The sequence below is a fragment of the Eleutherodactylus coqui genome, chromosome 5 (genome assembly GCF_035609145.1).
Source record: "Eleutherodactylus coqui strain aEleCoq1 chromosome 5, aEleCoq1.hap1, whole genome shotgun sequence".
Lineage (NCBI taxonomy): Eukaryota > Metazoa > Chordata > Amphibia > Anura > Eleutherodactylidae > Eleutherodactylus > Eleutherodactylus coqui.
Window position 1 is genome coordinate 260,818,880 of NC_089841.1, and position 72,089 is coordinate 260,890,968.

At 44.6% G+C, this 72,089-nt stretch overlaps 1 long non-coding RNA gene across 1 annotated transcript; it reads left to right on the top strand.

Moving 5' to 3' along the window:
- The first annotated feature begins 11,736 nt into the window (after nt 1–11,736).
- On the top strand, nt 11,737–19,541 carry LOC136627111 (uncharacterized). The gene is made up of 3 exons (XR_010792757.1): nt 11,737–11,808; nt 12,547–12,654; nt 19,518–19,541. It is a non-coding gene; the product is annotated as an uncharacterized lncRNA (long non-coding RNA).
- Nucleotides 19,542–72,089: the final 52,548 nt, after the last annotated feature.

Sequence of the window (72,089 nt, forward strand, 5' to 3'; positions counted from 1 at the left end):
AGCGCTTGTGTGAATGAGCCCTAAGTCAAACAAGCGATTTTCTAACACATGAATAGCTAAAAAATAAAAAATAAATAAATAAAAATCGCACATCGCGGGTAGAAAAATTGCATGAATGGGTGAATTTGCACTCGCATGACCTATCTTTTGCAGGTGTGATTATTTAGCGATTATTTATTATGTGACCGCTTTCATTGGAGCGTTGGTTCCAATTCAGCCGCTTGTGTAGTATATAGTATATTATAATATGCAGTATATACACTAGTATGTAATTTGCAGTATATAGTATGTGCAGTGTATTGTATAATGTAATATTTAGTACATAATATATGCAGTATATAGTATAATGTAATATATAGTACATAATATATGCAGTATATAGTATAATGTAATATATAGTATATAATATGTGCAGTATATAGTATAATGTAATATATAGTATATAATAGAATGTGCAGTGTGTGCTTTAACAGAATATTCAGTATGAAGTATAATGTGCAGTATTTAGCATAATGTAATATACTCTATATAACATAATGTTCAGTAGGTTTTATAATGTATAATATACATTATGTATAATCGAATATTCAGTATATAGTATAATGTGCAGTATATAGCATAATGTGATATGCAGTATATATCATAGTGTGCAGTATATTGTATAATGTAATATACAGTATAAAGTATACTATAATGTGTAGAATATCATGTAATATGCAGTCTATAAAATAATATAATATGCAGTCTATAGTATAATGTGCAGTATATAATATAATATGCAGTTTATGGTATAATGTGCAGTATATAATATAATGTAATATACAGTATATAGTATAACGTAAAATGCAGTATATAGTAAAATGTAATATGAAGTATATAATATGGTAGTATATAGGATAATGTAATATATAGTATATAATATAATGTGCAGTATATAGAATGTGATAGGCAGTATATAGTATAATGTAATATGAAATATATAGAATAATGTAATATGCAGTATATGGTATAATGTGCAGTATATAGTATAATGTAATATGCAGTTGTGAGGGTTATGAACATGAAAACTTATATATGTATACATTTCATCCATCTGTGATATACGGTTCCGGAGGCTTTAGGCCTGAATTGTATACATTAAATGCTTGTACATTTAGGTTAGTACTTAATTACATTAAGTAGAGGTGTAATCTTAAATGTCCATCATGTCTCCAAGATCTTGTTTATCTCGTTACACTGATCAAAAGGTTGTGTGGAATGCTTTGTTCTTGACTGCTGTCTAGGTAGGGCATGTGATTAAAAGGTAGATTGTAAGGATACCAGACAGGGAGTCTACATTCAAATAAATAAAGCATTGTTTATAGAGAAGACACAATTATTTATCAGTAAAGCAGTTCAACCTCTGTAACACTAGCCTACTGATACGCCTACTGATACGCCTACTATTTTTTGTATAAAGAATGACAATGTACAGAATAAAGATGGATTGCTCTAAGACACGACCGTGATGCCTGTGTCTATTGCTTTCTCACGGTGGCCGCCATAACCACCTCTGATTTGGAGCCCCACAGCATATTAACGTAACATGGATTTATCCTTAACATTAATTGGTGCCCAGAACGTGGGGCTTGATGGAACAAGAGGACCACCTACACCTCGAACCCCCCTGGACCCAGATGGGATAAGGAGCCACTCGGAACCACGGATTGACAAAAACTGCGCAGTAAGGTAAGGCTTTCTCTTGCCACAATCTATCCGTGCTTCCTGGCTGCTCCTTTCCTGTCCGAGGGGGTAAGAAGTGCATGCCTCTTATAAATCTTCAAGCTTTTAAGAATCCATATGGTGGGCTGAATATGCTGTGCGGGTGTTTAACTGTTATTGTCTTTATTTGTTACTTTGCATGGTCAGTGTACAGAATATGAAACCCTCTTGCCGATCTCTGGAAGGCATGGTATAAATTGTACCAGGGAAGCCTAAAATTTTCAGGGGATAAAATCCCTGATGGGAGCCTCTTATAGGTATAAGAGAAGAAGTTGAGACGGGGGGAAATAAGCAGGGTTGGAAAGTACCAACACTTTTAGACAAGTGAGGAAGTACTGACACTTAAAAAGTAGTAACTGACATGCAAATGTTTTTGTCTTTATGTGTGTGTATAAATGGAAGGACCTGTATGAGAGTTAGACTGTGTTATATGGTGTATACTGTCCGGTAACCAGAAATGAAATGAAGCAAAAATGACCAAATGCTGAGCCAGACCACAGGGGGTGGAGCTAGGTGATGTAAGGAGATGGGAGGGAAGAACAATAGGAACAGGTCTTGCTCCACCCTCCACACAGTCCAGCCTAGGTGAGAAGTGTGCCTCCATTTTAAGTGGATGTTGGTGTATATATATGTATATTGTGGTAATGTATAGAGTGAAGGTCACTCTTAGACTCCATGTTAAGTCTCTCACTTGAACAAATGGAGTGACCAAAGGAGGGGCATCTAATTTTATTCCTGAGACTAGTTGTGTGAGATAATAGCCCAGGATTACCACAGTGTATATATGTATATACAGATTCGTGGAATATGTGGAATTCAAAAATATTGAGTTGTGTTAATTTGAATATTATTGAATTAAGATATTAATATGAGATAATTGTGTACTTGAAACACCTGATAAGTACTTTAGTCAAATTAATAACAAAAGTTCTATTTAAAGTGTAATTCATTTTCAATTAACAACAGTATTTTATTTGAAGAGTGTACAAAGAAAATAATAATAAAAATAATAAGCCTCTTGGTATACATAAGCCGCCAGCCATTGGCCATACTGCTGGTAAAGAGGATAAGGTGTAAAAGACTGCACAGAAAATAGTGAAACAAACAATTGTTTTATGTGTGTGAAAGAATAAAAACAATAAGCCTCTTGGTGTACATAAGCCGCCAGCCATTGTCCATACTGCTGGTAAAGAGGATAAGGTGTGAAAGATAGCTAAAGAAATTGGCAAATGAATATTGGTCCCCATCCCACTTATTAGGGTCCCAATCAACTACAGTATGAACCTTTTATAGTGTCTAACTCTCTTTAAAGCGTAATTTGAACTAAGTCTTGCTCCTTGCAGCAATACATTAATAGCGCTGTGAACAGGATTACGCAGAGAGTAATACACTAGTTTGTTTTAAAGGAAAATTTTGATAAACTGATAGTTGAAGAATTTCTTGTGATAATCTGGCATAGTGTGAAAATGTCGCCTTTTAAGAAAATCCGCAATAGTACGAAAATGTCGGTAGCTAAGAACAAAGAAGTGTCCAATGAATTGTTAATTATGCCAGGGTGGAATAAAGCCCCCTATAATATATTGGCCGCTGAGTGGTCGCAGTGTGGTGAATATCAGTATGTGGGTAGAAATGGGCATAAGTTGTATTGTGTTTGTCATTGGGTAGCCTATTCTGAGCGAATTGTGTAAAAACCGCGGTACTAAGAGTTTTTCTTATCTATACATAATTCGCTCATTATTGGAAGTCTGGTGTACAGTAAATACAATCCCAATTTCTACTTCACATATTATCAGTCCGTATAGGAATGAATAAAACCCCCCTTAGTGAGTGTGAATTTGCAGTTTTTGTAAGGTGGGGCAGGTATATTACACTCTAAGTTCATTTTGAATAGTCAGCCCAGGTTATTTGCACAATAGAAGATGCTTACAGGCAGTGGAACCTGTTATACAACTCTGCTATTTGTCTGGAGAAGTTTCTGTGTTCTATAGGCAAAGGGTGGAGTACTGGGCTTTAGACTAGAGGGCCTACTTGTCTTTGCAAAGAAATGTGAATTGAGAATTGCTTATATTTGGCTGCACAGGAAAAAAGCCCCTATGTTGTATTATATTAAATATATATATACTGTTCAATAGCTAAAAATGAAATGAGAAAAGAATTCAAAGCACAGGTATATAATGTTCTCTCATTGTGGGGTCAGTTCCCTCTTCCACCTTCACCCCCTCCTTCATCTCAATTCCAACCGTCTCGTCCCCCACCCTATGCCAAGTCATCCACTCCAAGGTCAAACATTGGACTGGAGGGATGGACCTGCTGGCATTGTGGACAACAGAACCCGGATTGGAGAGAGAGCTGCCCTGCTTGCGGAGCTCCTCGCTGCAAACCGGTTATGCCTATGCTCACTAGATCCTAGGCTAGTGAGTGGAAGCATGAGAAGAAGGACAAGGAGGAGATGCAGGAGTATATGTAAAACAGGGAAGGCAGCGGGAACTATAATCTAAAATTATGTGAAAGACTATTGTGGCACAGATTGGGATAAAATTAAACATAGAGAATTGAGAAGTGGTAAAATATTTTTAATTTGTCTGAAACATTGGGGAAAAAGGAAAAAAAAATTGAGAGAATCCTCCTTGTCTCTTTCTAATATCACACAAAGAGAAGGAAGAAAGTGTAAAACAATTCTATGCCCCCCTTCAACAACGTTTGTCAGATCTGGGATATAGGGGCATAGAAGAGATGGGTAAACATGTACTTAGTATGGCCTTTGTAGAAGGTCTATTGAAATCCCTAAGGTCATAGATAATAAGCCAGAGTGGAGACAGTCTGAATCTCCGGCCCTTTTTCAGACAAAAGGGCATTTATGTAAAGCTAAAAAAAAAAAAAAGAAAAAAAAAAAATGCTTGGACAAGTTCTGGCACCAAGGGTGCGCAGAATTCTCCAAACATGTACAACCAGGCATTCCAGTCTGTCCTGCAGGCTTGGACTCCGCCTGAGGGGACTGTGCTGTTGCAGTATGTTAATGACCTTCCGCTTTGTGCTGAGGATCTGAAACATGTCAATCTGCATCCATTTCTCTTCCATTAAAAATTTTTTTAGCAGAAAATGGCTGCAAGGCTTAAAAAGGAAAAATTACAGCTTTGTAAACAAAAGGTTGTTGTCTAGCTCAAGAAGGCAGACATCTCACAGAACGACGCAGGGCTGCAGTTCAAGCCATTTCTGTATCTTCTTCTGCTGCCAAAGCTTCGCACCTTTTTGGGACTTGTCTCATACTGCCGTCCCTGGCCTTTCATGCGACAGCAGTATTGACGCAAAAACATGGAGGACGTCCACGGTCACTTGGGTATTACTCCATGAGATTGGATCCGGTAGCCCGAGGAGCCCCCTCCTGTGTCTGTGCGGTGGCAGCAGTACAAGTAATGGTTGACAAGTCTTCTGAGTTGGTCCTGAACTACCCCCCCCTAGTGGTTCTCACCCTTCATGACATCCAGAGTATACTCACTCAAGTACAACCTAAACATCTGTCTCTAGCTCATCAGATAAGGTTGCAATGTGCTTTGCTCATGCCCCCCCTTAATATTTCTTTTCAATGGTGAACCCGGCTACTCTTCTTCCAATCGAGTATCCTTGTTCAAATGGGGGAGGGGGAGGCATAGGTGATCTAGGTATTACAGATCAGCTATTTTTAAAAATTTTTTGCAAATAAGAACGTGATCTATTTGGAATAGAATATCAGCATGATTGTCTAGCATTGATGCAACAAGAAAGTTTAAGTTTTAAAGAGTTACTGAAACCCCTTGTTAATACATATTTTGAGTTGTTTTTTATAGATGGTACCAGGGGTGATTGACAACTCCACACCAGATATGCAGTGTTCACACAACAAGATCTCTAAAAGCAGAATGCCTCCGCATGTCTCAGCACAAGAAGCGGAACTGAAGGCCCTCACTGAGGCGTGTAGAGTGACAGAAGGTAACCATTTACACTGACTCCTGGTATGTATTCGGCATAGATCATGGTTAAGGCCCAATATGGAAGGCCAGACATTTTTAAACTTCTGTAGGACAACCCATTGAGAATGGTGTAGCAGTGCAGAACCTTATGAAAGCCCTACTCCTACCAGACAAAGTAGCAATCCTAAAGGTGAAAGCTCATACTAAAGCCAACACTGCAGAAGCAAAAGGCAACGCCCTCACAGACTTCACAGCAAAAGCAGTGGTCCTTAAGCCGTGGAAGAAAGAAGAAAAGAAGATACTGACCGCATAAGTCAGAGACTATGATTTGGACTTTGATAAAAATTTGAACATTGACAGTCACAAGCCAGCAAAGAAGAAAAAGATAAATGGACTAATATGGGAGCAGTAGAACAGGGTGGCGTATGGCAAACAGTCAGTAACTTGCCTACCACGATCCCTGTACCCCATGATGGCCCAGCTGATCCATAGAAAGACTCACCTATCGAAGGCAGCTATGCTACTGACGCTTGAGAGAGAAAGGGTGGCCCCTGGGTTCTCTATAGCTGCTACATCATTTGTCCAATTTTGCATGAGCTATGCCGTAAGCAACAGGGTAGAAGTAAATTGACCACAAAGGCACTTGCCAGGACCACTCTACCCATTTCAGGGATTGCAAATTGACGACATTCAGCTCCCACGTGTTGGGAAGTATGAATATGTGCTTGTTGTTGTTGATGTTTTTCAGGTTGGAGGCGTACCCTGTTACAAAAGTAAATGAGCAGGTAACCGAAAAGAAGCTCATGAATAAGGTAATCTGCAGATACGGGGTACCAGAGGTAATCGAGTCAGATAGAGGTACACATTTCACAGGTGAAATAATGCAACACTTCATGTCTGCCCTGGGTAACTCCCAGGCATTTGACACCCCTTATCATCCACAAAGAGCCAGAAAACCATTGTGCATTATAATATTTCTCTTCAGCAATGAAACCCTGCACCAGAGGAAAACTAAAATGGTATGATACCCTATTAGGGGGAATTGGTACAGGTGTAGGGGTTCTGAACTCTATAGATTTAGAGGTGATGAAGAATAAAATGGCTGGGGTAGGACAGGATGTTTCTAGATTGATAAATGTTCAGGCACAATGCATGCCTTCCTTGTTCCTCCCCCGATGTCTTGCATTAGGATATGATAAGGATGTATTAACGCTTTTTAATCTGGTTTTGCAGTTTAAAAGGATTTGTTTGTAAATATGAGTAAATTCATGAACTATACACAATGTAGCCTGCAATATGTATATATGATTCACGAGAGGGACAAAGCAGTCAGATGTGATGACAAATAATGAAAAATTGTGGAGAAATATTCTCAATAATGTAATTCCAGTAGCATCTTGGATACGGCCCGGGGCTGATGGTGTAGAATACTCTGATGAGTATAGCACTGGGGAAATGATTTTATGATGTAAAAGACACAAGCCTGATGTGTAAGTCTGTAGTACTACCTGTGGTGTTCGGACCGCCTCTATATGCTTTACAATATTGGTTGCCCAAGTTCACAGGTATGATGATTTATAGTGAAAATAAAACCCATGGTATAGAGAACTGTGAAGAAACACTGGATGGCCTAGCATGCGGACGGAGTACAGCCGCATATGAGCCATGTTTCCAGCAGCCTTCAGTCAGCATATGTGATTGGACGGTGTTACCTGCTTCATCTATATGCTGATAGAAGTTGGCCCCCAATATATATGCTTTGTTACCAACCAAACTAAAACCACCAGTATGTATAATCTCACCACTCCATTGTCTGGATGTATACAGAACATGTCGGTGATACATTGATTTACAGAAACTTACACCTTTTTGCCAGATGCTGAAGCAACATTAAGGTACTACTGGCACCCAGATGCTATCCCTATGACAACTCTGACTGTATCCTTGGGTAGAATTGTAAGACTAATGAAAGACACTGAACACCTTCAAAAGAATTTGGATGTTACTAACCTCTCCCTTATGGAATTAGAAAAACATGTATGGGTAGGAGATAAGTTGGTCAGCATAGGTACTAAGATCCAGGTAGACACAGAGTATAACTGGTATGATATTTTTTACTGGATGGTCACCTACAGCAGGAAAGATGATGGATTTTATGTTTCATCCATTACTAATACTGTTTCTTTTGTTCATTCTTTTGAGTGTTTGCAATTTATGGACATTCTGTGGGATACGGAGACAAGCAAATTATCTGGAATCGCTCCCTCTACGATATCGTTAAAACAGTCAAAAGAGTAAAAGAGCACCAACAGTGGGGATCCGGCGAAGAGGATAGAAAGACCGGCAAGGGTGGCTTAGCACCCTTGATAGTACCACTACAAAGGCTCTTTTCAAGATGGACTGTTTCAAAATGTGAGGGTTATGAACATGAAAACTTATATATGTATACATTTCATCCATCTGTGATATACGTTTCCGGAGGCTTTAGGCCTGAATTGTATACATTAAATGCTTGTACATTTAGGTTAGTACTTAATTACATTAAGTAGAGGTGTAATCTTAAATGTCCATCATGTCTCCAAGATCTTGTTTATCTCGTTACACTGATCAAAAGGTTGTGTGGAATGCTTTGTTCTTGACTGCTGTCTAGGTAGGGCATGTGATTAAAAGGTAGATTGTAAGGATACCAGACAGGGAGTCTACATTCAAATAAATAAAGCATTGTTTATAGAGAAGACACAATTATTTATCAGTAAAGCAGTTCAACCTCTGTAACACTAGCCTACTGATACGCCTACTGATACGCCTACTATTTTTTGTATAAAGAATGACAATGTACAGAATAAAGATGGATTGCTCTAAGACACGACCGTGATGCCTGTGTCTATTGCTTTCTCACGGTGGCCGCCATAACCACCTCTGATTTGGAGCCCCACAGCATATTAACGTAACATGGATTTATCCCTAACAGCAGTATATAATATAATATGCTGTATATAGTGGAATGTTCATTATATAGTATAACAATATTCAGTATATAGTATAATGTAATATGCAGTAGATAGTATAAAGTGCAGTATATGCTATAACATATTATGCAGTATATATTATAAGGTGCAGTATATAGTATAATGTGTACTATATAGTATAATGTAATATGCAATATATAATATTAGTATATAGTATAATATGCAGTATATAGTATAATGTAATATATAGTATAATATAATGTGCAGTATACAGAATGTGATATGCAGTATATAGTATAATCTGCAATATGTAGAATAATGTGATATGCAGTATATAGTATGAAGTATATATAATAATTAGAGATGAGCGAGCGTACTCGGAAAAGCACTACTCGCTCAAGTAATTTGCTTTATCTGAGTATCGCTGTGCTCGGGTCTGAAGATTCGGGTGCCGGCACGGAGCGGGGAGCTGCAGGGGAGAGCGGGGAGGAACGGAGGTAAGATCTTTCTCTCCCGCCCGCTCTCCCCTGCTCCCCGCTGCGACTCACCTGTCAGCCGCAGCGGCACCCGAATCTTCAGGGATGAGCACAGCGATACTCGGATAAAGCACATTACTCGAGCGAGTAGTGCTTTTCCGAGTACGCTCGCTCATCTCTAATAATAATGTAATATGCAGTATATGGTATAATGTGCAGTATATCATTTAATGCAGTATATAGTATAATGTAATGTGCATTATATAGTATAACATAATATTCAGTATATAGTATAATGTGCATTATATAGTATAACATAATATTCAGTATATAGTATAATGTAATATGCAGTAGATACTAAAAAGTGCAGTATATGCTATAAGATATTATGCAGTATTAAAAGGTGCAGTATATAGTATAATGTGCACTATATAGTATAATGTAATATGCGGTATATAATATGGTAGTATATAGTATAATATGCAGTATATAGTATAATGTAATATATCGTATATAATATAATGTGCAGTATGTGCTTTAACATATCATTTAGTAGATTTGCAATTTATAGAATAATGTAATATGCAGTATATAGTATGTGCAGTATATAATGTAATATGCAATATATAGAATAATGTAATATGTAGTATATAGTATAATGTGCAGTATATAGAATAATGTAATATGCAATATAATGGTATAATATGTAGTATTTAGAATAATGTGAAATGCGGTATATAGTATAATCTGCACTATATAGAATAATGTGATATGCAGTATATAGTATAATGTCCAGTATATAGTATAAAGTAATATGCAGTAAATAATATGATATGCAGTATATAGTATAACATAATATGTAGTATATTGTATAATATAATAAGCAGTATATAGTATAATCTCCAGTATATAGTATAACATATAATGCAGTATATAATATGCTGTATATAGTATAATGTGCAGTATATAGTATAACATAATATTTAGTATATAGTATGTGCACTATATAGTATAATGTCCAGTATATGCTATAACATATTATGCAGTATATTATATTATAAGGTGCAGTGTATAGTATAATGTAATATGCAGGATATAATATAATATACAGTATATAGCATAATGTGCAGTATATAACATAAAATGCAGTATATAGTATAATGTAATATGCAGTATATGATATAATATGGTAGTATATAGTAGAATATGCAGTATATAGTATAATGAGCGGTATATAGTATAATGTGCAGTATGAGCTTTAACATACCATTCAGTATATAGTATAATTATAGTATATAGTGCAATTTATAGAATAATGTAATATGCAGTATATAGTATAATGTGCAGTATATAATATAATGTAATATGAAGTCTATAGTATAATGCACAGTCTATAGTATAATGCGCAGTATATGAAATAATGTAATATGCAGTATATAGTTTAATATGTAGTATATGGAATAATGTAATATGCAGTATATAGTATAATGTGCAGTATATAGAATAATGTGATATGCAGTATATAGTTTATTGTGCAGTATATAGAATAATGTGACATGCAGTATATAGAATAATGTGATATGCAGTATATAGTATAATGTGATATGCAGTATATAGTATAATGTGCAGTATATATTCAGTATCATGAATATTATTCTGTGCATTATATATTAGTGTATAGGTGTATCATGCTGTATCATGGCATACTATATATGCAGTATATAGTATAATGTGCAGTATATAATATAATGTAATATGCAATATATAGTATAATGCGCAGTATATAGAATAATGTGATATGCAGTACAGTATATAGTATAGTGTGCAGTATATGGAATAATGTAATATGCAGTATATAGAATGTGATATGTAGTATATAGTATAATGTGCAGTATATATTCAGTATCGTGCATATTATTCTGTACATTATATATTAGTGTATAGGTGTATCATGCTGTTTCATGGTGGGTCCGGCAGCAGACGCCTGTGTTGTAAGTCATTCGGCCGCCAGAGGGCGCTCCGGAGTCACAGATGAGGAGGACAGTTTCCGTCTTGTCTCGGCGGGACTGGCTCACTCTTCGTTGGTGCACGGCAGGCTGTGAGAGAATGGTGAGCGGTCCCGGAGTCGAGGGGCTCTGGTGGGCGTCCTGCGGCACTGCAGGTTCTCGGTGTGTATGGCCTTATTCAAAGACCCCGCGTGCGGCGGGGAGCTGCGCTGCCCGGTGTGACTAGTGTGGTTTATGGTGACAGGCAATACGCGGTGGGCGTGTCATGTGGCGTGGCGGGCGCATATTACCCCATTCAGCCGCATTTCTCCGGCGCGGCCGATGCAGCCAATCAGCTGGCTGGAATCGGCACCACGTGACTCAGCGGCGTGCCCGCGCGCATATTACCACTTTCAGCCGCAGTTCTCCGGCGCGGCCGATTCAGCCAATCAGCTGACTGGAATCGGCACCACGTGACTTAGCATTGTGCCCCGCGCATTGCCGTGCACGATGAGTTGTGCCCGCGCGTCACGTGAGCTGTGACGTCACCGAGCCTTGCATTTGCTCGCGGATTCTGACCACTATTCATCTACAGAGGAAGCAAGCTGATGGTTGGACGCCTTTTTCCCAATTTACAAGATGGGAGAGTAAGATTTGTGCGCTACGTGTGGTGAGTACCCACCTGAGATTTGCGCGCTGTGCGCTACGTGTGGAGACGCGGTCGCCTGAGATTTGCGCGCTGTGCGCTACGTGTGGAGACCCGACCACCTGAGATTTGTGCGCTCTGCGCTACGTGTGGAGATGCGGTCACCTGAGATTTGTGCGCTACCTGTGGAGACGCGGTCACCTGAGATTTGTGCGCTACGTGTGGAGACGCGGCCACCTGAGATTTGTGTGCTACGTGTGGAGACGCGGCCACCTGAGATTTGTGCGCTACGTGTGGAGATGCGGTCACCTGAGATTTGTGCGCTACGTGTGGAGACGCGGCCACCTGAGACTTGTGCGCTACGTGTGGAGACGCGGCCACCTGAGATTTGTGCGCTACGTGTGGAGACGCGGTCACCTGAGATTTGTGCGCTAAGTGTGGAGACGCGGTCACCTGAGATTTGCGCGCTGTGCGCTACGTGTGGAGACGCGGTCACCTGAGATTTGTGCGCTGTGCGCTACGTGTGGAGATGCGGTCACCTGAGATTTGTGCGCTACGTGTGGAGACGCGGTCAACTGAGATTTGCGCGCTGTGCGCTACGTGTGGAGACGCGGTCACCTGAGATTTTACGTGTGAAGATGCGGTCACCTGAGATTTTACGTGTGGAGACACGCTCACCTGAGATTTTTGCGCCGTGCGGTACGTGTGAAGACGCGGCCACCTGTGATTTGTGCGCTACGTGTGTAGACGCGGTCACCCGAGATTTGTGCGCCTTATTGCAAAATTACGTGTGGCGAGGATCCTGACGTTTGGACGCGTTTCGAGAAGAATTTCGCTTCGCTTGGACACCATCTGACATCACTCAGCGAGGTAAGCTACTGCATCTGCCAAAATTTTCATCACGTGCATCTGCTGATGTGTGCATATTTGGCGCATATTTGCAGGTTTTCGCTTGCATCTGCTGATATGCGCATATTTGCAGGTTTTCTCCTGCATCACCTGATATGTGCATATTTGCAGGTTTTTGCTTGCATGTGGTGATATGCTCTCCGTTTTCCACAGGACGACTCTTGTGGAGAGGAACCTGACATTTGGCTGCGTTTTGTACAACGTTCGGAACCGGAGATTGGCGTTTTAGGTGCTGATCTCGCATTTGCCCCCCGCCTTTTGGAGAGGACGACTGTTCTGGAGAGGAATTTCGCTTCGCTAGGACACCATCTGACGTCACTCGGCGAGGTAAGCTGCTGCATCTGCCAAATTTTTCATTGCTTGCATCTACTCATATGCGCCTACATATATGCATGTATGTATGCGTGCATATATGTATGCATGTATGTATGCGTGCATATATGTATGCATGTATGTATGCGTGCATATATGTATGCATGTATGTATGCGTGCATATATGTATGCATGTATGTATGCGTGCATATATGTATGCATGTATGTATGCGTGCATATATGTGTGCATGTATGTATGCGTGCATATATGTATGCATGTATGTATGCGTGCATATATGTGTGCATGTATGTATGCGTGCTTATATGTGTGCATGTATGTATGCGTGCATATATGCGTGTATGTATGTATGCGTGCATATATGCGTGCATGTATGTATGCGTGCATATATGCGTGCATGTATGTATGTGTGCATATATGCGTGCATGTTTGTATGCGTGCATATATGCGTGCATGTATGTATGCGTGCATATATGCGTGCATGTATGTATGCGTGCATATATGCGTGCATGTATGTATGCGTGCATATATGCGTGCATGTATGTGTGCGTGCATATATGCGTGCATGTATGTATGCGTGCATATATGCATGTATGTATGCGTGCATGTATGTATGCGTGCGTGCATGTATGCGTGCATGTATGCGTGTATGTATGCGTGCATGTATGCGTGCGTGTATGCGTGCATGTATGCGTGCATGTATGCGTGCGTGTATGCGCGCATGTATGCGTGCGTGTATGCATGCATATATGTATGTATGCGTGTATGCGTGCATATATGTGTGCGTGCGTGTATGCGTGCATATATGTGTGCGTGCGTGTATGCGTGCATATATGTATGCGTGCGTGTATGCGTGCATATATGTATGCGTGCGTGTATGCGTGCATATATGTGTGCGTGCGTGTATGTGTGCATATATGTATGTGTGCGTGTATGTATGTATGCATGTGTGCGTGCGTGTATGTATGTATGCGTGCATGTATGCGTGCGTGCGTGTATGCGTGCGTGTGTGCGTGTATGTTTGTATGCGTGCGTGTATGTATGCGTGTATGTATGTATGCGTGCGTGTATGTGTGCGTGCGTGCATGTATGTATGTATGCGTGCATACATGTGTGCATGCATGTATGCGTGCATACGTGTATGCGTGCATGCGTGCATACGTGTATGCGTGCATACGTGTGTGCATGTATAATTCTTCTGACCTGGTTGGGGGAGTAGTGGTCATTGTAAGTGGGTTGAGCGGAGCTAAGAATCAGTAATACTGGTGGGATGTGACTGTTAACCTGCTGATTTCTCGTCATTTCCTGCAGATCTGACGTCCTTGAGAACGGGAAGGCTGGCAGACAGTGAAGAGACCCTCGACGTTCAGCAATCTTGAAACCCTTCATTTTATGAACTGTTTTTTTCCCAGTGACTCCCTTTTTTTTGATACACTTTTTCTTTAAAAGAATTATGACGGAGGATCCTGAAAAACTGCGCAATATTTTACTGCGGTGCAGTAAACAGAAAAGACCCATGAACACAGCGGCCTTTTGTCTATGTCACGGAATGAACCTTGGTGTAACATCCACACTAGCAATAAATTATAAAATCTGAATTGGGTGGAGTCTGTCTGGTTTTCACTATATGTTGCAGTTGGCGGTGTGCCCTGTCCTGCTCCTGATGCAGTTGGCGGTGTGCCCTGTCCTGCTCCTGATGCAGTTGGCGGTGTGCCCTGTCCTGCTCCTGATGCAGTTGGCGGTGTGCCCTGTCCTGCTCCTGATGCAGTTGGCGGTGTGCCCTGTCCTGCTCCTGATGCAGTTGGCGGTGTCTGTTATGTGGCATGTGTATGACTCCTGTTCTGTGGTGTGGCTCCTCGGATCTGCTAGGGCCCAGTTCTTAAGATCACTGTGCCGTCCTCTTACTGGGCTGATGTCCCCGCTTAGGTAGGGCCACTGTCATCCTCCCTGTAGCACAGGCTTGGTTGCCTGGATTCTGTGTGACTCTCCTGTGTTCCCTGTGTGCGTGTATACTACTAGACTACCACTCCTTTAGTCACGATCGTGTGGGCCCTCTGCTTTATCTGCTCACACGATTGTAACAGTCTGTTCAGAAAGCCACTGACTACTCCTTTCTTTTTGGGCCCAGTTGTGCATACAGACATAACATTAGGACCACAATGTGTATACTTGTGAACACGAGACAAAACGGAGGTATCCATTTCAGAGGTTCAATCCTCCTTTTGATGCGCAATATAGAAAAAAAAAAGGTCTTGAAAAGGACATGTTTTCTAAAAATTAAATATTATTTGGTCTCCTAAATTGCATTAATTCCTAAAAATAAATGTGGGGTCAAAATACTCCTGACCCTCTCAGCGAATACATTAAGGGGTGCAGTTTTTAAAATGTGGTAATTTGTAAGGGTATCTATCATTATGACTAAGGATGAGCGAGTACACTCGCTAAGGCACTACTCGTTCGAGTAATGTGCCTTAAACGAGTATCTCCCTGCTCGTCCTTAAAGATTCGGGGGCCGCCGCGGGGGAGAGCGGGGAGGAACGGAGGGGAGATCTCTCTCTCCCCTGCGACTCACCTGTCAGCCGCAGCGGTCCCCGAATCTTTATGGATGAGCAGGGAGATACTCGTCTAAGGCACATTACTTGAACGAGTAGTGCCTTAGCGAGTATACTCGCTCATCCTTAATTATGACACCTAGCAGCCTTTGCAAACTTGGATTGGTGTAGGAAAACTAAGTGTTCCTCAAAATTCTGAAAAGTAATGTTAAATTTGTACGTCTCCTACATGGAAAAAATAAATTTACAAAGGTTTTAAACCGTGCATCCAGAATAAAGTGAACAGATGGAAATCTATATGTTAGCAAAGATTTGTACAGTTTGTTTGCACTTATTTTATATATGACATTTGACAATGTGAAAAAATGAAAATTCAAAATTGTGCAAAGTAGCAATTTTAATAAATATACACAACTTTTAACAGTCCTTTTTTACTACCTAACAGAAGTACAACAAGGGGAAGAAAAAAATGTCACAGTCACTTGGATATGCAAAACCTTTACGGACTTATGATATGTCAAGTGACACATGTAAAGTTCCAAGTTTTCGGTCTGTCACTAAGGCGCAAACAGGCTTGTTCTCTAAGGGGATAAATAGCTTAGTGTATAAACTGTGAACCGACTAACGAGGGACAGTGAGCAGCATCACATGCAACCTGACAATCTTCATCGTACTGCTCCATCAGATCCTGATGATGTATTTCCAGAGCAGGTGATGGGCCATTTCCAGCTTTTAAGCGTCCGCCTAAGCCAACATCTGGGAACTTCTGGCTCTCTGGTGATTCAACTCTGTGGTTGTGAGCACCGGAAACGGTTACCACAGTGCAGTATTCTGACCAAAACGTATCAGCTGACCTATAACGAGGAAGAAAAAAAAATTAACCCTGCCTGCAATTGGCTTAATTCCGTGGGTTTTCATAGTTATTGCACTGTCCCTGCTCTTCTTCACTCCTACTTTAATAGATAAAGACATCGTATTTGGACAATTGGGATGTTTCTCCGAAGGTTTGTTCAGTTAGTGCAAATTAGGTGCAGTATTGGGATGGAACCGGTACGTTTGCTAAAAAAAGGAATTAAATACTCAAATCTAATGTAATGTCTTTTTCGGCCAATAAGACGAATTTAACACAGCAAGTGTGTGTGTGAGAGAGAGGGGGTGGCTGAGTAAGTGGGTGAGCATACATACACGCACGCATACATACATGCACGCATACATACACGCACGCATACACGCACGCATGCATACACGCACGCATGCATACATGCACGCACACATGCACGTACGCACACATGCACGCACGCATGCACGCACGCACGCATACATGCACGCACGTACGCATACATGCATGCCTGTACGCATACATGCATGTACACATACATGCATGCACACATACATGCATGCATTACGTACACATGCATGCACGCACACATGCATGCGCACATACACGCATGCATACATGCACGCATGCATGCATGTACATATGAGTAGATGCAAGCAATGAAAAATTTGGCAGATGCAGCAGCTTACCTCGCCGAGTGACGTCAGATGGTGTCCTAGCGAAGCGAAATTCCTCTCCAGAAGAGTCGTCCTCTCCAAAAGGCGGAGGGCAAATGCGAGATCAGCACCTAAAACGCCAATCTCCGGTTCCGTACGTTGTACAAAACGCAGCCAAATGTCAGGTTCCTCTCCACAAGAGTCGTCCTGTGGAAAACGGAGAGCATATCACCACATGCAAGCAAAAACCTGCAAATATGCACATATCAGGTGATGCAGGAGAAAACCTGAAAATATGCGCATATCAGCAGATGCAAGCGAAAACCTGCAAATATGCGCCAAATATGCACACATTAGCAGATACACGCGATGAAAATTTTGGCAGATGCAGTAGCTTACCTCGCTGAGTGATGTCAGATGGTGTCCAAGCGAAGCGAAATTCTTCTCGAAACGTGTCCAAACGTCAGGATCCTCTCCACACGTTATTTTGCAATAAGGCGCACAAATCTCGGGTGAACGCGTCTACACACATAGCGCACGGCGCACAAATCTCAGGTGGCCGCCTCTTCACACGTACCGCACGGCGCACAAATCTCAGGTGAGCGCGTCTCCACACGTAAAATCTCAGGTGACCGCGTCTTCACACGTAGCGCACAGTGCACAAATCTCAGGTGACCGCGTCTCCACAAGTAGCGCACAGCGCACAAATCTCAGGTGACCGCGTCTCCACACGTAAAATCTTAGGTGACCGCGTCTCCACACGTAGCGCACAAATCTCAGGTGACCACATCTCCACACGTAGCGCACAGCGCACAAATCTCAGGTGACCGCGTCTCCACACGTAGCGCACAAATCTCAGGTGACCGCGTCTCCACACGTAGCGCACAGCGCGCAAATCTCAGGTGACCGCGTCTCCACACGCAGCGCGCAAATCTCAGGTGACCGCGTCTCCACACGTAGCGCACAGCGCGCAAATCTCAGGTGGGTACTCACCATACGTAGCGCACAAATCTTACTCTCCCATCTTGTAAATTGGGAAAAAGGCGTCCAACCATCAGCTTGCTTCCTCTGTAGATGAATAGTGGTCAGAATCCGTGGGCAAATGCAAGGCTCGGTGACGTCACAGCTCACGTGACGCGCGGGCGCAGCTCATCGTGCACGGCAATGCGCGGGCACAATGCTAAGTCACGTGGTGCCGATTCCAGCCAGCTGATTGGCTGAATCGGCCGCGCCAGAGAACTGCGGCTGAAAGTGGTATTATGCCGCCCGCGCATTGCTGTGCACGATTTTGCGCATATTTGCAGGTTTTTGCTTGCATCTGCACATATGCGCATATTTGCAGGTTTTCACTTGCATCTGCTCATATGCGCATATTTTGCGCATATTTGCAGGTTTGCACTTGCATCTGCTCATATGCACATATTTTGCGCATATTTGCATGTTTTCGCTTGCATCTGCTCATATGCGCATATTTGCATATTTTCACTTGGATCTGCTCATATGCGCATATTTTGCGCATATTTGCAGGTTTGCATTTGCATCTGCTCATATGCACATATTTTGCGCATATTTGCATGTTTTCGCTTGCATCTGCTCATATGCGCATATTTTGCGCATATTTGCAGGTTTGCATTTGCATCTGCTCATATGCACATATTTTGCGCATATTTGCATGTTTTCGCTTGCATCTGCTCATATGCGCATATTTTGCGCATATTTGCAGGTTTTCACTTGCATCTGCCCATATGCACATATTTTGCGCATATTTGCATGTTTTCGCTTGCATCTGCTGATATGCGCATATTTTGCATGTTTTCGCTTGCATCTGCTCATATGCGCATATTCTGCACATATTTGCATGTTTTCGCTTGCATCTGCTCATATGCGCATATTTGCATGTTTTCGCTTGCATCTGCTCATATGCGCATATTTTGCGCATATTTGCAGGTTTTCACTTGCATCTGCCCATATGCACATATTTTGCGCATATTTGCATGTTTTCGCTTGCATCTGCTGATATGCGCATATTTTGCATGTTTTCGCTTGCATCTGCTCATATGCGCATATTCTGCACATATTTGCATGTTTTCGCTTGCATCTGCTCATATGCGCATATTTGCAGGTTTTCACTTGCATCTGCTCATATGCGCATATTCTGCACATATTTGCAGGTTTTTGCTTGCATCTGCACATATGCGCATCTTTGCAGGTTTTCACTTGCATCTGCTCATATGTGTATATTTTGCGCATATTTGCAGGTTTTCGCTTGCATCTCCTCATATGTGCACATTTTAATGTTTTCGCTTCCATGTGCTGAATTGCTCTCCGTTTTCCACAGGACGACTCTTGTGGAGAGGAACCTGACATGTGGCTGCGTTTTGTACAACGTTCGAACCGGAGATTGTCGTTTTAGGTGCTGATTTCACATTTGCCCACCTTTTGGAGAGGACGACTCGTGTGGAGAGGAATTTCGCTTTGCTTGGACACCACCTGACATCACTCAGCAAGGTAAGCTGCTGCATCTGACTAATTTTTCATTCCTAGGACCCAAATACTTGAAGTCATACTATAAGTGTGTGAAGACAACGGACTCCCATAAGTGAAGATCAAGATTTTCAAGGTCCTGCATTCTGAGTACCTTCGGTTTTGCTACATCACAAAAGGTTAGTGCAGAAATATTCTGAGTACATGTTGAAAAGATTGTTCAAAAAATTTGCGTGTGGAGCTATAGCTCTCACCCCTTTGTATATGTGTCCTAAATTATACGGAAACTGGTTAAAGAGTGACTCTGCATTCAGTGGCAGAGACATACCTATTTTGGTGATGGATAGGATGGCTGTAGGGGTAATGGAGGAGGCCATTTATTTTTTTTAGCTGATCTTTTGCCAGTTTTTGAATAATTTAGGATAATGTGTTTTGAGTACACTTAGACTAGGCCAAATACCTCTAATCTCCATTGGAGGCCATATACTCATCTTGATTTTGCATTTGTCTTTATTGTGCACTGTTATGTAACATAAATATAATTCCTTCATGCGTGATTTTTTTAGAAACCAAAGTTTTGTGCTGAATTTCCTGGGACCCCATTGAAAGCAGTCATACTATAAGTGTGTGAAGAAAATGGGGTCCTATAGGTGAAGAGCACAATAACCATGGAAGACAAAGAAATGTGTGCAAGTACCTGGGACCCCATTCAGAGCAGTCATACTATAAGTGTGTGAAGAAAATGGGGTCCTATAGGTGAAGAGCACAATAACCATGGAAGACAGAGAAATGTGTGCAAGTTCCTGGGACCCCATTCAGAGCAGTCATACTATAAGTGTGTGAAGAAAATGCGGTCCTGTAGGTTAAAACCACAAAGTTCAGTGAAGACCGAGTATTCCTAGGACCCAAATACTTGAAGTCATACTATAAGTGTGTGAAGACAACGGACTCCCATAAGTGAAGATCAAGATTTTCAAGGGCCTTCATTCCGAGTACCTTCGGTTTTGCTACATCACAAAAGGTTAGTGCAGAAATATTCTGAGTACATGTTGGAAAGATTGTTCAAAAAATTTGCGTGTGGAGCTATAGCTCTCACCCCTTTGTATATGTGTCCTAAATTATACGGAAACTGGTTAAAGAGTGACTCTGCATTCAGTGGCAGAGACATACCTATTTTGGTGATGGATAGGATGGCTGTAGGGGTAATGGAGGAGGCCATTTTTTTTTTTTAGGTGATCTTTTGCCAGTTTTTCAATAATTTAGGATAATGTGTTTTGAGTACACTTAGACTTGGCCAAATACCTCTAATCTCCATTGGAGGCCATATACTCATCTTGATTTTGCATTTGTCTTTATTGTGCACTGTTATGCAACATAAATATAATTCCTTTATAGGTGATTTTTTGGAAAACAAAGTTTTGTGCTGAATATTCTGGGACCCCATTGAAAGCAGTCATACTATAAGTGTGTGAAGAAAATGGGGTCCTATAGGTGAAGAGCACAATAACCATGGAAGACAGAGAATTATGTGCAAGTACCTGGGACCCATTCAGAGCAGTCATACTATAAGTGTGTGAAGAAAATGGGGTCCTGTAGGTGAAGAGCACAATAACCATGGAAAACAGAGAATTGTGTGCAAGTACCTGGGACCCATTCAGAGCAGTCATACTATAAGTGTGTGAAGAAAATGGTGTGGGAATCCGGACACATGGATAAAATTTTTCCTTTGCTTTATTATCAGGCTTGCATAGTCAGGTACATGGTTTCACAGGTACATGGTTTTACAAGTACAAGAACGCGTATCGGCGTAAAGCCTTGAGGTGAACAAGGCTTTACGCCGATACGCGTTCTTGTACTTGTAAAACCATGTACATGTGAAACCATGTACCTGACTATGCAAGCCTGATATGGAAATAAAGCAAAGGAAAAATTTTATCCATGTGTCCGGATTCCCACACCTTTTTTTGCTAATGAACAAGCCATAGGACCGGATGGCTAAACTGATCTAAGGTTGTTTTTCCTTTGGGCAGACAAACTACAAGTACCGCAAAAGCTCTTCTATAGGTGAGATAATTTTTTCATTAGTGTGAAGAAAATGGGGTCCTGTAGGTGAACAGCACAATAACCATGGAAAACAGAGAATTGTGTGCAAGTACCTGGGACCCATTCAGAGCAGTCATACTATAAGTGTGTGAAGAAAATGGGGTCCTGTAGGTGAAGAGCACAATAACCATGGAAAACAGAGAATTGTGTGCAAGTACCTGGGACCCATTCAGAGCAGTCATACTATTAGTGTGTGAAGAAAATGCGGTCCTGTAGGTTAAAGCCACTAAGTTCAATGAAGACAGAGTATTTCTAGGACCCAAATACTTGAAGTCATACTATAAGTGTGTGAAGACAACGGACTCCCATAAGTGAAGATCAAGATTTTCAAGGGCCTTCATTCCGAGTACCTTCGGTTTTGCTACATCACAAAAGGTTAGTGCAGAAATATTCTGAGTACATGTTGGAAAGATTGTTCAAAAAATTTGCGTGTGGAGCTATAGCTCTCACCCCTTTGTATATGTGTCCTAAATTATACGGAAACTGGTTAAAGAGTGACTCTGCATTCAGTGGCAGAGACATACCTATTTTGGTGATGGATAGGATGGCTGTAGGGGTAATGGAGGAGGCCATTTTTTTTTTTTAGGTGATCTTTTGCCAGTTTTTCAATAATTTAGGATAATGTGTTTTGAGTACACTTAGACTAGGCCAAATACCTCTAATCTCCATTGGAGGCCATATACTCATCTTGATTTTGCATTTGTCTTTATTGTGCACTGTTATGCAACATAAATATAATTCCTTTATAGGTGATTTTTTGGAAAACAAAGTTTTGTGCTGAATATTCTGGGACCCCATTGAAAGCAGTCATACTATAAGTGTGTGAAGAAAATGGGGTCCTATAGGTGAAGAGCACAATAACCATGGAAGACAGAGAATTATGTGCAAGTACCTGGGACCCATTCAGAGCAGTCATACTATAAGTGTGTGAAGAAAATGGGGTCCTGTAGGTGAAGAGCACAATAACCATGGAAAACAGAGAATTGTGTGCAAGTACCTGGGACCCATTCAGAGCAGTCATACTATAAGTGTGTGAAGAAAATGGTGTGGGAATCCGGACACATGGATAAAATTTTTCCTTTGCTTTATTATCAGGCTTGCATAGTCAGGTACATGGTTTCACAGGTACATGGTTTTACAAGTACAAGAACGCGTATCGGCGTAAAGCCTTGAGGTGAACAAGGCTTTACGCCGATACGCGTTCTTGTACTTGTAAAACCATGTACATGTGAAACCATGTACCTGACTATGCAAGCCTGATATGGAAATAAAGCAAAGGAAAAATTTTATCCATGTGTCCGGATTCCCACACCTTTTTTTGCTAATGAACAAGCCATAGGACCGGATGGCTAAACTGATCTAAGGTTGTTTTTCCTTTGGGCAGACAAACTACAAGTACCGCAAAAGCTCTTCTATAGGTGAGATAATTTTTTCATTAGTGTGAAGAAAATGGGGTCCTGTAGGTGAACAGCACAATAACCATGGAAAACAGAGAATTGTGTGCAAGTACCTGGGACCCATTCAGAGCAGTCATACTATAAGTGTGTGAAGAAAATGGGGTCCTGTAGGTGAAGAGCACAATAACCATGGAAAACAGAGAATTGTGTGCAAATACCTGGGACCCATTCAGAGCAGTCATACTATTAGTGTGTGAAGAAAATGCGGTCCTGTAGGTTAAAGCCACTAAGTTCAATGAAGACAGAGTATTTCTAGGACCCAAATACTTGAAGTCATACTATAAGTGTGTGAAGACAACGGACTCCCATAAGTGAAGATCAAGTTTTTTAAGGGCCTTCATTCCGAGTACCTTCGGTTTTGCTTCATCACAAAAGGTTAGTGCAGAAATATTCTGAGTACATGTTGGAAAGATTTTTCAAAAAATTTCCGTATGGAGCTATAGCTCTCACCGTTTTGTATATGTGTCCTAAATTATACGGAAACTGGTTAAAGAGTGACTCTGCATTCAGTGGCAGAGACATACCTATTTTGGTGATGGATAGGATGGCTGTAGGGGTAATGGAGGAGGCCATTTTTTTTTTTTTAGGTGATCTTTTGCCAGTTTTTTGAATAATTTAGGATAATGTGTTTTGAGTACACTTAGACTAGGCCAAATACCTCTAATCTCCATTGGAGGCCATATGCTCATCATGATTTTACATTTGTCCTTATTGTGCACTGTTATGCAACAGAAATATAAATTCCTTTATAGGTGATTTTTAGAAGCCAAGGTTTTGTGCTGAATTTCCTGGGACCCCATTGAAAGCAGTCATACTATAAGTGTGTGAAGAAAATGGGGTCCTATAGGTGAAGTGCACAATAACCATGGAAGACAGAGAATTGTGTGCAAGTTCCTGGGACCCATTCAGAGCAGTCATACTATAAGTGTGTGAAGAAAATGGGGTCCTATAGGTGAAGAGCACAATAACCATGGAAGACAGAGAATTGTGTGCAAGTACCTGGGACCCCATGCAGAGCAGTCATACTATAAGTGTGTGAAGAAAATGGGGTCCTGTAGGTGAAGAGCACAATAACCATGGAAGACAGAGAATTGTGTGCAAGTACCTGGGTCCCATTCAGAGCAGTCATACTATAAGTGTGTGAAGAAAATGGGGTCCTCTACGTGAAGAGCACAATAACCATGGAAGACAGAGAATTGTGTGCAAGTACCTGGGAACCATTCAGAGCAGTCATACTATAAATGTGTGAAGAAAATGGGGTCCTCTAGGTGAAGAGCACAATAACCATGGGAAACAGAGAATTGTGTGCAAGTACCTGGGACCCCATTCAGAGCAGTCATACTATAAGTGTGTGAAGAAAATGCGGTCCTGTAGGTTAAAGCCACAAAGTTCAATGAAGACAGAGTATTCGTAGGACCCAAATACTTGAAGTCATACTATAAGTGTGTGAAGAAAATGGGGTCCTATAGGTGAAGAGCACAATAACCATGGAAGACAGAGAATTGTGTGCAAGTACCTGGGACCCATTCAGAGCAGTCATACTATGAGTGTGTGAAGAAAATGGGGTCCTATAGGTGAAGAGCACAATAACCATGGAAAACAGAGGATTGTGTGCAAGTACCTGGGACCCCATTCAGAGCAGTCATGCTATAACCCTGGGTTCACACAGGGCGGATTTGGTGCTTATGTGCCGCGGTTTGCCGTTGCATATCCGCATTGCGGCCATTCCGTCCCGGTTGCAGTGCAATGCAGTGCCAATGTGTTTGGCCAAAATCTCGTTCTCACAGGGCGTAAAATTTACCGCAGAGCCGCAGTGCGGATAAGCAACTGCGTCGCGGTTTTGAAAGATGCAGCGTGTCCAATCTTTCGACCTTTCCGCAGCGTTTTTTTTCCATAGGGCCCCATGAACGCAGCTAAAACCGCAATGAAAACCGCTATTGCTTGTTTTGTAGCGGTTTTTCCAAGCGGTTCCGCAGCAGATTGTTCGCATGAGAAAGAGGGGCAATAAAGTTTGTTCACAGGAAGTGGTTCAGCGGCCATTTTAGCCGCTTTGTGCCATTTCAGCCTGGACTTCATGAAGAGTGGAAGCAGCGAGCAGGAGCTCTGCCGGCAGCACCAGACCCCTCCACAGCGGCACCAGACCCCTCCACAGCGGCACCAGACCCCTCCACAGCGGCACCAGACCCTCCACAGCGGCACCACAGCGATTGGCAGCAGCCCCAGCCCAGGGGAAAATACTGGGCCACAGGCGGGAAACTCCACCACGTCAGTGGCGGGAAAAGCACCGCCATCAGCGGAGGCACCACCACTACAACCCCCCGCGGAGGCACCACCACTACCTCCAGCGGGGCAAGCAACCCAGCGACACATTGCAGGCAAGACGCGTCCAGCTCCACCGCACCATATTTTGCTCTCTTCTGCCCGCTTCGCGCTCTTTTGCGTCCTTTTTCTTTTGCATTGCAACGCACGTTATCCGCTTTTTTCCTCCCTTGCTTTGCTCCACAATTTATGGCCTTTTTCTTTTGCATTGCAACGCATGTTATCCGTTTTTTTCCTCCCTTGCTTTGCTCCACAATTTATGGCGTAACTGTTCGTGGGGCACGGTTGGCGTTAAATCGGTCCTTTCCACCATTATATGGCCCCCCACCCGGTTGCATGGCATTCCTTTGCACGGGCGAGGCCACGCGTTTAGTCCCTTTTTGCATTGCCTACCCTAACTTACAAATAGGAAGCTAAAAATATTTTTTATCACTTTTATCCTTTTTTATAATTGCTCACCCTTCGGCACCTCACGTGTGTAGATGTGAGCCTCGTTGTTATTTTTGGCGACTTGCAATTGTGCGCTAGTGGGCAATAATGTTGTGTATCTAATGAAATGTAACCATTTTCTGATTGCTCACAGGACGAAAACCATTTTCAGTTGTCGCCAAGCACATTTCCGGACAATGGCGTGGTATCAGCGAATGGGGATCAACGTTGTCAGGATGATAACATTGGTGAGTGTAGTGTGCGCTGACACAACCATATCCACCCCCCTCGGAATGCTATTCAACTTGTTTTCTTCTTTCCTCCCCCCTGCAGGTTGAAAGTAGGCCTGAGATTTGGGACCCAGCCGAGCCGGGCTACAGTGACCGAGATTTAAAGGCGGACGCCTGGCTTGCGGTCTGCACAGGGATGTATCCCAATTGGGACTCCGCCACTGCTGCCGTCCACAGTGAAATCCGTAAGTTTACACTATTGGTAACGCTTTGTTGTTTCTTTCTTGGATGTACTCAGAACTGTACTGCATCTAACCACACTGTTTATTGCGGCTGTCGGTGGATTGTATCCTTTTGCAGACTGCTTGTACCATGTTTAATTGCCATCTGTAATTTTGCAGTTAAAGACGTCAAGAATCGTTGGCGGTCTGTTCGGGACCGCTACAAGAAGCACGAAAAGGATTGTGAAAAAAGCGGCATGTCCCCGTCAGAAAAAAAGTGTCCACACCAGGAGGTACTGCACTTCCTCAGAACAAGTCAAGCATTGCGTGCGTAAGTGCAAATATCTAAGCAAGCTCGGCTTCGATGGCGTCGCATTTTGAGGTTCTATGTCTCTAAACTGTACTCTTGTTTCGTCCACAGATCCAGCGGGAACATCACGGTCGCGCCTCCCACGGTCACAACCGCTTCACCCGACAAAGATGGGCTGGGACAGGAGTCGCGGGATGATGAGCAAAGAGAAGGTACCCCAGCCTTGGAAGACAGCCAGCGTAGCACGCCCGATTTAAACCCCACTTCAGTAACTCCGGAAGTGGGGGAACAAAATGTGTCGTGTGGCAATACTACTGCCCCTGCCAGCAGAGCATGTCGTAGCAGGGAGGTGAGTTCCGAGCGGACGAGCCGCAGCGTTGCGGCTCGCCCGCGTCGGAAGAATAACAAGCCAGATGCCACCCAAGAGGTGCTGTCTTTATTGCGGCGGTCTGAGACGGAGGATGAGTGGGACACAATGGGTACCGCCATTGCGTCACGCATTTGTGAACTGAGCTTGGAGCGTCAGTGGACTATTCCGCCAGTTCTTTACACTGTGTTAGAGATTTTTGGTTCTCAAAGACCCATTGCCGATAGCACTGCCATTATTGTGGCAATGAAAAATGCAGCCTTTCCAGTACAACCCTCAAACCGCATGTTGCCTGCACCCCAATCTTTCCCTGATCAACCTGCCAGGGTTTCTAGGACAACGGTATACCCCATGCACCATGGCTCTCAAGACACTGGCTACGGCGACACGGTTTCTGGCGGTTCCCCGTCACAATCGTCGTTTCTCTCACTGATGAACAGCCCTCTGCAACAGACATCGCAACACTCAACCGCGCGACTGTGCTCGCCACCAAATGCATCTCAATGCAGTATAGGAGAAGGCTCTTTTAGTTATACGACATTGCAGTGATCACAAACGTTTACTTTGGGATAACTGCAATGTCTTAGACGCTACCATTGGAAAGTGCAGGTTCCGTTGTGCTGTTGCCTTGTCTCACACTGCATGGAGTTGGCTGGTGTCCCAGAAATCCTACGGATGGTCATGGGAAAGATTGGGGTTGCAATTTCTTAACATCGCTCACTGCCGGCTACTATGTGCTCTGCTGCAAAAAAGGCTAGGCGCACTCATTCCTTCCCGTCAGTGGCATGACCGTTAAGTTCTTCGATGGCTGTGCCACTGTACGAGAAGGACTGTGTTTGCGCGTGTTTTTTTGTTTTTTTCCGCTGCCTTGCTGTCCTCCAAGGTTGGGGTAAATCACTTCTCGGACTCATTGTCCTTTGTTTTCCTTTATTTATTTTCCTGTCTATCTTCATGCTCGCTCTAGTGTAATGTATGTTAGCGGAGTTCGAGCATGAAAAAAAATACAAAAAATGGTGATGAGAACAGGGGCAGTCTGCGTGCCTGTTCCCATCATCATTTTCGCTTGCGGCATGTCCGTCAAGTGTGGCCAAAGCTAAACTGGTTGTGGATTGGCCAGTGACGGAGAAAAACTTTACACCACATTGTACCGTTACCACGTGCGAAATGTGTGCAACTACAAGCCCTCCTTATTTGTTGCTAGAAATATAAAGCAAACACACAATACCGCTATCCGACAGTGATGTAAAATTGTGTCTGGATGAACGTGTTTTAAAAAACGTAGCAAGGAAAAAAAAAAGGTGATTTGTGCACTCCCGGTGCGTGGCTAATGTAACGCTACATTATGGTGTGTCGTCAAGCTTGCGAAACTGGTTCCATTGCTTGTGCAAAATGTGTTCTATTCATGTAGTGGTAATCGTTAACTACGCTGAAAAGAAGGATACGGTTCAACTCATGCAATGTTCATTTAGCTATTAATAAAAAACCATCATAGCCTAACAATTTTCGTGAATTTTACAATAAAGTTGATGTATTTTGTGCGGCGAAAAAAATGGAAGAACAAATTTTTTCTTGAAATATAAACACATTTTATTCTGCAAACGGTTGAACAATTTCTGAAAATTTGAAATTAAAGGTGGAGGAGTGACCTTTTGTGCCTTTAATAAAATACGTTTTTCTCCACGTACTTTGTTTTCCGCGTCCTTCTGGGGCTGGGCGCCGGGGGAGGGTCACACTGCAGTTAGGGCTGCACACCACCGACACAGGAGAACTGCCATGGCACGGTGCCTTCGTGACTAAGGAAATAGTCAGTGAAGAGTTCTCGTATCTGCACTGCAGTAGCAGGCGTCCTACCTCCCCCCCAGTTGATGACCGTGTCGAAGGCAGGATCGAGTTCTTCCACATCTACCTCGGGGCGATAGTCCCGGAGGTAGTTGTGAAGAACACAACATGCCTTGACAAGGTCATCAACTGTGTTAGGGTCTACTAACAGTGTAGTCCCTAGAACTCTCCACTGACTTACCATAATACCGAAGGCACACTCAACCACACGATGTGCCCGGCTCAGCCGATAATTAAAAATCCTTTTCCGGGCATTCAGTCCTCTTCGCGGGTATGGGCGCAACAGGTTTGGCATCAACGGGAAAGCCTCATCCGATACCATCACAAAGGGGACCAAATGTGTGGTTCCCGGGAAAGGTTGTGGGGCTGGGAACGTAACGCCATCTCGGAGAATTTGCATCCCAATCTGTGATGTTCGCAGCATTACATCAACACTTCTATATATACAGTATTCAGATATTGTTCTCAACATGAAATTGATTGGAGAACGCAGTAGAATTCGTGTGAAGGAAATAAGACTTGCAATTGAAAGGTATACTGTGATAGACATGATGATTATTTTGGTATAAAATGTCTATCGATTTATATAACCCAAATGTATTTTGCTGTTGTAATGACTTTTAGCTCTGGAGTTTGATCGACACACAATCTAATCATAGTATTTACTAGACAATGGGATGGTGAAGGATGTCTGATGTTAATGTTAGCTAAGTACATAGGAATTACACAAGTTGCACAACCAGCCTCTAAGAGTTAAAGGGCCATAGTGTTGTGTATATCTGTGTTAAACACTGAGTGTTTACCTAGCCCCCTTCCACAAGCTAGTTAAACAATGATTTGTCAACTACACAGAATTCCTTAAGGCTGTCTGCATGCTAAAGCAGACAAAGTCCACACTATGGCGGACGTGAGGAAGGGTGGGCAGAGAGGTGGGAGATTCTATATGATCCGACAAATGAGAATCTTATATGTTACTGATGTAATCTGTTGCACGCCCATTGAAGGGCGGTTGTCATGTGTTATAATAAAAGGCTTGAGCCTCTATACATTGTAGAGACTCTCCCAGTTTTAGACCAGCACTTGTGTCTGATCTGGTTCGATGATGTGTGCACATGATATAATTCGGAAGCGACAAAATACCCCAAAGCCTGCTGGAGAAAATCATAATCCAGAACAGTGTCGTCCTTGGGTGGGCGAGTGGATCTGTGAGGTCACAGCCTGGAACGTACAGAGATCGGCAGATGGCACGCAGAACTCAGGGGCCCGAAAATCTACAGAACACGGTAAGATTGCTTTATGTAAATCTACCGATGTGATCTGGGTTCTGACTGCTAAATCTGCCTGTATCTGATCCAGACTGGACCTTCACTGAAAGATAGGTCTGTCCACTCGAAAAATCACCATGTTACCTGTCTAGGGGTATTTTGTATGCTGTTGTGTCTGAGACGGTTAAACAAGACCAAGAGATAAATTCTGTGAGGGTTAATGTGTCGGAAGGGCGGACTCGGCTGTTTAGGTCTGAGGGAGCACGCCGGAGAGACACTTACTCCTAGGTAAAACTAGTGTGAGGTTAGGAAGATTTATGATACGTATACTTACCTTTATGATTGAGCGTGTTATGTTCTCATATGTGGAAAAGTATATACGTGTGAATATAGCCGTGGTGTGACGGCTGAGGTCTCCAGAAAACTCTTGGTCATTTAAAATAATCGTCAGTCTCTGTGTATAGCTAAAATGTCCTGTCCAGACAGATTACTAGTAGGGTTGATATAAAGGTAGATGAGATATATACCTTGAGCCGTTGTGGGTATTCTCCAGTAATCCCGTCTGTCTGGTATTATAGAAAGAATGTGCAGTGTTGATTATTGGGGGGAGGGCTGCTGATAAGAGTGAACTGAAAGTTTTTTTCCAATTAACCCTTCTGTTTCCTTTGTCTAGTGTTTTGTAGAATTAATGTGCATTGTAATCTGAGTGGGAAAGGGAGGTTATATTGGAAGGATTTGAAGAAAGCAGATTTTACAAGAGAAACACTACTGTGTCTTCAAATAGAATGAATAGAAACTTCGAATAGAATAGAGTTGAGCAGATTGAGAAGGTTAGGCATAGACGCAGGTTGTTTAGAGAATGGGGAGCAAAGTGAGCAAGGGCAAAGGTCATAGAGCTTGTGATCTGGTTGCTGAAGGGAAGGGAGCAGAGTTTACTGAACAATGGGAAAGGACCAGGAAAAGTTGCAGAAAGAAATGTTAGGTCATGGACAGATAAGCAGAAATGAGTATGGTAAGATAGGTTGTAGAAAGTTTTCAGAAGATGAGCAGGAAGCCTAGCAGAAAGAAAGGTGTTTTTAGATTGCTAGGAGGAGGTATAATGTAGTTAAGAGATTGAAGAGGGGAAAGCATGTAGTGGGGTATGTGTATTGCTAATGAACAATGTAATGCCTTTGTGTTCACTACAGCCCGTAATGGCGGCCGCGCTTGCAATGTTTACAGTCCAACATAGTGTGACTCTGCAGAAAATGTAGTGAGGCCTGCCCCCACCCTGAAGTTACTTCCCCCCCCATGTACTCACTTTCAGGGTGTGTGATGTTACTTCCGGTCCCTCCCCATCCGGGACAGGACCTGGCCCCGCCCCTTTCTCCTCCAGCGGCCATCTTGCCTCACCTGGGAGTGCTGCTGCCCCTGGCCCCGCCCGGTCCTCCGGCAGCCATTTTGCCTCACCTGGGAGATTTGTAGCCCCGCCCCCTTCTGCCTCTGGTGGCCATTTTGCTGCATTTGGGAGGCCTATATTCCCCAATGCCACTGTATCCAGTGCTAACATCATGATTGTCTGAAGTAAGGTTTTGTTTGACCAGACTTTGTTACGCTCCAAGATGTGGCCACTTTGGATGTGTGATAAGTTCAGGGAAACAAACCTTTGTGGAGATGCAGCTTGGGACATAGTAGATGACTAAGCTGGTTTATAGTGCATGGAAGATTGGAGTTGATGCATGGGGGGCAGAGACCAGGAATACATGACAGGGGACGCTCTCTCATGTTCCCAGGGGCTCTGTTTTCCACTGCCCGCTTCTCCAATGGATGCTCAGACAGATGATGTTATGGAAGGCTCCTACAGATGAAATAATTTCCCTATAGTCACCCAGCAAACTTTTTCATGCAATTTGGTGAAGTAATTTTACTTTTTATGTGAAGAAAGAGGGACTGAATTGCCCAGAGTAGGATGTTAATTCATCCGTATTCTTTAGTTTTTCTTTAAGTCTTTGGTATATTCTAGTGTCAGTCTACACTGAAGCTATAATTATATTCCGACAGGAGAGTAAAAGCTAAATGCTGGACTTCCCCTGAAGTACTATTACACTGGGTGACGTAAAATTTGAATTGTGTGGCGCCCCCTTGTGTTAAAAAATGCTAACTGCAACCTGGAAAAAAAAAAAAAAAAAAAATCTAAAGGATATTTTCGCTCAGACTTCACTGCATACAATGTCACCTTGACCTACAAAGTGCTTGTTTTTGTGCCTCTTGGTTTACTAGTTTGAACGCAATGACTCTTTTTCCATTGAGTATTCCGGTTCAAAAGGGGGGAGGCATAGGTGATCTGGGCCATAGATGATCTAGGTGTTGTAGATCAGCGATTGGGTTTGAAAAAAAATAAATAAATAAATGGAATAAGATAACAAGATTCCGAGCCATGTGAAATAGAACATCAGCACAATTATTTAGTACTAATTCAGTAAGAAACTGCAGGTATGCAAACAGTTATCAGAACCTCTGTTGATAATGCATATGTTGAGCTTTTTGCAGATGGTACCAGGGTGAGGACCGATGACTCCACATCGGATATACAGTGGTCACACAACAAGATGTCCTAGAAGCAGAAGCTCTGCCTCCGCATGTCTCAGTACAAGAAGCGGAATTAAAGGCCATCACTAAGGCGTGTAGAGTGGCGAGAGGTAAGACGGCAACCCTTTACACTGACTCCTGGTATGTATTTGGCATAGCTCATGATTACGGCCCAATATGGAAGGCCAGACAGTCTTTACCTTAGCAGGACAACCAATTGAGAATGGTGCAGCGGTACAGAGTCGCATGGAGGCCCTGCTTCTACCTGACAAAGTTGACAAGTGCTGTTGACTGTTCACCACACACTGTCCTGTTTCTGCTGCTCCCATATTAGTCCATTTATTCTTTTCTTCCTTGCTGGCTTGTAACTGTAAAAGTCTTTTAGCATATCAAAGTCCAAATTTTTGTCAATGTCCAAAGTTTTTTACCACTGACTCATGCTGTCAGTATCTTTCTTCTTTCTTCCACGGCTTGAGGGCCGCTGCCTTTGCTGCGCTGTCAGCGAGGGTGTCGTCTCTCGCCTCTCCAGCTTGGAGCGTCAGTGGACTATTCCGCCAGTTCTTTACACTGTGTTAGAGATTTTTGGTTCTCAAAGACCCATTGCCGATAGCACTGCCATTATTGTGGCAATGAAAAATGCAGCCTTTCCAGTACAACCCTCAAACCGCATGTTGCCTGCACCCCAATCTTTCCCTGATCAACCTGCCAGGGTTTCTAGGACAACGGTATACCCCATGCACCATGGCTCTCAAGACACTGGCTACGTTGACACGGTTTCTGGCGGTTCCCCGTCACAATCGTCGTTTCTCTCACTGATGAACAGCCCTCTGCAACAGACATCGCAACACTCAACCGCGCGACTGTGCTCGCCACCAAATGCATCTCAATGCAGTATAGGAGAAGGCTCTTTTAGTTATACGACATTGCAGTGATCACAAACGTTTACTTTGGGATAACTGCAATGTCTTAGACGCTACCATTGGAAAGTGCAGGTTCCGTTGTGCTGTTGCCTTGTCTCACACTGCATGGAGTTGGCTGGTGTCCCAGAAATCCTACGGATGGTCATGGGAAAGATTGGGGTTGCAATTTCTTAACATCGCTCACTGCCGGCTACTATGTGCTCTGCTGCAAAAAAGGCTAGGCGCACTCATTCCTTCCCGTCAGTGGCATGACCGTTAAGTTCTTCGATGGCTGTGCCACTGTACGAGAAGGACTGTGTTTGCGCGTGTTTTTTTGTTTTTTTCCGCTGCCTTGCTGTCCTCCAAGGTTGGGGTAAATCACTTCTCGGACTCATTGTCCTTTGTTTTCCTTTATTTATTTTCCTGTCTATCTTCATGCTCGCTCTAGTGTAATGTATGTTAGCGGAGTTCGAGCATGAAAAAAAATACAAAAAATGGTGATGAGAACAGGGGCAGTCTGCGTGCCTGTTCCCATCATCATTTTCGCTTGCGGCATGTCCGTCAAGTGTGGCCAAAGCTAAACTGGTTGTGGATTGGCCAGTGACGGAGAAAAACTTTACACCACATTGTACCGTTACCACGTGCGAAATGTGTGCAACTACAAGCCCTCCTTATTTGTTGCTAGAAATATAAAGCAAACACACAATACCGCTATCCGACAGTGATGTAAAATTGTGTCTGGATGAACGTGTTTTAAAAAACGTAGCAAGGAAAAAAAAAAGGTGATTTGTGCACTCCCGGTGCGTGGCTAATGTAACGCTACATTATGGTGTGTCGTCAAGCTTGCGAAACTGGTTCCATTGCTTGTGCAAAATGTGTTCTATTCATGTAGTGGTAATCGTTAACTACGCTGAAAGAAGGATACGGTTCAACTCATGCAATGTTCATTTAGCTATTAATAAAAAACCATCATAGCCTAACAATTTTCGTGAATTTTACAATAAAGTTGATGTATTTTGTGCGGCGAAAAAAATGGAAGAACAAATTTTTTCTTGAAATATAAACACATTTTATTCTGCAAACGGTTGAACAATTTCTGAAAATTTGAAATTAAAGGTGGAGGAGTGACCTTTTGTGCCTTTAATAAAATACGTTTTTCTCCACGTACTTTGTTTTCCGCGTCCTTCTGGGGCTGGGCGCCGGGGGAGGGTCACACTGCAGTTAGGGCTGCACACCACCGACACAGGAGAACTGCCATGGCACGGTGCCTTCGTGACTAAGGAAATAGTCAGTGAAGAGTTCTCGTATCTGCACTGCAGTAGCAGGCGTCCTACCTCCCCCCCAGTTGATGACCGTGTCGAAGGCAGGATCGAGTTCTTCCACATCTACCTCGGGGCGATAGTCCCGGAGGTAGTTGTGAAGAACACAACATGCCTTGACAAGGTCATCAACTGTGTTAGGGTCTACTAACAGTGTAGTCCCTAGAACTCTCCACTGACTTACCATAATACCGAAGGCACACTCAACCACACGATGTGCCCGGCTCAGCCGATAATTAAAAATCCTTTTCCGGGCATTCAGTCCTCTTCGCGGGTATGGGCGCAACAGGTTTGGCATCAACGGGAAAGCCTCATCCGATACCATCACAAAGGGGACCAAATGTGTGGTTCCCGGGAAAGGTTGTGGGGCTGGGAACGTAACGCCATCTCGGAGAATTTGCATCCCAATCTGTGATGTTCGCAGCATTACATCAACACTTCTATATATACAGTATTCAGATATTGTTCTCAACATGAAATTGATTGGAGAACGCAGTAGAATTCGTGTGAAGGAAATAAGACTTGCAATTGAAAGGTATACTGTGATAGACATGATGATTATTTTGGTATAAAATGTCTATCGATTTATATAACCCAAATGTATTTTGCTGTTGTAATGACTTTTAGCTCTGGAGTTTGATCGACACACAATCTAATCATAGTATTTACTAGACAATGGGATGGTGAAGGATGTCTGATGTTAATGTTAGCTAAGTACATAGGAATTACACAAGTTGCACAACCAGCCTCTAAGAGTTAAAGGGCCATAGTGTTGTGTATATCTGTGTTAAACACTGAGTGTTTACCTAGCCCCCTTCCACAAGCTAGTTAAACAATGATTTGTCAACTACACAGAATTCCTTAAGGCTGTCTGCATGCTAAAGCAGACAAAGTCCACACTATGGCGGACGTGAGGAAGGGTGGGCAGAGAGGTGGGAGATTCTATATGATCCGACAAATGAGAATCTTATATGTTACTGATGTAATCTGTTGCACGCCCATTGAAGGGCGGTTGTCATGTGTTATAATAAAAGGCTTGAGCCTCTATACATTGTAGAGACTCTCCCAGTTTTAGACCAGCACTTGTGTCTGATCTGGTTCGATGATGTGTGCACATGATATAATTCGGAAGCGACAAAATACCCCAAAGCCTGCTGGAGAAAATCATAATCCAGAACAGTGTCGTCCTTGGGTGGGCGAGTGGATCTGTGAGGTCACAGCCTGGAACGTACAGAGATCGGCAGATGGCACGCAGAACTCAGGGGCCCGAAAATCTACAGAACACGGTAAGATTGCTTTATGTAAATCTACCGATGTGATCTGGGTTCTGACTGCTAAATCTGCCTGTATCTGATCCAGACTGGACCTTCACTGAAAGACAGGTCTGTCCACTCGAAAAATCACCATGTTACCTGTCTAGGGGTATTTTGTATGCTGTTGTGTCTGAGACGGTTAAACACTGTGTATACAAGACCAAGAGATAAATTCTGTGAGGGTTAATGTGTCGGAAGGGCGGACTCGGCTGTTTAGGTCTGAGGGAGCACGCCGGAGAGACACTTACTCCTAGGTAAAACTAGTGTGAGGTTAGGAAGATTTATGATACGTATACTTACCTTTATGATTGAGCGTGTTATGTTCTCATATGTGGAAAAGTATATACGTGTGAATATAGCCGTGGTGTGACGGCTGAGGTCTCCAGAAAACTCTTGGTCATTTAAAATAATCGTCAGTCTCTGTGTATAGCTAAAATGTCCTGTCCAGACAGATTACTAGTAGGGTTGATATAAAGGTAGATGAGATATATACCTTGAGCCGTTGTGGGTATTCTCCAGTAATCCCGTCTGTCTGGTATTATAGAAAGAATGTGCAGTGTTGATTATTGGGGGGAGGGCTGCTGATAAGAGTGAACTGAAAGTTTTTTTCCAATTAACCCTTCTGTTTCCTTTGTCTAGTGTTTTGTAGAATTAATGTGCATTGTAATCTGAGTGGGAAAGGGAGGTTATATTGGAAGGATTTGAAGAAAGCAGATTTTACAAGAGAAACACTACTGTGTCTTCAAATAGAATGAATAGAAACTTCGAATAGAATAGAGTTGAGCAGATTGAGAAGGTTAGGCATAGACGCAGGTTGTTTAGAGAATGGGGAGCAAAGTGAGCAAGGGCAAAGGTCATAGAGCTTGTGATCTGGTTGCTGAAGGGAAGGGAGCAGAGTTTACTGAACAATGGGAAAGGACCAGGAAAAGTTGCAGAAAGAAATGTTAGGTCATGGACAGATAAGCAGAAATGAGTATGGTAAGATAGGTTGTAGAAAGTTTTCAGAAGATGAGCAGGAAGCCTAGCAGAAAGAAAGGTGTTTTTAGATTGCTAGGAGGAGGTATAATGTAGTTAAGAGATTGAAGAGGGGAAAGCATGTAGTGGGGTATGTGTATTGCTAATGAACAATGTAATGCCTTTGTGTTCACTACAGCCCGTAATGGCGGCCGCGCTTGCAATGTTTACAGTCCAACATAGTGTGACTCTGCAGAAAATGTAGTGAGGCCTGCCCCCACCCTGAAGTTACTTCCCCCCCATGTACTCACTTTCAGGGTGTGTGATGTTACTTCCGGTCCCTCCCCATCCGGGACAGGACCTGGCCCCGCCCCTTTCTCCTCCAGCGGCCATCTTGCCTCACCTGGGAGTGCTGCTGCCCCTGGCCCCGCCCGGTCCTCCGGCAGCCATTTTGCCTCACCTGGGAGATTTGTAGCCCCGCCCCCTTCTGCCTCTGGTGGCCATTTTGCTGCATTTGGGAGGCCTATATTCCCCAATGCCACTGTATCCAGTGCTAACATCATGATTGTCTGAAGTAAGGTTTTGTTTGACCAGACTTTGTTACGCTCCAAGATGTGGCCACTTTGGATGTGTGATAAGTTCAGGGAAACAAACCTTTGTGGAGATGCAGCTTGGGACATAGTAGATGACTAAGCTGGTTTATAGTGCATGGAAGATTGGAGTTGATGCATGGGGGGCAGAGACCAGGAATACATGACAGGGGACGCTCTCTCATGTTCCCAGGGGCTCTGTTTTCCACTGCCCGCTTCTCCAATGGATGCTCAGACAGATGATGTTATGGAAGGCTCCTACAGATGAAATAATTTCCCTATAGTCACCCAGCAAACTTTTTCATGCAATTTGGTGAAGTAATTTTACTTTTTATGTGAAGAAAGAGGGACTGAATTGCCCAGAGTAGGATGTTAATTCATCCGTATTCTTTAGTTTTTCTTTAAGTCTTTAGTATATTCTAGTGTCAGTCTACACTGAAGCTATAATTATATTCCGACAGGAGAGTAAAAGCTAAATGCTGGACTTCCCCTGAAGTACTATTACACTGGGTGACGTAAAATTTGAATTGTGTGGTGCCCCCTTGTGTTAAAAAATGCTAACTGCAACCTGGAAAAAAAAAAAAAAAAAAATCTAAAGGATATTTTCGCTCAGACTTCACTGCATACAATGTCACCTTGACCTACAAAGTGCTTGTTTTTGTGCCTCTTGGTTTACTAGTTTGAACGCAATGACTCTTTTTCCATTGAGTATTCCGGTTCAAAAGGGGGGAGGCATAGGTGATCTGGGCCATAGATGATCTAGGTGTTGTAGATCAGCGATTGGGTTTGAAAAAAAATAAATAAATAAATGGAATAAGATAACAAGATTCCGAGCCATGTGAAATAGAACATCAGCACAATTATTTAGTACTAATTCAGTAAGAAACTGCAGGTATGCAAACAGTTATCAGAACCTCTGTTGATAATGCATATGTTGAGCTTTTTGCAGATGGTACCAGGGTGAGGACCGATGACTCCACATCGGATATACAGTGGTCACACAACAAGATGTCCTAGAAGCAGAAGCTCTGCCTCCGCATGTCTCAGTACAAGAAGCGGAATTAAAGGCCATCACTAGAGTGGCGAGAGGTAAGACGGCAACCCTTTACACTGACTCCTGGTATGTATTTGGCATAGCTCATGATTACGGCCCAATATGGAAGGCCAGACAGTTTTTACCTTAGCAGGACAACCAATTGAGAATGGTGCAGCGGTAAAGAGTCGCATGGAGGTCCTGCTTCTACCTGACAAAGTTGAGAGTTCGCACCGATTCCTACACTGGAGAGGCGAGAGACGACACCCTCGCTGACAGCGCAGCAAAGGCAGCGGCCCTCAAGCCGTGGAAGAAAGAAGAAAGATACTGACAGCATGAGTCAGTGGTAAAAAACTTTGGACATTGACAAAAATTTGGACTTTGATATGCTAAAAGACTTTTACAGTTACAAGCCAGCAAGGAAGAAAAGAATAAATGGACTAATATGGGAGCAGCAGAAACAGGACAGTGTGTGGTGAACAGTCAACAGCACTTGCCCACCACAGTTCCTGTATCCCATGATGGCCCAGCTGATGGACGGAAAGATCCACCTAGTAAAGCAGCAATGACGACGACGCTCGAAAGAAGTTGGGCGACTTCTAGGTTCTCTGTAGCTGCTGCATCATTTGTCCGGTTTAGCATGATCTATGCCATGGGTGAGTCAGGGCAGAAGTAAATTTGCCACATCACACTTGCCGGGACCACTCTACCCATTTCAGGGATTGCAAATTGACTACGTTCAGCTCCCACTTGTTGGGAAGTATGAATACGTGCTTGTTGTTGTTGATGTCTTTGCAGGTTGGAGGCTGACCCTGTTACCAAGGCAAACAAGTAGGTAACCGCAAAGAAGCTCATGAACAAGGTAAACTGTGAATATGGGGTACCAGAAGTGATTCAGAGTCAGACAGAGGTACAAACTTCGCAGGTGAATGTAACATGTCATGTCTGCTCTGGGTGTATCCCAGGCCTTTTACATACTCTACCATCTTTAGAGTAGTGGAAAGGTGGAGAGACGTAGTGGCACGCTAAAAAGTAAGATACTTAAAAATGACGCCACTTTAGAAAGACTGTCATCCAATAGCCTTATACAGTGTTAGATATGAACCCAGGGGGGATTATACATTATCTCCCTACGAGATTGTTTGGGCTAGCCCCAAGGCTAGGTTGTTACTATCCTCAGTAGTTACAATTACAATCTGATGTGTTGACTGAGTATGTGATTTTCGTTGTTAAAGAACTAACCAAAGCCTATGCACAGATGTTCTCTTCCAGACTCAGAGGCAGACACTGGGACACATTTCTTGCAGCCTGGGGATTGGGTGTGCGTCAAGAAGTTCCTCAGGAAGCACCCTCTTGAGCCCCGATTTGATGGCCCCCTACCAGGTGCTTCTGACTACTGCCACAGCTGTGAAACTAGCCGAAAGACATTCATGGATCCACGCTTCATACTGTAAGAAAGCTTCAGATCCAGGAGACCAGTCTTAGTTGTGCCAAAGACATTACTCTGGTTAGGGCTAGTGAGAGAGGAGGGTGGCAACTGGAATCCTTAGTCGGAAGAATATGGGGGTATGGTTACCTTCTAGTATAACTCGTTCAATGCTCAAGTAGCCGCATATTCCTTCGACTATTGTACTGTGGTCCCGTGTCTAGGCGCAAGATCCCACCGCAGGCCAGATTTAGCTCAGTCCAGCTGGTTATATGACTTATATACCCGGGGATACAATATGTTCGCGCCACTGATAACGTCTGGGGAGAAGACTGCCGTTATTGGGGATTAGTGGGATGTAACACAGGAATAGACTGGTCCTGTAAACCGCGAAGTGCCTTAAATAAGAAAGATAAGAGCGGGAAATCCCTAATTAGTCGTATAACCCTCCTTGAAAATAATAAGGACAGCGGGTATTGGAAGGCTGAACTTAGTATGTTGCTTGGTTTTAATGCGGTTTTTACATTAACCATGGGAGATCCAAGCCCGGGGGACGGAGGGACTTATAGTCTGGGGACATACCGGTACGGGAGGACAGATCCCTTAGGGAAGTTTAAAATAAGGGGTATGGTAGATGCAGCCGAATGGAAGCCTTCACTTAGTCCCGTGCCCATAATTAACCCCCTCCGCCGTAAGATAAAGACCTTGACGAACATGATGATCATAGCCAACCCTACCTTTTGAGGACACCTTGACAGTAGCGACTGGCTACTCTGACCAGAATCTCTGGTTGGAATTGATGAGGTACAATGCTAACAGGAGCAACAAGTCTAACTGTTGCGTGTGCGGTAGTGCCCGACTACACTCAGGGATGGCCCCCCTAAATCTCCCTGTAGATGCTGAAGAGTGGTTTATTAGTCTCTTCACGAACATTTCCGCTAATTACACTGTCCGTGAGAAATGGAAGAAGGAATACTCTATAACTACTTAAGTGTTTTGCACCGGAGAGAGTATTACTGACTACCCTGGAAACTACACCTGCCGGGCAAATAGGCAGGGTGGAGGGAGATTTTTGGGGAACTCACCAACGGGTATTGCTCCTCCTACAGTGCGATAGGAGGGGAATGGACACAGAATCAGGTTCAGTCCTTAGGAGACGTTTACTGGCTTTGTAGTGACATGAGGTAGAGGACCCACCTGGAGGGTAATTGGACAGGGGAGTGTGCCTTAGTAAAGCCCTTATGCTCCTCCACACCCTTTCGGACAACATTGAGGATAATGAGGTTATCCCCAATAGTTACTTTATCTCGATCCAACTCAGTCTGTGTTTTGTGGTTATCCTGTCATGTTGGTCTATCCTTGTTTTCCGCATAGGTACGGCGGTTCCTTCCAGTCTTGTCACTAGGTAGTGTAGGGTCAGGGTGAGGCGACCTGGACGTGTTCACCATTAGGACTATCTCCAGGAGGGACATTGGTGTGGGTGAAGATTAGGGAGTCCCACGCCGTGCGTACCTGTGCACGCTACTAGTATTGTAACATTATGCTAGAGCGAGAAGAGAGACCCCTGGTGGTAGTTTTGATCTACACGTATACATTGACGTCATAGGATAGCCAAGGGGGGTACCTGACAAGTTTTAAAAAAATAGAGACCAAGTTAAAACTAGATTCGAGTCCATTTTCCTGGTCATTATGGTAAATAAACGTTGATTGGATTAATTATGTTTATTATAGTTAGCAGTGGTTTATAAATTATACTAGAGACGCCTTATAGGGACTAGTCGACCAATAGGACCTACCTCGACTATGACTTTTTAAAATAGAATGGCCTTAGATATGACTTTAGCTAAAAAGGGGAGTGTCTGTAAGATGATAGGGGAGACTTGTTGTACCTACATCCTAGACGACACGTGACCCGCGGGTAAAGACGCAGTTGCCATTAAGAAGCTGACCGCACTAACTAAAAAGGGCTAACTTTTGGGACCAGCACTCGCCATGGATGAGCGGGTGGTAAAGGATCCTGGCACAGACGGGCGTCGCTGTTGTATGTGAACTGATTATCTTTTCTGTTCTAGTCTGCTGAGTTATCCCCTGTGTCAGAGAGACCTGTGAAACTGATGCTGGAAAAGCCGCTCCCACCATGAGTTTGCTGCATGCATCCCCAGAAGGAGTGGACAAGTCCTACACCCCCTTGAAGACCCTAAAACGAACCTTCAACGCGCTCCAGTTATAGGCTCATGCGCAGAGAACTGTGAAAATTAGATAGAGAGTTAGAGGATAGACATTTTAAGGGGGGATTGTGATAGACATGATGATTATTTTGGTATATCGATTTATATAACCCAAATGTATTTTGCTGTTGTAATGACTTTTAGCTCTGGAGTTTGATCGACACACAATCTAATCATAGTATTTACTAGACAATGGGATGGTGAAGGATGTCTGATGTTAATGTTAGCTAAGTACATAGGAATTACACAAGTTGCACAACCAGCCTCTAAGAGTTAAAGGGCCATAGTGTTGTGTATATCTGTGTTAAACACTGAGTGTTTACCTAGCCCCCTTCCACAAGCTAGTTAAACAATGATTTGTCAACTACACAGAATTCCTTAAGGCTGTCTGCATGCTAAAGCAGACAAAGTCCACACTATGGCGGACGTGAGGAAGGGTGGGCAGAGAGGTGGGAGATTCTATATGATACGACAAATGAGAATCTTATATGTTACTGATGTAATCTGTTGCACGCCCATTGAAGGGCGGTTGTCATGTGTTGTAATAAAAGGCTTGAGCCTCTATACATTGTAGAGACTCTCCCAGTTTTAGACCAGCACTTGTGTCTGATCTGGTTCGATGATGTGTGCACACGATATAATTCGGAAGCGACAAAATACCCCAAAGCCTGCTGGAGAAAATCATAATCCAGAACAATACATGGGGGGGGTGAAATTCTCACTTTCCACGCCACACATGGTTCAGATTTCCATTCTCCCCATCCACAACAAAAGGGGAGAGAGAATGAGAAAATGCAAACATGTTCCTGCCACACTCAGGAAGGTAACTTGGTCCCGTTCACTGCGGGTGCACAACAAAGGTTGCCCAAGTTTGCTGGTATGGTAAGTTCAACAATCTCGCTGCTGACACTGTATCTGAAGTCAACCAGCCACAAGATGATGCTGTTCTGGTGTCACGCACGGGCAACCAAACACCCACCCGCCCGGTGAGATCGGGGTAGCCGTGCAGGTGTCATGATGGCCGTGGTGCTAATAAAAGGGGTGCTCGATAGCCTAGCTGTCAAAAAGCAGTGTGACGTAATGCTATAGCATTACGTACTACTGCCGGAGCAATCAGAGCATAAAAACTGGTACTGCGCAAAAATCACGGAAACAATAAAATTTTTTTAAAAAATTGGCTGTACACTCGCAAATTACATTACAGATAGAACAACAGTGAAAGGATAAGAACGGTTACTTACCGAAGGGTGATGAGCAGCCTTTCTTCTGCAGTGATCGCCTTCCTCATCTGCGTATCCTGGTAGGTCAGATCCCGGCGCACCAGCTCCAGAAGGCGCTCAAAGGCCTCCATAGGCAGCCTGCAGAAAGCTACGAACTTCTCAGGATGGCTGCAAAGAGAGAGAAAGGGAGAGCGGGCTAAAATAAATAAAAATTCTTAGCGCAACATCAAACCTATTCCCATGCTACACTTCACTTACTTTTTAAGATCTTGGTAGAGGCTTGCAAAATGGCCCTCCGTCCCCCTCTGTGTCAGTAGGGGATGAACCCAATAGCGTTTCTGACACCGGGAAGCACGATCAGTCTGTGAAAGAATATTAGCAGGAATTAAAGCGCAGGAATTAAAGCACATGAATTAAAGCACATGAATTAAAGCACATGAATTAAAGCACATGAATTAAAGCACATGGCCGCAATCGCACTCTAGTCCACAATGCATCAACAAACAACAAGGAAACTAAGCACACAATGACCATAAAAACAGATCGCTCACCTTTTCAGATTGTTCTCTATCCATCAGAAGCACAAAGGCAGTCAGTCTGGGTCGGTAGGCGCGCCTGAGACGGACAGTTCCTCGCTCCATGTCTGCTGACAAAATGGCCACAAATACAAAGTTCTTCCTACCCTATGCAGAAATGGGTGGGAACGATGACCTCACAGGAAACAGTTTTTTTTAGAATCTGCACCTAGTAAAATACGCAAGCAAATCAGCAACAAAAACCGCGCCTCTCCCAAAATAACCGCAGCGTTTTTTTCCGCAGCAAAGGGCCTGCGGATTTACCAGCGGTAGAACCGCAGATAAATACGCGGTGAAAACCGCGTCTAAATTTGGCCATTGCATGCGGTTTTGCCGCAGATGCGGAAAGGTTGCGGCAAAACCGCGACATTTCCGCGACAAATCCGCCCTGTGTGAACCCAGCCTAAGTGTGTGAAGAAAATGAGGTCCTGTAGGTTAAAGGCACAAAGTTCAATGAAGACCGAGTATTCCTAGGACCCAAATACTTGAAGTCATACTATAAGTGTGTGAAGACAACGGACTCCCATAAGTGAAGATCAAGATTTTCAAGGGCCTTCATTCTGAGTACCTTCGGTTTTGCTACATCACAAAAGGTTAGTGCAGAAATATTCTGAGTACTGGAGGGATGTTACTGACAGCGAGTGTATATATATATATATATATATATATATATATATATATATATATATATATATATATATATATATACACACACACACACACACACTCCTTCTAGGAGAGGGATGTTACTGACACTGAGTGTGTGTGTATATATATATATATATATATATATATATATATATATACACACATATACACTGTATGTGTATATATATATATATACATACATACACAGCGGTGCCTTGGCTTAAGAGTTTAATTCGTTCCGTGACAGAGCTCTTAACCCAAAACACCCTTATGTTAAATCTATTTTTCCCAGTGAAATGAATTGAAACACCATTAATCCGTTCTGGACCTCCCGTAAAGAGGGGATTTGTATGCCTCAATATTTTAAACAAAAATAAGCCCTAACTACACTACATGTAAAAAAACAAACATCAATACTCCTCTATCACTGGCGTTCCGGTCCTCTCGCGGGTCTTCGTCGCTGCTGCAGCCTGCTGTGTCCTCCTTCACTCTGACAGAGCATTTCTTCCTGGAAGCGGGGCTTGAATTCCCCACCTCCAGTAAGTTAATGCTCTGATTAGTTAATCCAGCGCCACGTCAGCTAATGAAAGTCGACGTTGGGTTAACCAATCACAGCCATTCAACTGCGGTAGGTATCAGACTCCCCACGAGCCAGTGCGAGATTCCCAGAGACAGCGGCGGCACTGCGCATGTGACGTCACCTATCTCCCGTGCAATGCGGAAGCGGGCTCACAACCCGAGTTTTTGCTCATAGGCCGCCTGCAGACGGCTGGGTCGGATCCCGCTGCGAGAATTCTCGCAGCAGGATGCAGTCCCGTGCCCCTGCAGAGGCCTGCGGCTCACCCGCTCCCGACGTCTCCTCCCTGCTCTGTGTGCCGGCTGCCGCCCAGCCGGAGCATGTGCAGAGAGAAGCCGGCCCGTCACCACTGACATTTCTGTGTGGGCCTCTGCGAGACCAGCACAGAAATAGAGCATGCCGCGATTTGTTTCCCGCATGTGTTTTTCTGCGGACAAATCACGGTCATCTGCCTAGGCTTGCGCCATCTAATGCAATCCTATGCGGGAAATCCTGCCGCGGAATTTCCGCCCGTGTGCAGGGGGCCTAAATCAAAACAAAAAATTGGGGGTTCTGTTACTGACGATGAGTGTGTGTGTAGTGTACAGAAGTTAATGTGCGGAAGCTTCTGGATGTTCTATGTAGTCTTGTGCTTCTGAGTCTTGTCAATGTGTTCCATGTGAGTGTATATGATGTGTATTGCACAGCTGCAGCACTGAATGGGTTACTGTCTGGCTTATGCCTGAAAAGTATCTATTTGTTGGTCATGTGACTTTTATATATGTGCATGCAACCTGCATGAGAGGAGAAATGCCAGATGCTGGATGCTATATCCTGACTGAGAAGAGCAGAGGACAGAAGCTGGCCTTAGTCTGTGTGTGAAGGTGATGGAGGAGGCTGAGCGGATGGACTGCTGCTGCCGTGGACCCCCTTCTTCCCCGTGTGGGGAGCTAGACGTGTGACGAGCCGCAAGAAGTGTGAGTTCCTGCCGAGCAGTGTGCGGTGCAAGTCTACAAATTCGTGAGTGTGAGCTGGTAGAGAGACGGTGAGTGTTGGTGAGAAGGTGTCCGGGCCCAGAGAACCACAGATAACATGGCCTGTGTAGGTCCCTCTGTCCTCCCGTGTTTCCTCCCTGTCACACCACGTGTTCTCCTGCACTGCCGGTGGGTGTAAATTGTGGACTGTGTTGGATTTGTTACAAGTTGTTACCGACCTTTCTGGTTCTGCCGTGTATGGACTCTATTCATTTAGGCCTTATGCACACGGCCGTGACGGGCTCAGCAAGCGGAATACCGCAGCGGAGTACGTCATGGCGCCCACCCAAAGACCCCATACTTACCTCCAGATCCGCTGCGCGAAGTCCCGCATGACGCTTCGGCGCGCATGTGCAGTACAGCGCATGACACGCCGACGGTGTCAAGTGACCCGCTGGCCATGTCATATGACGCAGGGGAGTGTGCGGGGCGCGTATTCATGCTATACTTCCGCTGTGTTACAGTGGAAGTATAGCATGACGGAAATCCGTCTGTGGGCATTAGGCCTTACCGAGAGAGATCACCGCGGAGGAAAGAACGGTGGCTTCTCCCGTGACACAAGGGGACTGAGGAAAACCTTTTCCCCGGCTAACCTAATCATATCCTGCCCGTGGGAGACGGTAGAGCCACCATGACAAGATCTATATTTATACCCCGCTGTCTCCTAGACACACACATACACACACACACACCAATAGTCTGCCATGTATGTGGGCAGACATCACACATGTAGCAGAGGACATGACACTGTGCATCTCATCTGGCCGGGTAGTAGAGGATCAGCGGCGCTGGGTTATGTGGCCACTGAGTGCTGTCACTGCCGGCTAGTAGAGGATCAGCCACAGTGTCCCGTCACCGCCGGCTAGTAGAGGATCAGCCACAGTGTCCCGTCACCGCCGGGTAATAGCGGATCAGCGGCGTCAATTTATGTGGCTGTTGTGGCCCCCGACTCCAGCAGGTATTAGGGGATCAGCGGCGCCGGGTTATGTGGTCGCAGTGTCCTGTCACCACCCGGTAGTAGATCAGCGGCGCCGAGTTATGTGGTCACTGTGTTCCGTGATAGCTGGGTAGTAGAGGATCAGTGGTGCCGGGTTATGTGGCCGCCATGTGCGCGGCTACACCAGGTATTAGAGGATCAGCGGCACCGGGTTATGTGGCTGCAGTGTCCTGTCATCGCAGGGTAGTAGATCAGTGGCGCCGGGTTATGTGGCCGCAGTGTCCTTTCACCACCGTGTAGTAGATCAGCGGCAGTAAGTTATGTGGCCACCGTGTCCCGTCACCGCCTAGTAGTAGGGGATCAGTGGTGCCGGGTTGTGTGACTGCTGTGGCCGCAGCTCCAGCAGCTATTAGAGGATCAGTGGCACCGGTTTATGTGCCCGCAGTGTCCTGTCATCGCAGGGTATTAGCGGATCAGCGGCGCTAGGTCACCTATATTGGTGGCCGTTGTAGTAACAGCATTCCTTATACTGGTGGCCCCAGTAGTCATAGTGTTCCCCATATTGGTGGCCCTTGTAGTAATAGAATTCTTTATATTGGTGGCCCCAGTAGTCATAGTGTTCCCTATATTGGTGGCCGTGGTAGTAATTGCATTCTTTATATTGGTGGCCCCCGTAGTAAAAGCATTCTCTACATTGACCCCTGTAGTAATAGTGTTCCCTATATCGGTGGCAGCACTAGTAATAGTGTACCCTATATTGGCCCCTGTAGTAATAGTGTCCCCTATATTGGTGGCTTTTGTAGTAATAGCATTCCGTATAGTGGTGGCCCCAGTAGTAATAGGATTTCCTATATTGGTGGCCCCAGTAGTAATAGCATCCCCTATATTGGCCCTTGTAGTGATAGTGTTCCTTATATTAGTGGACCTTGTAGTAATAGTGTCCCCTATATTGGTGGCCGCAGTAGTAATAGTGTTCCCTATATTGTTGGCACCAGTATAAATAACACCCTATATTGGCCCCTGTAGTAATAGTGTTCCCTATATTGCTAGCACCAGTAGTATTAGCATCCCCTATATTGGCCCCTGTAGTAATAGTGTTCCCTATATTGGTGGCACCAGTGGTAATAGTGTCCCCTATATTGGCTCCTGTAGTAATAGTGTTCCCTATACTGGTGGCACCAGAAGTGTTAACATCCCCTATATTTGCCCCTGTAGTAATAGCATCCCCTATATTTGTGGCACCAGTAGTAATAGCATCCCCTATATTGACCCCTGTAGTTATAGTATTCCCTATATTGGTGGCCGTTGTAGTAACAGCATTTCTTATACTGGTGGCCCCAGTAGTCATAGTGTTCCCCATATTGGTGGCCCTTGTAGTAATAGAATTCTTTATATTGGTGGCCCCAGTAGTCATAGTGTTCCCTATATTGGTGGCCCTGGTAGTAATTGCATTCTTTATATTGGTGGCCCCCGTAGTAAAAGCATTCTCTACATTGACCCCTGTAGTAATAGTGTTCCCTATATCGGTGGCAGCACTAGTAATAGTGTACCCTATATTGGCCCCTGTAGTAATAGTGTCCCCTATATTGGTGGCCCTTGTAGTAATAGCATTCCCTATAGTGGTGGCCCCAATAGTAATAGGATTTCCTATATTGGTGGCCCCAGTAGTAATAGCATCCCCTATATTGGCCCTTGTAGTGATAGTGTTCCTTATATTACTGGACCTTGTAGTAATAGTGTCCCCTATATTGGTGGACCTTGTAGTAATAGCGTCCCCTATATTGGTGGCACCAGTAGTAATAGTGTTCTCTATATTGGTGGAACCAGTAGTAATAGTGGCCCCTATATTAGCCCCTGTAGTAATAGTGTCCCTTATATTGGTGGTCCTTGTAGTAATAGCATTCCCTATATTGGTGGCCGCAGTAGTAATAGTGTTCCCTATATTGTTGGCACCAGTATAAATAACACCCTATATTGGCCCCTGTAGTAATAGTGTTTCCTATATTGGTGGCCCTTGTAGTAATTGCATTACCTATATTGCTGGCACCAGTAGTAATAGCATTCCCTATATTGGTGGCCCTTGTAGTAATTGCATTCCCTATATTGCTGGCACCAGTAGTAATAGCATTCCCTATATTGGCCCCTGTAGTAATAGTGTTCCCTATATTGCTAGCACCAGTAGTATTAGCATCCCCTATATTGGCCCCTGTAGTAATAGTGTTCCCTATATTGGTGGCACCAGTGGTAACAGTGTCCCCTATATTGGCTCCTGTAGTAATAGTGTTCCCTATATTGGTGGCACCAGAAGTGTTAACATCCCCTATATTGGCCCCTGTAGTAATAGCATCCCCTATATTTGTGGCACCAGTAGTAATAGCATCCCCTATATTGGCCCCTGTAGTAATAGTATTCCCTATATTAGTGGCCGTTGTAGTAACAGCATTCCTTATACTGGTGGCCCCAGTAGTCATAGTGTTCCCCATATTGGTGGCCCTTGTAGTAATAGAATTCTTTATATTGGTGGCCCCAGTAGTCATACTGTTCCCTATATTGGTGGCCCTTGTAGTAATTGCATTTTTTATATTGGTGGCCCCCGTAGTAATAGCATTCTTTACATTGACCCCTGTAGTAATAGTGTTCCCTATATCGGTGGCAGCACTAGTAATAGTGTACCGTATATTGGCCCCTGTACTAATAGTGTCCCCTATATTGGTGGCCCTTGTAGTAATAGCATTCCCTATAGTGGTGGCCCCAGTAGTAAGAGGATTTCCTATATTGGTGGCCCCAGTAGTAATAGCATCCCCTATATTAGTGGACCTTGTAGTAATAGTGTCCCCTATATTGGTGGACCTTGTAGTAATAGTATCCCCTATATTGGTAGCAACAGTAGTAATAGTGTTCCCTATATTGGCCCCTGTAGTAATAGTGTTTCCTATATTGGTGGCACCAGTAGTAATAGTGGCCCCCATATTAGCCCCTGCAGTAATAGTGTTCCCTATATTGGTGGCCCTTGTAGTAATAGCATTCCCTATATTGGTGGCCGCAGTAGTAATAGTGTTCCCTATATTGTTGGCACCAGTATTAATACACCCTATATTGGCCCCTGTAGTAATAGTGTTCCCTATATTGGTGGCCCTTGTAGTAATAGCATTCCCTATATTGGTGGCCGCAGTAGTAATAGTGTTCCCTATATTGTTGGCACCAGTATTAATACACCCTATATTGGCCCCTGTAGTAATAGTGTTCCCTATATTGGTGGCCCTTGTAGTAATTGCATTCCCTATATTGCTGGCACCAGTAGTAATAGTGTTCCCTATATTGGCCCCTGTAGTAAGTGTTCCCTATATTGCTAGCACCAGTAGTATTAGCATCCCCTGTAGTAATAGTGTTCCCCATATTGGTGACACCAGTAGTAATAGTGTCCCCTATATTGGCTCCTGTAGTAATAGTGTTCCCTATATTGCTAGCACCAGAAGTAATAGCATCCCCTATATTGGCCCCTGTGGTAATAGTAATCCCTATACTGGTGGCCCTTGTAGTAACAGCATTTCTTATACTGGTGGCCCCAGTAATCATAGTGTTCCCTATATTGGTGGCCCTTGTAGTAATAGAATTTTTTTATATTGGTGGCCCCAGTAGTCCTAGTGTTCCCTATATTGGTGGCCCTTGTAGTAATTGCATTCTTTATATTGGTGAGCCCCGTAGTAATAGCATTCCCTACATTGGCCCCTGTAGTAATAGTGTTCCCTCTATCGGTGGCAGCACTAGTAATAGTGTACCGTATATTGGCCTATAAGGGTCGCTGCGTGGCTAAGTGTTCCTTTTTTATAGGATTTGTCATGTTCTAGGGTTCTACTGGAGTATAAAATTAAATAGGCATGACAAATCCTATAAAAAAGGAACACTTAGCCACGCAGCGGCCCTTGTCTCCATTAGATATTACTTACTGGGAAAGAGATTTAAATTGGTTTCAAGAAGAAACAGCAACTGGCCTACAATGTACCGTAGAGCATCGTCCCCGACGTCTGCAGGGAGATGTAGGGGCCTTACCATGGCTACACTCCTTGGGGTAACAGTTGCCCAGACGGAGCCACCTGAGTGTGGGGGAGGTATGTGACAAACCTGTAGGTGTGGTCAATGAGGGAAGACAGATCTTACGGACCCGGGTGCGAGCACATTTTCTGCACTTACTATAGCTACACCGCTCCAATACCAGAGACTGTTGCCATGAAATGTTGGAGGCAGCTGATGATCAGGGGTGGCAGAAACTGGACCTGCACTCATCTGATATTGATGACCTATCCAACGGATAGCTCATCAATATCTAAAGGGAGCCTGTCCTGTTCCCAAAGCACCATACACTAAGGTGACCAGGAGCAGGGTGTGCTGCTATACAAGCCTATGGGAGAGCGCGCATGGGACTGAAAACAGTCAGATTTTACAGCACCGCTCGATTTTGGAGTGAGAAATCTCGGGATTATGGGAGCGGGTGAATAGTAACCCCTTAATGACATGGCCTATTTTGGCGTTGAGGACCACACGATTTTTGGTATTTTTCCATCTCCATTTTTCAAAAGCCATAACTTTTTTATTTTTCCGTCGACGCGGCCGTATAAGGGCTTGTTTTTTGCGTGGCGAACTGTAGTTTTTATTGGTACCATTTTTTGTTACATAGACTACATTGTAAAACTTTTATTATTTTTTTTATGATTGTAGGGAGAGAAAATGCATCAATTCTGACATAGAGTTTTTGGGTTTTTTTTAAAGCGTTAAATATGCAGCATAAATGACACACTACATTTTTTTATGCAGGAAGGTACGGTTACAACGATACCAAAATTGTTATTTTTTTTAGGTTTTTCCATTTTTACACAATAGAAACCCTTTTTTTGGAAATTATTTTTTTCTAAACTTACTGCATTCAAAGTGCTATAACTTTTTTCTTTTTCCATGCGTGGAGCTCTGTGAGGGCTTATTTTTTGCAAGACGAGCAGTAGTTTTTATTGGTACCATTTTGGGGTACACACATTTTTTAAATAACTTTTATTGCATTTTTTGAGAGGCAAAATGCTAAAAATTAGCATTTTGCCTCAGTTTTTTAGCGTATTTTTTAAACGCTTTTTGCCATGAAGGATAAAATGCGTGTTCAATGTATTGTTCGCGTCATTACGGACGCGTCGATACCAAATATGTAGGATTTTTATTTTTTTATGCTAATATGAGAAAAAGCATAAAAAAAGGTTTTTTAACCCCTTAATGACATGGCCTATTTTGACGTTGAGGACCAAGCGATTTTTGGTATTTTTCCATCTCCATTTTTCAAAAGCCATAACTTTTTTATTTTTCCGTCGACGTGGCCTTATAAGGGCTTGTTTTTTGCGTGGCGAGCTGTAGTTTTTATCGGTGCCACTTTTGAGTACATAGACAATATTGTAAAACTTTTATTATTTTTTTTATGATAGAGAAAAAGCATCAATTCTGACATAGAATTTTTCTTTTTTTTTTTTACAGCGTTAATCATGCAGCATAAATGATACACAAAATTTTTTCTGCGGGTCGGTACGGTTACAACGATACCAAAATTCTTATATTTTTTTTAGGTTTTTACACTTTTATGCAATAAAAAGCCTTTTTTTTGGAAATCTTTTTTTTTTCTCTATAGCTGCATTCAAAGTCCTATAACTTTTTTATTTTTCTATGTACGGAGCTCTATAAGGGCTTATTTTTTGCGAGACGAGCTGTAGTTTTTATTGGTGCCATTTTGGGGAATGTACGGCTTTTTTGATCACTTTTATTGCATTTTTTGTGAGGCAAAATGCCAAAAATTAGCATTTTGCCTCTGTTTTTTAGCGTTTTTTTACGCTTTTGGTCGTACAAAATAAAAAGCATGTTTAGCTTTTTTTACACGTCGTTATGGACGCGTCAATACCCAATATGTGGGGTTTTAATTTTTTTAACCATTTTTGTATGCTAATATTAGAAAAAGCATAAAAAGGGGTTTTTTTTTACTTTTTTTTTTTACATTTTTCTTTTTTTTACATTTTTTTCTTTTTTTTTACACTATTTGAGTCCCTCTGAGGGACTTGCAGCACTATGCCTATGATCGTTGTCATAAGGCATGGCAGAGCTACTGCTCTGCCATGCCTTATTGCTTATACAGCGATCATAGGCATAGGCAATACAGGACGCCAGTGTCTGGTGACAGGCCGGGCTCTCGCGATAACATCGCGAGAGCCGGCCGGAGACACAGAGGGAGCGTGCTCCCTCTTTGAACTCTTTCCCTGCCGCGATCTACTTAGATCGCGGCAGTGAAGGGGTTAGCAGCGGGGGGCGCATCTCCGATGCCCTCCGCTGTTGCAGCGGGACTCCTGCTATCACTGACAGACGGCTCCCGCTGTGGGATAGCGCGAGATCTGCTATGATCTCGCGCTATCCCCATGACATAAGGGTACGTCATTTTGCGGGAAGTACCCCGCTCCCATGACGTACCCTTATGTCATGGGGCGGGAAGGGGTTAAAATATCCATCCCCCCGGCTCCCTGTTACGTCCTCTAACAGCCCCATAGCTTAGTTCAGGGTGCTGTGGGGACGGGTTCCCTTACAAAAAGTCTGATTTCTGTCGCCATTTTTTGATTCCCGTTCCTCTTTTGCTTTTCTGTGGCTGGGGTTGTCAGGGCTCGGTTTTGGCAAGGTGACCTGTAGTTTTAATTGCTACCACTTTGGGGTACATAGAAAATATTGAATAACAAACAGTCAAAAGTTCTGAGTGACGGGGGTGACCAAAAACTGCAATGCCGGGACTACGTTGCTTTCCTGAAGGCGTTCATCGTGTTGGATTAATGATGTGCTATTCATGATGGACCTTTATGGATGTAGCAATGCCAATTATTATTATTTATGTGATGACGGGAAAAGGGATTTTTCTATTATTTCTAATAATTAAAAATATAATTTTTCCAATTGACTTTAAACTGTTTGATTGCAATTAAACTGACTGACAACCTATTAAGACTTGCCTCAATCATGTCTTAACAGGCTATCATTCATAGCAGCCCTGGGGACCTTCAGAAGGCTCTCAGGCCCATTACATACAATGCTGTTGGGAAGGAGGTAAAGGGGTTTTCCAGTGAAATATTATCGATAACCTATCATCAGGGTCATCACTAGTTGATTATCTGGGGTCCGTCGCTCGGGTCCCTGACTGATCAACAGAGCGGGCGCACACTGTCACGCCACAAATACATGGAGGTCAGAGTGGAAGCCTCCGCGCTGACCTCCTTGTAGTGGCTGGCGCTGGTAACTGCAGGCACGTCTTCCATTGATTTCATTGACTTCCGCTCCGACCTCTGTATTTGTGGCACTGACAGCGTGTGGCAGATCAGCTGATCGGTAGGCGTCCTGAGCGGTGGACCCTGGCCGATCAACTATTGATGACCGGCAGGTGCATGACATCACAAGGTTGTGCTCCCCTGATAAGGCGCTCTCCCCTCCGTAGTGCAGTACTGCACGCAGCTGTTCGGCGGGAGGAGCACTGTGATGGCGGGATGTGGCTGCAGCTCACCGCCAGACAGTGTACAGTGCGGGACTAGAAGCGTCTCTGTGATGCTCTCTACCCAGCGCTGCTGATCCTCTACTACCTGTCGTAGCCGCGGACACAAAATCCCTGCGCCACTGATTTTCAAGTACTCGCTGGAGCTGCGGACACCGGCCACATAACCTGGTGCCGCTGATCCTCTAATACCCAGTGGAGCCGCGCACACGGCGGCCACATAACCCGGCGCCGCTGATCGTCTACTACCTGGCGGTGACGGAACACAGCGACCACATAATTTGGCGCCACTAATCCCCTACTACTAGGCGGTGATGGGACACGGCAGCCAGATAACTTAGCACCGCTGATCTACTACCCGGCGGTGACAGGACACTGCGGCCACATAACCCGGCGCCGCTGATCTGCTACTACCCTGCGATGACAGGACACCGCGGCCACATAACCCGGCGCCGCTGATCCGCTAATACCTGCTGGAGCCGCGACCACAGCGGTCAAATAACTCAGCGCCGCTGATCCCCTACTATGCGGCGGTGACGGGACACAACGACCACATAACTCGGCGCAGCTGATCCTCTACTACCTGGCTTTGCCAGGACACAGTGGCCACATAAATCTACACCGCTGATTCGGTATTACTCGGTGGTGATGGGACACTGCGGCCACATAACCCAGCGCCGCTGATCCTCTAATACCTAGTGGAGCCGCGGACACAGCGGCCATATAACCCGGCGCTTCTGATCCTCTACTACATGGCGGTGACTGGACACTGGGGCCACATAACCCAGCTCCGCTAATCCCCTACTATGCGGCAATAACGGGACACAACAACCACATAACTCGGCGCAGCTGATCCTCTACTACCCGGCGGTGACAGGACACTGTGGCCACATAACCTAGCGCCGCTGATCCGCTAATACCCTGTGATGACAGGACACTGCGGGCACATAAACCGGTGCCACTGATCCTCTAATAGCTGCTGGAGCTGCGGCCACAGCAGTCACACAACCCGGCACCACTGATCCCCTACTACCCGGAGGTGACAGGACACTGCGGCCACATAAATCTGCTCCGCTGATCTGCTATTACCCAGCGGTGACGGGACACTGCGGCCACATAACCCGGCGCCGCGGTGATCTCTCTCGGTAAGGCCTAATGCCCGCAGACGGATTTCTGTCATGCTATACTTCCACTGTAACACAGCGGAAGTATAGCATGAATACGCGCCCCGCACACTCCCCTGCGTCATATGACGTGGCCAGTGGGTCACTTGACACCGTCGGCGTGTCATGCGCTGTACTGCACATGCGCGCCGAAGCGTCATGCGGGACTTCGCGCAGCGGATCTGGAGGTAAGTATGGGGTCTTTGGGTGGGCGCCATGACGTACTCCGCTGCGGTATTCCGCTTGCTGAGCCCGTCACGGCCGTGTGCATAAGGCTTAAATGAATAGAGTCCATACACGGCAGAACCGGAAAGGTCGGTAAAGCCTGAGAACAACTTGTAACAAATCCAACACAGTCCACAATTTACTCCCACCGGCAGTGCAGGAGAACACGTGGTGTGACAGGGAGGAAACACGGGAGGACAGAGGGACCTACACAGGCCACGTTATCTGTGGTTCTCTGGGCCCGGACACCTTCTCACCAACACTCACCGACTCTCTACCAGTTCACACTCACGAATTTGTAGACTTGCACCGCACACTGCTCGGCGGGAACTCGCACTTCTTGCGGTCAGTCACGCTCCTAGCTCTCCACACAGGAAAGAAGGGGGTTCACGGCAGCAGCAGTCCATCTGCTCAGCCTCCTCAGTCTCCTCAGTCCTAATCTCTACATCAATCTCCCTCTCATGCATGTTGCATCTTCATATATATAACAAAGTCATACAACAAACAAATAGATACTTTTCCAGACATATCCCAGACTGTAAGGCCTCATGCACACAGGTGGATTAGATTTGTGGAATCCGCAAATCAAGCCGCCCATAGGGAGACACGGGCGCCCGCAGAGCAGCTAAAAGCATGCTGATGTCATTTTTTTCCCCCCGGTGTGCAGGATTCAGCAGCGGAATCTGTGCATACCCGCAGACATGAGGCCTAACCCATTCAGTGCTGCAACTATGCAAACACATCATATTCCATCACATGGAACACATTGACAAGACACAGAAGCACAAGACTACATAGATCATCCAGAAGCTTCTGCACATTAACTTCTGTACACTACAGCTTCATAGAAATGCTATGCACCGATGAAAATGTAAACACAAAGTCACATGGGACTTGTTGGAAACACCCTTAACCCTTTAGTAACCGCCCATAGGCCTTTTTATGGCGGTCACTAATGGCCTTTAGGGTGCCTACCCACTAGCTATATTTTTTTTCTGCGATGCAAGAGTGATGATTATGAAACCAATGATTTTCAATGATTTCATACTCATTTGCAGTTTTTTATTCTTAAATCTCGTAGCGCAAAGAAAAAATCTGCAATATCGCTCAGTGTTGTCAATAGAGCCACGGCAGCAGAGCTAGCCCCATTGAAAACATAGGGAGAATATCGCGTACTTCTGCCACAGCTGTGACAGCTATGGCAGAGGATTCCTTTATTCCGGCAGGGATGTAAAGTTAAAAAAAAGTAGAAAAAAAAAGTTTAAAAATTTAGGGAGGGAGGATGAAGTTTAAAAAGTGAGGGAGAATTACGTACCTAAGGCTCCCGGATTTATCCGCGGACCTTACCCCGACTTCTGCGCATGCGCCCATCGCCAAAGCTGTGGATTGCCAGAATAATTTAAAATTTCCCTGTCCTGGCTGCCAAACAGAGCCAAGAGCCTGGAGATTTCACGGGGTGACGCGGTACGTATTCCCTGGTCACGTGATCGCTGCTATCCAATGGATAAGTGTGATCACCTAAAAGTAAAAAGAAATTAAAATTTCACCTCCCATCACGGATCCAAACCATAAGGGGATGCGTCTGTTGGCAGAAAGGCAGACACAAGCGCAGAAGCTCGGGAGTGTCCGGGAAATTTAAAATATCCTTGCTCCTGGCTACCAAAGGTAGCCGAGAACCTGGAGCAGTGACCGATGGCCGCGGTGAGTGCTCCCCGGTCATGTGATCGCCGTTATCCAACGGATAATGGCGATCATGTAAAAGTTAAAAACAGTAGAACTTAAATGCTCCTTTCGGTTTGGGCCCCGTTGTACAGCCAGACATAAGATTAGGGCCACAATGGGTATATTTCTGAATACGGTACAAACAAGTGGATCTATTTTGGGGCGTAAGTCTTCCTTCATATGTGTGCTGTACAAAAACACCTGTTTTTAGAATGACATAATAGCCAAAAAAATGAAAATCACAATTTTTTCCTTTTGCTTTGCTTAGAGTAATTCAAAAACTGTGGGGTCAAAATACGCAGTATACTCATAGATGAATTCGTTAAGGGGGTCTAGTTTTCAAAATGAAGTCATTTGTGGGGGTTCTCCATTGTTTTGGCCGCTCAAGGGCTCTACAAGTGGGCAATGGGGCCTAAATCACCTTCAAGCAAAATGTCTGTTCTGAAAGCCAACGGCTGCTCCTTTGAGCCCCGTTGTGCATACGGACATAATATTAGGGCCACAACAGGTATGTTTCTGAACACCGAACAAACACGGGGTATTCATTTTGGGGTGTAAATCCTCATTTTCATGTGCACTATAGAAAATATTTTTTCTCCTCTAAATTGCAATAATTCCTGAAAAATACTGTGGGGTCAAAATTCTCCTGACCCCCCTCAGTGAATACATTAAGGGGTGTAGTTTTTTAAATGGGGTCATTTGTTTGTTTGGGGTCATGTGGTTATCTATCATTCTGACACCTATAAGCCTTTGCAATCTTGGCTTGGTGCAGGAAAACAAAGTGTTCCTCAAAGTGTTGACAAGTAATGTTAAATTTGTACGTCTCCTAAATGGTTTTAAAAAAAAGTTTTTCAAATGTGCGTCCAGAATAAACTAAGTAGAGGAAATTATATATTTGAGCAAAAATTTTCCCAATTTTGGCACCTTTAATAAATATTCACAAATTCTATCGGTCTATTTTTACTACCAAATAAAGTACAATATGTGGTGAAAAAGCAATGGCAGAATCACTTCGATATGCAAAACCTTTACAGAGTTATTCTATGTTAAAGTGACACCTGTCAGATTTCTAAAATCTTATATGTGCCTGGCATGTAAAAGGCTAACAGACCGATGGGGCTCCCTCTGTCATCTGTTGAACCCCCGTGATGTGATTGTGGGGGCCCAATGGCTTGCTATGGCACCCAGAGGCTTGTAGATGACTTCTAGGGCTGCCATCTACAGGGGCCTATGAGGCTCAGCTTTTGGCTGAGCTTTATGGGCAATATACATTAATTCACTGCTATACTGAAGTATAGCAGTGTATTATAAGAACTGTCAAAGTTATTCAAGTCCCCTACTGTGACAAAAATAAAAAGGTGAAAAAGTGTAGAATATATTTAAAAAAATTAAAACGTCAATTCCTCACCTTTCCCCCATTACTGTGTAAAAATGAAACAAAAATTAATAAATACAGTATTGCCACATTTGTAATTACCCACAGAAGAAATGTAATACTTTTAAGATGCTTGCTGTGAAAAAAAAATTGTAAAAAATCTGGCTAAAATAGTTAATTTTGTATATTTTGTTACACAAAAAAACGGAATAGAATTTGATAAAAAAGCCATATTGCTTACCAAATAGTACCACGAAAAAGTACAAATTGTCTCACCAAAAAATTGAACAGCGCCTTTAATGGAAAAAAATGTTAAAACTTTGAATGCAGCAAAAAAATCTTTTTCAGGCTTTATTCACGTAAGCATATATCGGCCCCGTTTTCACAGCCAGCTGATATACACTACCCATCTGAGGCATTCCAAAGCCTCAGTTCAGATGGGCGTTTTTCCGCTTTGCAAAAGCGCCCGGTAGGCCAAGATGGTGCCTTTGGTGCACATTCTGTTCAGGCGTTTTATGCCGGCCAGAAAAGATAGTTCAGGGAGCCTATGGGAACTGCCGGCGAAGGGAGGTGGGAGGGAGTTTAGCAGCATCTCTACTAAACTGCCACCCCCTTCGCTCCTTCTCTCCGCCCCTTGCCATCTGTTTGCAATGGGAGGGGGGAGCTAGTTGCTAAGGTCCTGCCCCCTTCAATTACTGGCAGTCAACAAGGGGCTGAGAGGGGGCGGGAGCTTAGCACACTAGCTCCCGCTCCGTACTGCCCCCGTACTGCCGATTCTCGGCAAGGGGGCAGAAAAGGAGAGGCAGTTTAGCAGAGCGGTATACTGGCCGCACCCCGGCCGTCTGCACAGGCGCACATACGGGAGATGCAGCCGTGACTTGGTCATGGCTGCATCTCATTCACATGATTTTTGGTCGCACTGTGGCCGTGATACGGCCGACCGTAAATCGCCTTCATGCTTGTGAAAGAGCCCTTAAACGGTGTCAAAAAGTAGCATCATACTAAACTATATAAATTTGGTATTAATAGAATCGTACCAACTCACAGAATTAATTTAATATTATATTTATGTGGCGCGCAGAGAATGTTGTAAAAAAAAAATTTTAATCTGCTAGGATTGCAGATTTTGTTAATTTTGCCTCTAGATAAAGGGAAATCAGTGATCAAAATGTTAGATTTTCCCAAAAATTGCATAAATGAAGACAAGATTTCATCCTGGAAAAAACAGGCCCTCATTCCACAATAACAAGTTATCCCCTATCCACAGGCTAGTGAATAACTTAGTGATCGCTGGGGTCTCACCATTGTGACCCCCGCTGATATTGAGAAAGGCGGTCTTGTGTCCCCTTGCTCCTCAGTGCGAGGTTACTGCACCCCCACAGAGAGGAGAATAACTGAAGCGTTGATCGCACAAGGGCACTAATGCTCCATTCACTTTCAGTGGGACTGCAGGGTTGCCGCAGCGGTAGTGCATGCTCGGCCAGCGCTCCAATCACAGTGACATCACTGCGAGGGAGGAGTGACTTCTGCAGTGACAGAGCGGGACTCAGCAGTCTTGTTCTCGAGATCAGCGGGGGTCTCAGCGGTGAGACCTCCCTCGTGCATATCAACTTATCCCCTAGCCTCTGGATAAAGTGTGGATAGCAGATAACCTGTAATTGTGGTACAACCTCTTTAACCGCTTCCCGCTCCAGGACGTACATTTACATTCTGGAGCGTCGGGGTATGTATGAAGAGAGGTCGTGACACCCGCGGGCAATAGCTGCAATCAGCTGTGCGGCCGAATGCGACTATTAACCCTTTAAATGCCGCTGTCAATTCTGACAGTGGCATTTAAATCCCCTGAAAAACGTGGCCGCGTCATTGAAACGCATAAGAATCTCTGGATGGCTTGTGAAGGCTTTAGTGGGATACAGGGGGCTTAAATAAAGGTTCACATTTACATCTTCACTTCATAAGCCGAGGTTTTACAACTCTTGGGCTCTTTCACACGAGCTTCGTTTTCATGCTCATATTGCCTCCCTATACAGAGCGGCTATCTAAGTGTTAGTAGACGGGGAAGCCGCGTCCTATATTCTGTCTGGATATTAGATAAGATTGCAGGGCGGTATCGGCCGCTGTGTCCGGATGTCTGGAGGTCTCTGTTTTTAACGGAGTCCTTTCAATTGAAATGTTTGTACTTTTTCTTTCAGGCGAGGAGATCTGATGTGATGGCGCCTCCTATGGGCCGGACGTCTTCTACTGGATTTGGAGATCTGGCGCTGGTGAGTTTTATCCTTCACTCGCTGATATGTTGTATCTGTGTACATATATTACCTTCTCCTCCTCTTGATGATCCATACAGAAGTTGCTTGAGATTTCAGCCAATCTACTGGGGATCACATCATACCAGATTTTTTTTCAAAACTGTGTTGCCCATGCATCAACATAGCAGTCATATACTCACCATTCCCGGCTCCCTGCATCTTCCATGCCACTGCTCAGTCCTCCATGCTCTGTGTTTGATTACAGGCTGCAGTCAGCCCTTTGTATGGGGATGTCACAGGCTGCTGCAGCTAAGAACAGAACTCAGTGATTGAGCGCTGAACTCTGTCATTGGCTGCAGCAGCCTGTGGCATCCTGTAGCGCGGCACACAGTGGGGAGCCGGGAGAGCTGAGTATATGACTGTTTGTTATGTTGTTGCATGGGGAACATCTTGGACAGCCCCTTTAGATGGTTTTTAGAGATTGACAGTAATTACAATCAAGATTTTAGTTGTTTTTTTTTAACAAAGTCTGCATTTCTCACGATTTCTTCAGCTGTAGTGAGAGGTGATTTCTGCAGCTCCATGGAGGAAGAGTGGCTGCTAAACTCTCGCCTTCTATGGCCAATATTTTTGTGGAACACAGCGGGGAATGCAGTGCCACACGCTTCTTCGTATTCGTCGTGTCATCCCATGCATGCAATTAAACTCGGGCCTGGATACATTTACCAGTGAGGCTCTAGGGAATCATTCCCTCACTAAACGTATCTACCCGTCGTCTATATTACATAGCTATGGTCTATAACCTGGGCTGTTGGGATTTACCTTTAACGACCCAGTGGTGATTCAGAAAGAACATTCCTTGATTGTATTCTCCACGGATCATAGTTGTGAATATAAGCAGATATGTCTGATAATACCTGAATATACCTGTATTACGTGCAGACCCAGTACTTGCGTCTGTCCTTGGTGATGGATACAACTGTGTTACAGATAGGGCTCCTACCATCAGTCAATCCTTGTCTTCTAGTTTGTTTGTGGAGAGTATCAATCCCATACCTACTTGCTTATGGTCTCCAGGTTCACACCGATGAGGTCATTTTAGGTGGTTCTACTGCTCAGTAATGACAATGTCTAAACGTTTTACATCATGTTACTGATAATAAATATGATATAAAGTAATCCAATAATTGTAATACTGCTCATGTTATTTAGTCACTTGTATCTCCTGTAAGATACAATATGCGGAATGTGCTGCATGTAATTTACAAGTTCGTATTACACGTCATACTGTATATCGGGTTTATAAAATGGGGCTGCAACAAATGTGTTTGCAGTCTCGGTGCACTTTTTCTGTACTTAAGGTTAACTTCACACGGGCGAGCGCAACATGGGGCCATCTCGCACAATTTCCTCACTCGTGTGAAGGCAGCCTAATGCTGATTACTCATCCTCAGTTGTTTTAGGCATTGAAAGAGTTAACCGCCCGTCTGGAGGCGCAGACCACCATCGTAAATTGATCAACCGAGACAGTTACTGGATGTATATTCTAAAAGCATGTTCAGCAGACGAGCTGGTATATATGAGCAGCAGACCGGTTATGATTGGCTGGCTGGAGAAATCCACACCCAGCCAGCTCAATCAACCCCCACCTGTGGAGCTGTGCTGTTGGAAACCTGTGTAGTACAACAGATCCCAGCAGCACTCTCTAATTACACTTCTGTATGGCATCCGTGTGCAATCAGTGGGTTCAGATTTTTACTTTGGTATGTAATCCAATCTTCATGTCCTCTAGGACCTATTTTCGGGGATGTCTTATTATACTTACCTAGGAAGCTCGCTCCAGGTCCCTCCCACTGCTCTTTAGAGCTCTGACACTCTGCGCTGTTTTATTGATTGGCCAATTTATAAATCCCACCTCTACAACACAATACCTGTGATTGGTTCATCTAGCACTGCATTCACCTATCAGAGCCATCTCTTCATGGAGGTGGGATTTATAAATCCTGTAACCAGGAAGTGATCTTCTGTGGGTGATCAAGGACTACAGGGCGCACGGCGGAGCTGTGGAGAGCAGTGGGAGGACACAGACCAAGCCTACTAGGTAATGTATTCCTTTATTTGGTTCAAAAGGTTTTTATTGAGACAGAGAGGTAGATAGTATACAATCAAGCAGTGCATTTCAATCTTAAGTACATTTACAGCTTATACGTTCTTTATGTTGCATCCGCTTTCACGCTCCACCTCCTCCCCACTATGGAGCCTGTTGTTGACCCACCTCTGCCCATCGTTTTCTTATTAAGGTAAGAAGGAATCCTACCCTTCTCGAGGTAGGGGTCCACGAGGTGGTAGGAGAGTAAACATCAAAAAGAAGAGAGAAAGAGAAAAAAAATTAAAAAAAAGGGGAAAAAAGAAGGAGTTAACCCATGGAAGTGTTCAGGAAGAGGAGGGGGGAAGTGGGAGGGGTTGGGGGTAGGGTGTGAGTGGCTAGGGAATGGGATTGTACCATCGTTGTATGGTCTCTCTTATTTTTCCAGGCGTCATGTTCTGTGCCGTCTGGGGGGAAAAGCTTCCTTGTTAGATGTGCCCTTGCCCCTCTGCGCAACAGGGGGGGCACCTCTCCCCCTATTGCCTGGGGGGCGGTGTCAGGGTTCTGCCCGCCTGTGTCGCATTTGCCATCCGGGAAATTTACTCCCCCACTCTGGGGGACGACCTAAAGTACAGCCAAGGTCGCCACGTTGCATAGAACCTCTCCACAGTAGCTTCTTCATCTGCCCTCATCTCCTTGAATCTGGCTAGCGTATTAATTGCCTCCACCCAGTGGATTCTGGTGGGGCTCGTTGCAGTCCGCCAAAACCTTGGGATAATTTGTCTTACCGCCAGTATAAAAAATCTCAATATGCCTTTTCTTGCATGGGCCATAGGCCCCTGGAATATGGACAGCAAGGCCAACTCGGGTGTAAACACCACACCCGCCCCACAAAGGTTGTTGTACAGCAACTCTACATCTCTCCATAGTGCCGCCACCGGGTGGCATTCCCACCAGATGTGAATCATACTGCCCCTTCCGCTAGAGCACCTCCAGCACATGGTGGAGGATTGGGGAAACATCTTATGCAGCCTTTCCGGGGTTGTATACCAATGTGATAGTATCTTGTAGTTTAGTTCGTGCAGCCTGGAGTGGACTGTACTCTTGTGGGTTAAGATGTAGGCCCTCCGCCAGAGAAGCTTTTCCCCAATTCTCTCTCCCAAGCTCCTACAAACCCAGGGGGCTCGTCCCCCATCTCACGATCCAGCAGCATCCTATATAACAGTGAAATTAAGTGTTCAGGGGGATCAGGTGACATGCACAGTTCCTCGAACTGAGTGAGGGCTTTAGTAAGGTTTGACCCGGGTGTCAGGGAATCCAGCGAGCCCCTCAGCTGTAGATATATCATCCAGGCACCCGGCAGTGTCCGTGTCCCCACGAAAAACTCTGCTAAGGGTTTGATCCCAGCCTGGTTTATTACATCCTTCACATGTGGTGATCTTGTTGCTGGAGTTAGTAGCATAACTTTGTTCTGTTCGAAGGCCTTGAATTGGGGATTAGCCAGGATTGGGGTAAGGGGGCCCGGGACTGAAACCATCTCATTCCGTCTAGCAAAACCCGACCAGGCCTCTGCCAGTTGCCCCACGAGGGGAGACACTCTAGGGCAGTCTCTGATCAGGCCTCCCAGGATCCAAAACACCCCCTGTGCCAAACCCGGCTCCGATTCGAGTTCTAACTCTACCCAGAGCTTCGATTCACTATGTTTGTGGAGATTAACGACACATTTGGCTATATTGGCCTTGTAATATAGGGAGAAGTCCGGTAGGCTTAGGCCTCCCCTGTCCTTGGCTCTGACTAGCGTCTTGTATTTTAATCTGGGCCTATGCCCTCGCCAGACAAATTTAGTAATTAAGGAGCGTATGTGCATTAAGTAATGTCTGTGTAGCCGAATGGGAAAGGCCTGGCATAGGTATAGAAACCTTGGAAGCGACACCATCTTAACTGTATTGATTCTGCCGCTCCAGGACAGGGATAGGGGATTCCACTTATTAAGGTCTTTTTCTAAGTTTGCTAGGAATGGTTTATAGTTTAGATCGAATGTGTGGGCGGGGTCAGCTGGGAGCTGTATGCCCAGATATGTTATGGCGTTACTCTGCCACTTAAATGGGAACTGCCTTTTCAGCCTTTGTTCCTCAGCCTGGGGGATGGATACGTTCAATATCTCCGTCTTCTGCAGGTTGATTTTGAAGTTGCTTATTTTGCTGAACCTATTGAACTCCTGCAGGAGGACTGGGATTCCCACGTTTGGGCAGGACAGATACACTAAGAGGTCGTCGGCGAACAGGGATATTTTGTAATCCACTAGTCCCACCTTGACACCTCTGATGGAGTCATTCTCTCTGATTGCATTAGCGAGCGATTCCATGGTTAAGATATAGAGAAAAGGTGACAGCAGGCACCCCTGTCTCGTACCGTTGTGGATGGATATAGTGTCTGACAGCAACCCGTTAACTCTCACTCTAGCCGTGGGATCCTTGTATAGGGCCAATATCCAATCCCTTATGCGGGGCCCCAATCCCACGCTCTGCAAGGTGGCCTCCAGAAAATTCCATTTCACCCTGTCAAAGGCCTTTTCTGCGTCTACAGCCATGAGGCAGAGCGGGGATCCCCCCCCCCCTTGATATCAGGGACATGGTTTTGATTACGTTGTCCCTGCCCTCCCTTCCCGGGACGAACCCCACCTGATCTCTATGTATTAGCCTCGAGATAAAGGGCTGTAGGCGGGTCGCGATCAATTTAGCACAGAGTTTGATATCAGTGTTTATGAGCGAGATGGGTCTGTAATTACTGCAAACCGTGGGATCCTTCCCTGGTTTGGGCAGGACCACTATGTGGGCCTGCAACGCCTGGGGTGGGAAAGTGCAGCCTCTATTCACCGCATTGAAGGCCCCCAACATCAGCGGGGATACTTCCTCTTTAAAAATGTTGTGAAATTTGGAGGTAAACCCATCTGGGCCCGGGCTCTTGTCTGCTTTGAGTTCTTTTATTAGGGCAGACAGTTCGGGAAGCGAGAAGTCCTCCTCCAGGTCCCCAAACCCAGATGGGTCCACCTGTTTAGGGGCAAAGCTGTTTAGGTACTCCCGTGTTCCGTCCTCCCCCATGCCGTTACCTGGCCCGGGGTCCTGTTTTAAATTATAAAGGTCACTATAATAGGTGCGGAATATCTCTAGGATCTCCATGGTTGAGTGTACTACTCCTCCTGCTGCCTGCATTTTAGGGATATAGTTCGTGGGCGTTCTCGGGTGTATCGTCCTGGATGCAATATTTGGTGTCGTATCACCGAGATCTCCGCCTTTGTTGCGTCTGAGGGGTGGCCCTTGTTTAGGGATTCTTTTGCAGCTAAGTCTCTCATAAGTTTCTGTACTTTGGCGGATCTGTCCTTCTTGAGGCGGGCCCCGTGGGAGATAAAAAAACCCCTCAGTACACACTTCAGGGCTTCCCACTTGACAGGGAGTCCTGTTGTGTCGTTTCTATGAGCCTCCTCGAAATCTCTTTTTGTTTTTTTAATTTCGCCAATGCATAGTGTATCGTTTAGGAGGTTCTCATTGAGTCTCCACTGGTTTGTGAAGGTCCTACTGCCCATATCTGTGAGTTCCCCATAAATTGGGGCGTGGTCCGACCAAAGAAACGGACCTATCGAGCACGCCGGCTTTTGATCTAGAAGGCTGTGTGAAATTAGGATGTGATCTATGCGGCTGTAGCTATTGTGGGCCGCTGAATGAAAGCTATAGTCCCTGACACCCGGGTGTAGAATCCTCCACATGTCTACTAAATGCATCCTTTCTAGTTCCCCTTTTAATGCTCTCCATGCTGCGTGTGAGATGGGGGACTTCTCCCCCACCGATGTGTTCGTCTCCGGGTCCATCACCATGTTGAGATCTCCTAATATCACTCTGGATCCAGCAGCAAAGGCGTCTAGTTTTCTCAATGTGGCTATTCCAAAAGCGACTTGACCCTGATTGGGAAAATAGAGGTTGGCAAAGGTTAATGTAGCCCCCATGACCTCCAATTTTAGGAACACATAGCGTCCCAGCGGGTCCGTCTCGTGGTCTAAAACAACATGTTGGAGGGATTTGTGTAACGCCACCGAAACCCCACCAGCCTTCCTCGTAGGATTGGGGCTATGAAACCATGTGGTGTAGTATTTAATTCAAAACATACTTTATTGGGATTTTCTGCATTACAATCATTGTAAAACATTTTCAGAATCAACGTTGACACAGTTAGTTCCTAGCTTAACCTTGAGCTAACATTAAACTTGTCCCTTGCGGTTGTGGTTTGTCATAACTTTAGTAATACCCTTGCTAATAACCTTTGCATGTAGACATTGCATCCTTGTAGCTCTCCCACCCACCCCAATCGCCTGCTATCTATAATTGCTTGATATATACTTTTGAATGTAACTGTAACTTGTCACTTAAAGGGGTTGTCCTGAGCCAAAACCTCAAAATCTACTATTAGCCCATTCCCCCTGTCACCCCCCGGCATAAAGCAGCCCTTTAAAGCGGTTATAAACCGCTTTCCTACTTACCGTTTTGAAGAAAGAATAACTTATAAAGTTCTTCTTCCAAGACGTGAGGGTGCGTTCCACGGTGCACCGCGCTTCCAGGAGGCTTTCATGCGCGCTCCCGAGACGCCGGTCACGTGAGCAGGTGACTGATGTCATTGGTGGAGGCGTGCACTTGTACTGAATGAAACGCCGCTCCCGTGCAGTGATAGCTCGTCTGCGCATGCAAAACAGACTGCTGAGGAAGAAATTAGACGGCACCATGGCGACGGGGACGCAGAGACAGCGCGAGGACGGAGACAAGTGAGTGAATAACTTCTGTATGGCTCATATTTAATGCACGATGTATATTACAAAGTGCATTAATATGGCCATACAGAAGTGCTTACCCCCACTTGCTTTCTCGGGACAACCCCTTTAATAGCTTCATAGAGTTTAAAGAAAAAAGGGGAAAAGGAAAGGAGATAAGAGGGGAAGGGAAAGGGTATAGAGAGCGGTTAGGGGATAGAGAGTTAAAGAAGGGTGGGGAGCGGGGGGGGGGGGGGATACTTGGTCCCGAGTCCCTCTCTCTTCACTTCTGACTTTAAGCTAGTTAGGCAAAACTCCACTCACCAGCCATTGTTCAAACCTTGGGGAGTTGCGGAATGTTAACCAGGGTTCCCACGTGGTGTGGTATGCAGAGTATTTCGCGTCGTCCTTTGCTCTTAGCTCTTCCATGCGGCCTATATCGTCCAGAGCGGTTACCCAGTTCACCCTTGTGGGTGGATCTTGGGTTCTCCATAACCTCGGTATCGCTGCTCTCATAGCTAAAAGAAAAAAACGAACAATGCTTCTCCTGTTGTTTCTTATAGATCCCGGAAGGATCGACAAGAAGGCCATTTCAGGTGTCAGCACTAGAGAGTCCCCGTTCAAGGCATTATATAGAGATTCAATTTCCTTCCAGAGTGTCCTGACCTGCGGGCAGGTCCACTATATATGTGATATTGTACCGATCCCTCTTTGACATCTCCAACACAGGTCAGACACCCCAGGACAGTATTTAGCCAATCGCGCAGGGGTACGGTACCATCTCGTTAACAGCTTATAATTGAGCTCCTAGTGACTACTCGAGACTGTCATCTTGTGAGTCAAGCATATGGCTTTGGCCCAGTCCTCCTCGGTCACCTCCTTTCCCATATCTTTCTCCCAAGCCCTCTTAAATCCGCCTCCAGGGTCCAGTCCCCCCCTGGTCACCAAAAAGCCATAGACCGCGGATATCTCCCCTCTGGCTCTCTGAGGTTCTTTGCACATCACTTCGAAGGGAGTGTTTGATGCCGTCAGGTCTGGAATCGGACCTAGAGCTCGTATGTAGTGGCCAATCTGAAAGTGTTGGAACCACGCGCCTGTCACATGCCCTCTACCCGCTAAGAGAACGTTTAATGGTAAAAGACCCTCTCCGTCCACCACGTCTTTAACCCTAGGGAATTCGATGCCCAGTCCATCCAATAGGGGTAATCCCATATCTCCCTGAGGGAAGTCCGGGTTTCCTCTCAGTGGTGTCCAGGGTCCAGGGACCTTCACCAGGCTACGTCTCAACGTGAAACTATCCCACGTTTTTAATAAGGAGCTTATAAATGAGGAGACTTCCAAACCCGTCTCGTAGCCAGAAGAGTCCCCAAATCCGTCCCGCCGCTACCTCTTGCTCCAACTCAACCCAGCGCTTGGTTGTCCCCTCATGTACCAAATCTAGAACCGTCTTGCAAATGACGGCTCTGTAATAAAGGAGCAAGTCTGGTAATCCTGTCCCGCCTTTCTCCCTTGGTTGAGTCAGTAGTCTATAGTTTAAGCGTGGTTTGGATCCCCCCCATACGAAGCGCGTCACTGCCTTTTTTAGTTTTACGAAGAAAATCCGTGGGACCTGTATGGGAAGTGTTTGATATAGGTATAGGAGTTTGGGAAGAGTGTTCATTTTAATCGCGCTAATCCTGCCGAACCACGAGAGGGTCTTCGGTCTCCATCTCTCGAAATCTTTTATCATGACAGAGTATATGGGTTCGTAGTTTAACTCATAGATCTTCCTGGGGTCGGTAGGGAGAGTCACTCCCAGGTATTTAATGTTGTCCTCTCGCCAACTCAGGGGGAATAATTGTTTAAGCCGCGTGGTCTCCGACGTCTGGAGTGTAATATTTAAAATGTCAGATTTTTTCAGGTTGATCTTGAAGTTGCTGACCTGGCTATAACTATTGAATTCCTGCAGGATAGCAGGCAGTGCTTGGTCGGGGTTGGTGATATAGACTAATAAATCATCCGCAAACAAGGCAACCTTGTGCTCTTGTTTAGCTGTTTTGTAGCCTTGTATTTCTTCGTTTTCCCTCAGGGCGTTGGCCAGAGATTCCATAACCAGGGTATATAAAGTCGGAGACAGTGGACATCCCTGTCGCGTTCCATTCTTTATGCTTATTGGGTTGGATAGCCTCCCATTAACGCGTATCTGTGCTGTGGGATTATTATAAAGGGCCATTACCCATCTAATTATCCTATTGCCTAGCCCTATCTTCCTTAACGTAGCTTCCAAAAACTTCCAGTTAACACGGTCGAAGGCTTTTTCGGCGTCTACCGATAGGAGGCACAGTGGGCTATTTTCTTCTCGTGCTCTTCCTATCAATGATTGGGTCCGTATCGTATTGTCCCTGGCTTCTCGTCCTGTCACAAATCCCACCTGATCTCTATGGACTAGTCCAGAGACAATAGGGCGTAGACGCGCGGCTAGCGTTTTGGCGAATATTTTAGTATCAACATTTAGTAAAGAAATTGGGCGATAGTTTCCGCAGGACATGGGGTCTTTACCTGGCTTTGGGATAACTGTAATAATTGCCTGCAAGGCTTGATACGGGAAGGGGCATTCTTCAGACACTGCGTTGAAGGCTCTGCTGAGCATGGGGGCCACCAAATCTCCACATATTTTGTAAAACCTGGGAGTGAAGCCGTCCGGCCCCGGGCTTTTCCCTATTTTCAGATTTTGGATTTCTGCTAATATTTCTTGGTCCATCATGTCTTCCTCTAACAGCTCTTGGCTTTCCGCTGAGATCATTGTTGGCGCGTGTTTTTGTAGATATTAGTCTACTGTATCTTGGATGTTTCCACTGTCTCCTCTATGTTGTATAGCTCGCCATAGTATTCCCTAAAGCATTCCAAGATCTCGCTTGTTGCATGGACTTTACCCTTGCTTTCCGAGTTCACTGCAAATATATGTGCCTGGCCCTCCCTTGGGTTTAGGGCCGTGGCCAGCCAAGAACTGCATTTATTGCTAAATTCATAATATCCTCCCTTAACTCTATCCCACAAGTGTAGGTATGCCTGGTCCATATTCCCCAAAATTTGCTGGCGTAGTGTTGATATCTCCGCTTTTAAAGATGGGGAGGCGCTAGACTTATTGACCTGCTCCGCTTTTTCCAGTTGAGATATTAAGCTTGCCAATTTAACTCCCCTCTCTTTCTTAAGTCTTGTCCCATGGGAGATGAAAACTCCCCTCAGGACGCATTTCAGGGCCTCCCACTGGATGGTTGGGGAAGTTGCATCTGTTTTGTGGATTTCTCTAAAGGATTCAATTGTCTGTCTGACCTCTTGCAGGCAGCAAAAGTCACCCAGGAGGTTGTCATTTAGTCTCCACGTATTTAGTCCCCTTGTTGTCTCCCCCCCCAGCAGGGCCCCATATACAGGCGCGTGGTCCGACCAAATGAAGTTGCCAATAGAGCATCTGGGGTTCCAGTCCAGAAGACCATGGGAAACAAATATATAGTCCAAGCGTCCATAACTATTATGGGCGATGGAGTGATGGCTAAA